This window comes from Parasteatoda tepidariorum, chromosome 9, assembly GCF_982258835.1.
Source record: "Parasteatoda tepidariorum strain Cologne lab strain chromosome 9, Ptep-v5.0, whole genome shotgun sequence".
NCBI lineage: Eukaryota > Metazoa > Arthropoda > Arachnida > Araneae > Theridiidae > Parasteatoda > Parasteatoda tepidariorum.
In genome coordinates this window covers 62350404-62422492 of record NC_141763.1, presented here as the reverse complement: position 1 = coordinate 62422492, position 72089 = coordinate 62350404, and the positions used below count along the sequence as shown (strand labels likewise).

Sequence of the window (72089 nt, the reverse complement as noted above, 5' to 3'; positions counted from 1 at the left end):
TGGAGCAAAGTTATTTTTACAGACGAATCTAAATTTAACATTTTTGGCTGGGATGGTAAGCAAAAAGTTTGGCGACAACTAGGAACAGAGTTAGAATTGAAGAATCTGATTCCTACAGTAAAACATGGCGGAGGTTCAGTGATGGTTTGGGGCTGTTTTTCAGCTTCAGGTGTTGGCAATTTAGTCTTTATAGAAACCACTATGGATCGTTTTGTCTATTTGAATATATTGAAAAACAATTTGAAGCAATCAGTGAGAAAATTAGGCATAGGAAATGACTGGATATTCCAACAAGATCAGGATCCAAAGCACACAGCTGGTGTTGTCAAGGAATGGCTGTTGTACGACACTCCAAGACAACTGCACTCCCCTCCTCAAAGCCCCGACCTGAATCCTATCGAAAATTTATGGGATGAACTGGACAGAAGTATCAGAAAAAGGCAAATTAAAAGCAAAGACGATCTTAAAAAGGCATTGCTTGAAGAATGGCAAAAAATCCCCCGCACTGTAACCGAAGGACTTGTTTATTCAATGCCTAATCGTATGAGAGCTGTTTTAAATTCAAAAGGTGGACCAACTAAATATTAAAATATGGAAATTTCAAACGCAGAATTTCCTGTATGTTCACTTTCGTGACTTGCGAAATGACTGATTCTCCAATATTTTATATTATTTTATGTCTAATGATAAAAAAACTGCTGTTTTTGCTCATCAATTTTTTATTTCTAATCAATTTAAGCTAAATTGAATTCAATTCTTAGGTAAATATTAGAAATAAATAAGTTTCTGTTAATTTTGAAAGGTGTATGCTGACTTTCGTGTATCACTGTAAGTGAAAAATAAAAATTTTGATTTAATAAAATTGAAAATTAAATATAACCTGCGTGATACAGGGAATTTGATAATGTCTTCTCACTGAACACCCTTGTAAGGGTTGGGAATTCATATATTACATGATTAATTATTACTCCATACTAATTATTTTAGCAGTAATTAAATTGGTTTTTAATATCCATAATTGTAACCATAGCATATAATTAAAATTATATATATTTTGCTGATAAGCAATTCATCTGTTAAAAAGGGATCTCTGATATTTCTTCGTGAAAGGATTCCTCTTTTTTTCTTTCTTCTGAGTAGGCTGACGTCATTAACATTACGCGATTTTCTACTTCTAGCAAAGTAGATCCGTCCAACTAATCATAGAGCCGATAGCACCAATGAGAGAGCGGCGACAGCAGCGCCATCGAGGAGGCGGACGTTATGATCTTGAGAGAGAGAGTGGTACAGTAGAACCTCGATTAACCGAGGCAATAACGAAGTCTAATTTTTTTTCTTCTCCTTTCCAAAATGAGATTGGAAAAAATAATACACATTTTAGTTCGTTGTCCGAGTTAATATAATTGGCTAGTTTATACAGATTGCTTACAAGTTGCGCTCTGCAAAATTTCTGTTCTATTTGGGAAAGATTTTGGTGGTCGTGGTCAACTGAAGCTTGGTGCTCTTGTTAATAAGCCATTTTCAAATTGGCAGAAATTCAAGGAAACCTTTCAGATACATGAAAAAATGGTATACCATCAATTTTTGATCAAAAAGCTGAAGGATTTTCTACAGTGATGTTAGGAAATATCCAAGATGTTTTGCAGACTTTAGACAATGAAAATCCCAGAAACTCATTACCATTCTAGAAAATCTTATAGCGAGCGGTCCATAATAAGTGGTCTTAAAAGGTAACAATGACAGTGATCTGATAGGGTTCACAAGGCCTCTTCATAAAGATGGCATTTTCAGAGTTTTACTTCGGTATCGAGCTCTTTCTGGAGATGATGCTCTTAAATTGCATTTGCTAAGTCAGGTACCAGACAGTAGGTCGATGTATAACATCACCTACTCTTCAGAATGAAATTATAGAGTCATGTGGGAATACAGTACATGAGGCTATTATAGAAAGAGTGAAAAGTAAATGTCGTGGCTATATTTCAGTTTTAGCGGATGAAACGCAGGGTGTTTCAAGGGAACAACAATTATCATTATGTGTACGATATTTGAATATTTCTAATAAAAAATCAATTATTCATGAAGACTTTATAGAATTTGTTAAAGTTGAAGACTTATGGTATCTGCTAATGCGGTTGCTAATAATAGAAAGACAGATTTCCCATGGATTAGATCTAGAGATGATGGTAGGTCAAGGTTATGATGGTACTGCAGAAAATTTAAGGTGTACTTATTTTGACAAGTGCTCGGTATCTTACGACGCATTTCGTACATTGTGCTGCTTGATTTAGTGATCGGACATTCTTCTAGTGTACCAGTTATTCGGAATTGTATAGGAACAATGAAATCGATAGTAAATTACTTCAGACAATCTTATATACGGAGTATTGTGCTCAAGAAAACATCAGACGAAAATGTTCATTCTCAATTAATATCCTTATGTAAAACGATATGGGCAGAAACACACAAGACTGTGGAACGAATTGTAGAAATGCATGATGCAATCATAAAAGCATTGCAAATATTTGAAAAACAAAAAAGAGATCCTCAAGCTTTTCTATTTGCACAAAGCATGCAGAATTCTCAGTTCGTAGTGTCGTTTATAATTTTAAATAAGTAATTCACTTATACATCAAGTTTGAATGCAGGCAGTTTCTCTAAGCTTCTTCGAAACTTATGAACATGTTTAGACCGTCATCTCGAGGTGTAGCCCAAGTAATTCGGGAAATTCGTCGCGAGGAAACTAACATCGCTGCAAAGCTCTTCAAATCGTGCATGCGAATATTGAAAGAGCGACAAGTTTCTGCATCAGAATGTGTATATCGACTCTACCATTTGCTACTAGGCTCAAGTTCAAGAAAATGTGTTTTCTTAAATACAAGAAAGTCTGATGAACGATATCGAATGTTGAGATTTGAAAATAATCAAGCAGTTGGGCGTTGCTCAAATTTATTTGAGCGATTTGCTAATCGTCCAAGACAACAAGAGCAGAGCTATGATTTCCCAAATATGTGTCCACTTGAATTTTGAGGCTTTTTATGCAAAAATAGCGGGAGATAATGAAGAAAGTATTGATGCAGAAGAGAAAGAACAACCAACAAGACGAAGATTCATAAATCTGATCAATAACACATAGAAATGTTCCAGTTGTCGTTCGAATACCGTACTTCCAAATACCGACCGACCCAGATAATTATTTCTATAGTCTGCTGGTACGATCTGCACCCCAATGAGTACTTGAATTGATGTGTAACATGTTCATAGTTTACTTACAGCGTTTTCGCAACTGTTTAATATAAGGGCCAAATGATTCCATTGTGAAGTATTTAGGTAATTACTTAAATGTTAAACCAAATTGGGATGTTGATGTTGTTGCATACCCTGGTATTAATGTGGATAGATTAAGTGAGAAGTTAGAATGTGTGAAAGAACAATACGATGTTGTCTTAATTCATGTTGGTAAGTTGAAATGTAATTGTTTTAATTAATTGGATGATTATATAATTAAACTGTAGTGATTGTTTGTATCTTGTGTAACTATTCTACTTCAGAGACTGTTGTTTTATATTACATATGATTTGTTTTTCTATATATAATATGGTTATGCTATTAATTAATAATTTGCTTTACTTATCTTTAAAGGTACTAATGATGTGCAGCTGGGTACAATGCCCAACTTCAAGAAAGTGGCTTATATGGCCAAGAAAATTTGTGGAGAAATTGTTTTTCACAGATTCTTGAGCGAAGAATTAACAAATTTCTCTCGCTGAAAGATCAGAACAATCATCGACATTTTGAAAACGACACTGTTAAGAGATTCAATGAAGTAATGAAAACTAAGTGAATTTTACCTTGGTTGATGTTCTGTGAATCAACTTTATCTGTGGATGAATGTATCGGCAAAGATGGCATAATTTAAACTTAAGAGGCAATATTCAACTGGCTAACATCTTTGAAGATTGCATAGTAAAGTTACAAAAAAAGGAAGGGCACTTATACACAACTTTATGTTATGTTACGTCTTAACATTTAGGCAGATCACCAGAACTCAGACCATACCAACAGGAAATAGTGGTCAATGAACTTCAACAGACTTTGTACTCTGATGCTGTAAAGAAAAATATTCGGTATGTGTTCAGTAGAGTGTGTGAAAAGGCTAATACAGTTAAGAAAATTCGGGGAGAAATTGTAGTTCTTTCACAGATTCTTGAGCGAAGAGTTAACAAATTTCTCTCGCTGAATGATCAGAGCAGGCATCGACATTTTGAAAACGACACTGATAAGAGATTCAGTGAAGTAATGAAAACTAAGTGAATTTAACTGGGATGATGTTCTGTGAGTCAACTTTATCTGTGAATGAAAGTATCGGTAAAGATGGCATAATTTAAACTTAAGAGGCAATATTCAACTGGCCAACATCTTTGAAGATTGCATAGTAAAGTTACAAAAAAAAGGAAGGGCACTTATACACAACTTTATGTTATGTTACGTCTTAACATTTAGGCAGATCACCAGAACTCAGACCATACCAACAGGAAATAGTGGTCAATGAACTTCAACAGACTTTGTACTCTGATGCTGTAAAGAAAAATATTCGGTATGTGTTCAGTAGAGTGTGTGAAAAGGCTAATACAGTTAAGAAAATTCGGGGAGAAATTGTAGTTCTTTCACAGATTCTTGAGCGAAGAGTTAACAAATTTCTCTCGCTGAATGATCAGAGCAGGCATCGACATTTTGAAAACGACACTGATAAGAGATTCAGTGAAGTAATGAAAACTAAGTGAATTTAACTGGGATGATGTTCTGTGAGTCAACTTTATCTGTGAATGAAAGTATCGGTAAAGATGGCATAATTTAAACTTAAGAGGCAATATTCAACTGGCCAACATCTTTGAAGATTGCATAGTAAAGTTACAAAAAAAAGGAAGGGCACTTATACACAACTTTATGTTATGTTACGTCTTAACATTTAGGCAGATCACCAGAACTCAGACCATACCAACAGGAAATAGTGGTCAATGAACTTCAACAGACTTTGTACTCTGATGCTGTAAAGAAAAATATTCGGTATGTGTTCAGTAGAGTGTGTGAAAAGGCTAATACAGTTAAGAAAATTCGGGGAGAAATTGTAGTTCTTTCACAGATTCTTGAGCGAAGAGTTAACAAATTTCTCTCGCTGAATGATCAGAGCAGGCATCGACATTTTGAAAACGACACTGATAAGAGATTCAGTGAAGTAATGAAAACTAAGTGAATTTAACTGGGATGATGTTCTGTGAGTCAACTTTATCTGTGAATGAAAGTATCGGTAAAGATGGCATAATTTAAACTTAAGAGGCAATATTCAACTGGCCAACATCTTTGAAGATTGCATAGTAAAGTTACAAAAAAAAGGAAGGGCACTTATACACAACTTTATGTTATGTTACGTCTTAACATTTAGGCAGATCACCAGAACTCAGACCATACCAACAGGAAATAGTGGTCAATGAACTTCAACAGACTTTGTACTCTGATGCTGTAAAGAAAAATATTCGATATGTGTCCAGTAGAGTGCTTTTTTTTCTTCTTCCTGATAGTCTTATTTGTGCACTATAAGCTTGACCAGATTGATTTTGAGACAATCACTCACTTTCTTCTGAAAATTATTAATTTCATCAATAAAGAAAATTTATACAGATCTTATACATTTGTAATTGGAATTAGGTGTTGGATAAAAGAAAATAATTGAAAATATTTGTGGTGATAATTTCTCACGCAACAATAGAAATGTTATTCCTAATAAAGAAAGATTTATTGATGGTACAGCTTTGAACAATTATGTCAAACATCATAAAACTTTGTCTCAGATTCTAATGATGCTCAGTGAGTCAATATTATAATTAATAACTTATTGACTGAAGATTACAATCCTGTTTTGGTTTATAAACCTGTTAATAGTGAGGTTGTATTTGGTCCAAAAATAATGGGCTATATTCCCAAAAGTTTATTTATATAAGGTTTTCAATCAAAATCTCAACATAACATGATGAAAAATGGCTGTAAAATAATTCTGTGCATTGATGCGACTCACAAAACAAACCATCGTTGTTTCAATCTTTTAAATCTTCTTGTCCCCGACGAGTTTGGACATGATTATCCAGTTGCACATTTTATTACTAGCAGTTATGCAGAAACCATGAAGTATTTATTTCTTTGTCTTAAATTTAATATTCCAGACCTATATTGTAATTGTATAATGACTGATGATGATAAAGTTACAGCTAATTCATTCAATACGATTTTTGAAAAGGCTTCACATTTGCTATGTAAATGGCACATTCACAGGACCTGGCTAATACAATTAGCAGCTAAGGTTAAAAATGTATCATAACCTTAGGAGAACTATATGCAGGTTTATTATCTCTTTTAGATGAGCGAAATCTTTCATCATTTTTAAATAAGCTTCAGTTGTTTATACAACAAAATGCTTAGAATCTGCACAAGTCGTAGAGGCAAAGACGGCACTGCAAAAAAGTTACGGAAACATTACGACTGTTCCTCAAATATTTGAAAAGAACAAAAAACTTCTAGAAACTGGACTCAAATCTCGTGGCCTTCTAAAGAAATTGAAGAAGTTGGAAAATATTGTTTAGACAGAATTGTGGGTGATATGTTATCAAGAATAAATCAGACTTCAATAAAAGCATACAGAAGAATACCACCATTAAGAGTCTTTATACAAAAGGTCGAAGCTGAAAAGATAGAACCAAATACAAAGATATATGACACAGTAAAATCAATGCTAAAATGTACTGAGCAGAGCTGTGAGAGGCAAAATTAGGCTTTTTTATTTCTGTGTCATCAGAAGCGTGCGGTTTTTTAATGAGGTTCCAGACTGATAAACCAATGGCACATTTCTTGTATGAAGAAATGTACTTGATGCTTAGCAATTTAATGAGGAGATTTGTTAAAAAAATATGTTATAGAGCAGAATGATTCTGCAATGAAGTTGATGAAAGTAGATGTCACCCAAAAATGTAACCATCTACCAATTACAGACGTGTACCAGATGTAGTTTTAAAGAAAGCAAAGCCACAGATACTGCCAAGTCTATTTTTAAGAAGGAGTCTCTAATTTTTACAAAAAATGACTCTAAAATTGATGGAAAGGAATCCGCTGCATTTCAAGCTTGTGAGAGGCGTAAGTGGTCTGTCCCCAACAATTATATCTGTTTCAAATTCATCCTGCATTAAAAAGATAGGAATGGCTTTGGATTGTTTCGTTGATTGCAATCAAATGTCAGCAGTCACTGCTGATAAAGTAAAATCAGAATTTCTTGAAGACTATCACGTTAAAAAAGAAATGTCGGAATTGAAGCGTGAGAGTGGAAGATTAGATGTCTTCTATTCTTCATTGATGTCTGAAAGCGCAAAGTATCAAAATTTGTTCGTATTCATTAAAAATATTTTAATTATGTCTCATGGGAATGCTGCTGTGGAAAGTGGTTTCAGTATTAATAAAGCTTTGCTTACTGAGAACATGCAAGCAAAGTCAGTAGTTGCTTTAAGAACTGCATATGATGGCATTAGTAATGTTGGAGGTTTATCTAAGATACATGTAACTAAAAAGATGATACTTGCAGCAAGAAATGCTCATAGTTGCTATCATGAAGAGCTAAAAAACTTATGGAGAAAGAATCAGAAGAACTAGCAATTAAGAAAAAGAGGGCTGCTGAAGAAAACGAAAATCCCGCAAGGTGCAAATTGAAAATATTTTGTAAAAGGAAATTTGAATTAAGTTTTTGCCTTTCTAATACTACTGTATTTAAAGCTTATTTTGTGTCTTTTTAAATATAAGATTATCGTGGTATTTTAATTTAAACTTATGACTAATTTAATGTTTTATTTTCCACGTGCTGCGTTTATTAATGTTCATTATATTATTTGATTTAGTTTTATATTGATATATGTTTGCACGTGGCAAATTGAAAAACTTTATAACCAATATGATTTTTTTCACCACGTGTTACTTTTATTTAAGTTACTTATATTATTATATTAATTTTATATAGATGTATGTTTGCACGTGTTAATTTAATTATTTTTATTTTAAAGTAAGATTTATTGCATTTTTTTTTTAAGATTTGTTTTACCACATGTCTTAAAACGTATCTAGGTAACTAATTTATTTGTAAAAAATCGCAGTTTACTTGATTTTAATTCTTTTTTTCTTTTCCAACTCTTGTAACGTTTTGTTAATATCATGTAACATATTCCTTAATTCTTTTTAAAATTTATTTACTACACATTTGTTTTTTGGTTTTAAAATTTTTTTTTAATTATTTATGAAATATTTTTTACTTTCACGGATGGTACTAAATTATTATTTCTTTTAAAGTAATTTTTTTACCGCATGTTTAATTAAGTCAAAAAATTTATTTCAATTTCAGTGTTTGTAATTTGCCATGGGCTTTTAGAAAACTTATTGTTGAAGCAGATATGATTGATTTTTATAAAATTATTTACCATATTAAGTTTAATTCATATAGCTGATTTATTCTTATTAATATTTTTTTACATAGCACGTGTGTTATTTAACAATCATTCTTTGTAATTTCTTTACCATGTTTTATGGAATTATGATTTTTAAAAATATTTCACACAGTGTTTTTTTTTTTTATTCAACATCGTTTATTTTATGAGTTTCAACACAAGTTTCTTGTCATTAAAATTAATTAATATTACATGATTATGATTTGTTTTTGCAAAGGGTTTTTAAAAAATTTATTGTTACAACAGATATAATTGATTTCTGAATTAAAAAAATTGTTTATCACGATAAAATTTAAATTACATTGCAAAACTTATAAACTGTTTAATGGCTGTGTTATTTTTCATTTTTAAAATATTTAATTATGATGCTATACTTATTTAATGATTTTTAAATATGTCATTTACTATTCCCTTAAAATTAATCTATGTTATCGTAACATATATAGACACCTGTCCAATTATTTTAATTTATTCTGATGATAGAAAGAAAACATTTTTCTTAAAAACCATACTTATTAATATTACTAATTATTTTTTATTTTAGGTTAGTGAAACGTCTGACATTTTTAACGATAATCCGTTGCATGATGTTTCAGATTCAAATCTGTTATTTAGGTTAGTGAAACGTCTGACATTTTTAACGATAATCCGTTGCATGATGTTTCAGATTCAAATCTGTTATTTGATGATGATTTTTCCTCCTTTTATTTTATATGCCCATTATCTTTATGGGAAAAGAAATTAATTCTGAAATCATGTTATTATTATTATTATTTAGCTGATGAGTGAGACTTCCCAGACATTTTTGGAGAACCCCCGTTCGCCACCAATTTACAGTATTATCGATGAGTTTCAGGTACTTATCATTTAGTTTAGGTTTATATCCGGATATATTTTATAAAAGCGGTTGAATGTAAATTATGTTTACTGCTTTTTTCTAGGATTTGAGTGAGACTTCGCAGGTATTTATGGAAAGTTCTACACAGGTCAATCAAATTGGGGCAGGTGCTAATGAAGATCCGATAGAAGGACCAAGTTCTACCTACTGGACACAACTGCCTGTTATTAATAATGATATCTCGGTATATATATATATATATATATATATATATATATATATATATATATATATATGTGTGTGTGTGTGTGTGTGTGCTGTCAATGTATATTTTATATGCACGTATATATTATTTTTTACTTTTAAGTTCCAGGATTCAATAGTACTGGTGGAAAACAGCAGAAGGATAAATAAAGTGTATGGGGCGGAGGAAATCAATTATTTTGCCATCGTGGACCCTAGTAAACTACCCGAACATGCCAGGGGTGCTCGCGTGAAAGATGTCATAGACGTTCTTTACAAACTTATCGAAATTCTCTTAAACAGAGTAACACAGAATTTAAGACCCAACGATTTAATAAGATTCTTATTAATGTCTGATCGGTTGGATCGTCCGATCTCTACATGCTTGATGCGTGTCATAGATATGACAGTTGAGAAATTTTTATCTTGCATAGTCAAAGTACTTCAGTCAAAAGACGACATTAAACTGGATGAGGGATTTTCAATTAATGTGGTTACTGTTCGTAGGGAGTCTGGTTCTGGTCGCAACAGGCGTGCAATCATACCGGAGATGGATAGAACAAAGAAAAATTCTGTTATTAGTATAAAGAGTGATTTCCAAATTTGCTCTGCTATGGCTATACTTCTTGGAAAAGCTATAATTGAAAAGGATGCTGAGCTATCAACTTTACGCAAACAAACTTGCAACTTGTTAGAAAGACGTGCACTCGCGTTGCACGCTGCTACACAGGTACCAGAAGAACCGTGTGGATTCGAGCAGATAGCTATCTTCGAAAGGTACTTGGATGTACAGGTCATTGTGATAAGTACCGAAAAAATGAATAAGGTACTTTAGACAAATTGTATTTCCCCCCTTCTTTTTTCAATATCACGATTCTTGATAACAAATTAATCATTTTTTTGTGATTTTAGGTTTCCTACAAGGGTTGCAGGAGATCCAAAAAGATATATTTATGGCTGCATAACTCACATTATGATTTGATCAAGTCACCGAAGGGGTTTTATGCTTCAACGTATTTCTGTGATTCCTGCTTCAAGCCTTTTCAAAACTTAGCGGATCATCACTGCGAGTTTTTATGTCATGTATGTAAAAGGAATAACTGTGTTAGAGATGAAGGAAGTTCGAGGTGTAACGGATGTGACAGAGTCTGTAATTCTTCATCTTGTTTCTCAACTCATATAGAGAAGAACATATGTGCATTAGTAAGACTTTTTTTTAAAAAAAAATCAACTGTTCTATTTTCTGTATTCATAACATTTTCAACATAGCATTTTTTCATAGTAATTTTAAAAACATTTCATTCTTTTTTTTAGATATATCAGTGTAGAAAATGCTCCAAAGTGATCGAGAGAAGAAAATGTCGACAGGATCAGCACAAATGCGGAGAAATACGTTGCAAGGCTTGCAAAAAATACTTTCCACCTGGACATCTGTGTTTCTTGGATAAAGTGGAGGCAGCGAAGCCCAACGACAAGCTCATCTTTTATGACTTTGAAACCTCTCAAGACACAGGTGAACATATTGTCAATTTTGCAATTCTGCAGTATGCTGATGGTGAAGAGAAATTATTTCAAGGAGAAGAAACGCTGTCTGAATTTTGCACGTACGTATTGTCACCTGCTCATAAAGGGCACACTCTCATTGCCCATAATATGAAGGGATTTGATGGACAATTCGTATTAAGATGGCTTTTGGAGCGTGGTTACCAGCCAAAGGTGATTCCTCAAGGATCAAAAGTCATTCAAATACAGGTAACGACCCTGAGCATACGGTTTATTGATTCTTTCTGTTTTATGCCGATGGCTTTATGTAAACTCCCAAAGATGTTTGGACTGCAAGGAGTTAGCTAAAGGCTTTTTTCCTCATTTTTTCAATACACCGCAAAATCAAGAATACATAGGTGCTATGCCAGAGCAGTCATTTTACGGTCCAGATTCAATGTCCACAGAAGTTCGCCAAAATTTATTACGTGGTATCAGGAACATGAGCATGACGTATTTAATTTTAGGAAAGAAATTGAGACTTATTGCCGGTATGTATTCAAATGCAAATCATCATTTGTATTAGTAAAAAAACATATTTATAATTTAATTTTAATCGTTGAAATTCTTGTTATAGATCTGATGTAGATATACTTAGAAAATGCTGTTCAGGAAGCAGTTCATAGAAATTTGTGGTGTTGATCCCTTTTGGTAAAATTGTTTTTATTTTGTTTCATATACATTTGTTTACTGCTTTATCTATTTTTTTTTATTCAATAGTTTTTTAATATATAATATGATTTCAGTTATGTAACAATCGCTGCATCTTGCATGGCATGTTTTCGGAGCAAGCACCTTATACCAAAAACTATCGCCATGGTACCAGTATATGGTTATACAAATGGCAGTTACAGCCTTGATGGAATTAGATGGATGGATTTTGTTTCACATTCAGGAGGATTGCATATTAACCATGCATTGAACGGTCATGGAGAGGTTAAGATTGATGGATTGAAAGTAGATGAATTTTGTTCTGTAACAAACACGATATATCAGTATCACGTGAGTGTTTTTTTTTTACAAGTTTTTGTATCATCTTATTTTTTAAAGAAAGTATAGGATGATTAATCATGTTTTTTAATCAAAAACAGGGCTGCTTTTTTCACGTATGTGAAATTTGTTATAACCGTGATGTGATAAATCCAGTTTCTGGCCAGACGATGGAGAAACTTAGACACAAGACTGCGGAAATTTCAGAAAGACTAAGGAGAAAGGGGTATGATTTGGTGGAGATTTGGGAGCATGAGTTTGCAGAGCTAAAGAAGACGGATGAAGTCAAGACGTTTTTGGCCACTCATGAAATAGTGGATCGATTGAACCCCCCGAGACGAATTTTTGGCGGGAGAACAAATGCAATTAAATTGATTTACGAAGGTGTAGCTAAGTACATCGATTTTACGAGTTTATACCCGTATTGTAATAAATACTGCAGGTAAGATTCATTCTTTTCAGCTTTTCTGTAATTTGTGATTTTTAAATTCTTATATATGTTCTTTTTTTCTCCTTCAGATACCCTGTGGGTCATCCCACCATCATCACGGAGAACTTCGATGATATTGAGTCTTATTTCGGATTTATCAAATGTCAGATTGTTCCGCCAAAGAATTTGTACCATCCCGTTCTACCCTATAGAACCAATGGAAAGTTGATGTTTCCTCTTTGTAGAATATGCTGCGAAGCAGAAAACCAGTCTCCTTGCTCACACGATGAGGAACAAAGAGCACTGACTGGAACGTGGGTCACGGAGGAGGTGAAGAAAGCAGTTCAAAAGGGTATAAGATAAGGAAGGTAAATATCATTTCGTTCGAATCAAGATTTATTATTTTTTTTGTGATTCAAATAGTTCAATTTATATCTTAATTTTTTTCAGATTCATGAGGTGTACCATTTTCCCGAGTCTTCCACTGGATTATTCCAATCCTATATAAATACATTTTTGAAGCTGAAACAAGAGGCAAGCGGTAGGCCTGAGGGTTGTTCCACAGATGAGGAAAAGGCCGAATATACGTATACAATCCTACTACGACAGAGAAGGGATTCAATCCTGGTCAGAGAGCTGTATCGAAATTATTCCTGAATAGCTTTTGGGGACGGTTCGGTATGAATCTGAAGAAATTACTTCTCAACTTTGTCGATAACCTGGAGGATTTCAATGACATACTTGTTGATAACACAAAGGAGATCAATTACCACATTTCGCTTATTTTTTTTTTAAGATTGTAATATATATTTTGTAATTGATCTTGTTTATTACAAATGTTTTCCTACAGAAAACATTTGCGCGATGCAGTGGAGACAAAAGGATGATTTTATTGAACAGGACACAAGCACTAACATCTTCATAGCTACATTCACTACCTGTCACGCCAGATTGAAATTGTTCAATGAAATTGATAAATTGGGGAACAGGTTTTGTATTTCGATACAGACTCCATCATCTATGCTTCCAATGGAACAAACGATCCACCGTTAGGAAATTTTCTATGTGATTTTACTGATGAACTGGGAGCAGAGTCGATTGTGCAGTTTGTTTCAGGTAAATTTAAAAAAATATTTTAAAGTTCATAAGGGTACAATTTTTGTAAAGAAAAGTTCCGTTTAGTAATCATTATCTTTTCTTTTCTTCATGTGGTCCAAAGAATTATGCTTATGTGACTGAAAGTGGAAAAAGTGTTTGCAAAGTGAGCGGGTTCACGTTGGATTTCAAGAATTCCCTATTGTTGAATTATGATTCGATTTTCAGTTTGATATCAAACCTCGACCATGATTCAGCGATCCCTATCTAGAATTCATCCAAGATAGTGAGAGATGCCAAGCGAATGAGGGTCTTGACGAAAGAAGAGAGGAAAATTTACAAGATGACATACACGAAGAGGGTAATTCAGACAGACTATTCTACGTTGCCGTACGGATAGTAAGGAAGAAGATGACGACACATATACACACATTTGAAAAAAAAAAGGTCCTTTTCAGGACCAACAAATATAATTACACAAACATTCACTTATACAAAAATTAGAAGATATTTTCAGGTATTAAAAAAATGGTAAGTATGTATTGTTTTTTGTTTACATTTGAAATAAAGAGAGAAATAATTTAATTTTATTTCTTTTATTTTTATTATAAACAGAACATGTTACAAAATATACTGTTATTTAGTAAGTCAGCCAACGATTCTTTCTAGCAAATAGGACACGTGATTTCTTTACAATTGGTGAGACAGTAAACATTTTTTTGTTAATTACATATTCTTGGGGTATTTCCATTTCTTTTAAAACTTCAAAAAATACTTGTTGGTTGTTTCTTCTCATTTCTCAGTGCATTATTGATCAAATGAGTTATATTTGTTCCAGGAAGGAGTTTCTGTTTGTACAAAATTTCTCCTTTATCATTCCAAGAAAAGTGTTCTTTATCAGTTGGAGAAACTTTTTAGCTCGCTCTTTTTGACTTTTGGGTACAACATTCATTAGTTGCGTTTCTATTATATTGGTGTTTTCCATATCATTTTCTTATTTAATTTCGTTAGGCTTTTCTTCCACTTCAGCTGAGATATCATCCACTGGTTGATTCGATTTGCTTTTATTTTCCAAAAAAGTAGGAATTTTGACAAATTTTTGAAGAATTTGCAAATATAACACTGCCTTTTCATTTTCTGAAATATTTTGATTTTTAATAATATCTTGCATTTGCTTATCCAAGTCAGATAATTGATCTACAGTATTAGCTTGTAACCTATTTTCAGGAACGAGTAAAAATTTTTTAGCGTGCTCCATTAATTAAAGATGTTAAAGCTGCAATGGCCGCTGGTATTATGAATCCTAAAAATCCGTCACCTCGTTGGACAAGTACTTTTCGCTTGCGGAATAGGGGTACTTTTTTGTCAGCAATTTTTCTTAAGCTTCTTTTAAATGGTGATAGTTTTTTCTTTTGATTTTTATTGAGGAGTATATTTCCTTTTAACAAATTAAGTACACATTCACAAATGTGTTTGATAGATTTAGCAGGACAAAGTTGCAAGAATTTCCGCTTTGTTTTCAATTTAGCCACAAGACCTCTAAACAACAGTGCTTACTGTCCGACATTCTAATTGCAATTGATTGTTTTATTTCTTGTGAGTTGTAATTTATACTTTGATGGAGCTCATGTTTTCTGATTACAGTTAACACAGTAGCGATTCGCAATGTGTTCGAAGTAAATAAACAAATGGTTATCGTGGTTGGTACGCGATCATTTTATCATTTGGTAATATACCAGTGCGCAGGCGCAAGTTATCTTCCGTATCTGGTTTCAAAGCGACACTTGATACACTTCTTGGAAAAATCTCAATTTTGCTGGGTAGAGCTATCGACCTAAACGGGTAATTTGACTTTGATCTCGGGGTTTTTCTTTTCCTTTATGGAATATATTTTGAACTATAAAAATTACCGAGACGTTACGGTGGTGACTATGTTTCGTAAATAAATGAGTTAGCTTAGAATTACTTCCCAATTCAGACATAAGATCGTCAAGGATAATTAATGCATTTGAAATATTATTCAAATCAGAAGGAACGCCCTCATGAAATGTCACATTCGGTATTGTTTCAAACATGGTTTGATACGCACCAAACACTGATTTTGGACTTAACACCAAATCACTGATTTTGGAAACAGTTCAATAATTTTAGATTCAATTATTTTTTTACAGAGCCGACTTTTCCTACAGCCCGTGGGTCCGGCCAAAATGCTCGTGAACGAGTGTCTAAGTTTAGGAAATTCCATGGCAAATGGAAAAAGAATTATTAAACGAGAATATTTATTAAAAGTAATTAACATAAAAAACGGTAAGGAAATAAAAGGACAAAATAAAATTACAACATTTCTTTTCAAAAAATATCAATTTTATTGCTTGAAAGTAAACCGTACACCAAATTTCTTTTTTTACAAATTGATACACTCTAAAATAATTTTTTCTGTTTACATCGAGATTTCTTATAATTGATAACAGACATAATTGATAACATAGACATATTACGACAACGGTTATATATGAAAAAAATACAATAAGCTCCACATACATTGGATGTTAGTGATTGAAAAGTGACAGAATTCCAACATGTATTAGTAATGTTAAATAAACTATAAATATTCAGAGCATAAAAATCGGGCGAATGTCCATAGGAATCGAAAAATTCTAGTGTTTTTTCTTCAGTCATGTACAGAGCTAACCAGTGAGATCCTGGTCGAGTTGAATCATCTATATTGACGATGATGGCTTGATTTTCTTGTAACATGAGTATTATGTCTTTTGAGTAAACACCTCTAAACCTAGATGCTGTTGTTGGGTCTTTTGATAGAATTTCATAAATCTTCCTTCCATCCATTGTTTAATTTCCAAAATCGTATATAATGTCTCTTGATTTGCTAATTTCTATGACGTTTTCAAATTCTGCAAACACAATGACACATACTGTTTTCTCCAGCGGTCTCTCAAATTTTATTTCAACTCTTAAATTACTGTGTTTTATTAAATTGAAATGATCGCCGTCCCATAAATCAGGTGATAAGTCAAACGCATAGAGAGTATACCCATCACAGAATTCTTCCCGAGAAATAAAATTGCCTCTATCACTTCTCATATGCTCAGAGCTCATAAATAAATTTTGATAGGCTCTAATGTATTTCTCTTGTGTAAAAAATTCAGCTCTAGTGGAATATGAGGCACTGGTTGAACATCAACATAGACTGCGATAAAATTTAAATTAAAATGTTTAAAATCAAAAGGATTTTTCTCGAATGTGCCGTGAAATGCATCGTTTTCCACGCATCCTATGATGAGTCGTTTAGGAATTTGTCCCACAAACACATTGTCTTGAACAAAGGACATGTTGCCTTTAGGAATGGAATATGCTTTACAGAGAACTCGATCGATAGGATATTTTGCAGTATCTTTTTCTAAAGCTTTTGCATGTCCTAAAATTACTCCAGGACTTACACGCACTTTTCTTATTAAAAGTGAAATTCTATCTAGTATAACTTTGTAACCAGACTTTCCGATCAAACAAAATTCAGGTTTACTGCAATGCCAGAAATTTCGCGTGTAGCTGTTAAAGTTCCCCAATTTTGGAAAGAAAATCCTGCAATATGGTTTTCACAAGTGGAATCTCAGTTTATCACTGCTGGAATTACTAAAGCTAGCACAAAATATCATACGATCGTCGCTTCAATCGAGACGGACATTTCATTGCAGGTCAATGACATTATCACTTCACCTCCAAATACAAAGATGTACGATTCTTTAAAGCAAATTTTCATTGAAATATTCAGTATATCTAAAAAACGTCGTTTAAAAAAACTCTTGCAAGATATCGCATTAGGTTACAGACGACCGTTTGCATTGGTGCGACAAATGCAAGATTTGGCTGGAGATCGCGTTGGTGACGCTTTGCTAAAATCATTATGACTTCAATGATTCCCCACACAAATGCAAGCTATTTTAAGTACTTCATCAGGTACTCTTAATAAATTAGCTATAATGGCTGATAAGATTGCTGATGTTACGTTTTCAAAAGAAATCTTCTCTGCTAGTTCTGAAAAGAAACTAAAAGTGCTAAACAATAGCGATTATTCAAATATTATAGAATCGCTGCAAGCTCAAGTGTGTGAATTAAATAAAAAATTTGATAAAGTGTTGCTTTTCCGAGGTCGAAGCCCTGGTAAAAATATGAATAAACACCGTAATCGATCCACAAGCAAAAATAGACTTTGCTGGTACCGTTTTCGTGAAAGAGGTAACAAATGTATCCAACCATGCAGTTTCAAGCAGGAAAACTAGACGGCCATGCGTTACTGGGGCGGCGAACGCCAACGGCCATGCAAATTGTCGCCTTATAGTTATTAATAGGACATTAGGTCTTAAATTATTAGTAAACACTGGCGCCAATATTTCCGTTTTGTCACCTTCTCAGAATGAATGCAATAAGACTCTGTTCACCTTGAAACTCGTTGCTGCTAATCATTCAAATGGGACTCTCTCCACTAAAATTAAAGATTGACATTCAAACAAGATGGAATTCCACTTATTTTATGCTAATGAGACTGCAAACAATTACGGATACGGTGACTTCTACAATAGCCCTTATTTCATAACCTAAACTATTTTCAGATGAAGAATTTTAAACAAACTAATTGCAATTCTTAAAGTCTTTGAAGAAATAACAACTGAATTCAGCAGTGAAGAAGAAGTAACAATATCTAAAATAATAAGCAATATTATTTTCAAAATTCTTCAACAAATCATTTAGTGATAGCACACTAAATAAAGTAACAAATACCGTTCTAGAGAAAATGAAATTAATAATGAATTCAAATGCAGAGAAATTAGAAACTCTTGCCTTATCCACATTGATAGATTCACGAAACAAGGTTTCAGTGATAAAAGCGTGCTCAAAAGAGGCATCGATTCACTGACTAGCTAGTCGAATTGTGACAGAAATTAATGAAAATTTTGTAAGTGCAACAGAATCAAATGAACCAACTCCATCTTCATCCATATAGTATGACTTTCATAGCAAAGTAAAGAAATTGCTGCCAACAAATCCCTTATCAACTGGCAGAGAATTGAGGTAGACAAATATTTGGAGGAACCGTAAATTAGAAGAAAAGAAAACCCTCTTTCTTGGTGGAGAGACAGACAATCCTCGTCTCTTCCGAATGATAAAAAAATATCTACCTATTTCTGCCACATTACTCTGTGACAGACTTTTTTTCCAAAAGTGTTCAGATTATCACAGAAATCGATTAAAGTCCTCAAAGGAAACGAAACAGAAATTTTGTTTTTAAATTTATAACATAATTACTTGTCCATCAGACTGATAAAAGATTTTCATTATAATAACACTGATATGTCATTTTGTACAATATTATCTTGTTAATTTAAAAATATTAACCATTTCAACAATCAGCAGTCACACCACACCCACTACAGAGTCCTACTTAGGGGATGAAAATAACAGATAAGTACTGAGCGTCAATCAAATGAATAGCGTCACCAAGGTTCGCCACGTCCACAGAAATTTTGACAGGAACCCAGTCGGGTTAAGGTTATGCTGATTGTGGCATACAACTGAGACAGTGTGATTCTTACACATGCTGTACCTAAAGAACAAACTGTCAACGCAGATCACTATTGCCGATTTCTACAGCACCATCTGCGGCCGGCTAAGCGGCGCAAACGTCCACGTTTATTGCACAACAATCTCCCTATCGTATTGCACGACAACGCTAGTTGCCATGTCGCAAACAAAGTCACTCCCCTATTGCAGCGGTGGTTGTGGGAAATCCAGGGACACCCTTCCTACTTACACGACATGAGTCCTTGTGACTTCGATCTGATTCCGAAGTTGAAGGAACCCCTCAGAGGTTCACCGATTTCATCTGTACTACAATTAGTAGGGAGCGCTTGGTCGATCATATCTACAATCAACACCCTGGCACTGGACTACAACGGCTTCCTGACATTTGGCAAATGGTTATGCTGAGCTTTGCTGGTATATAACACGTAAGAAATGTAATGCAATTGAATTCGTAAGATCATTAAAAATTGATTTATACCTATGTTGCCAGTACTTAATTTACATCCCTCGTATAAACAAGCAAAAACTTTGTAACTTGACCCCCTGTCTATCTTGTATGTTGACCACTGATATAAGTCAATTTTGTCTACGAGTATTATGAAATTCTAAAGCCCTCATAAGTAGACCAGAAAAAAAAAAATTCAGAAAATTTTTCAGTCATTTTGCAATGTATGATAAATTTCACTTGTTTGGTGAAATAGTGTAAAAAGCTAATCTAAAATCTTTGGTGAGTTGACCACCTGGGGAAACTGTAGGGGTCAGCTTTTGACAATTTGTTTAATTCATTCATTGAAAACAGATGTTTTGGACAAGTTGCTCTTCCAGTTGTAATAGTCAGCATTTGAATAAATGAATGCTCTGAAGTATGATTTGATCTTTTAAGGGAAGTCATGTGTGAGGTTCTTTCTTTGAAATTTGATGAGTAGTTTGAAATGACTTAATTTTCTTAGCAAGTTTTATTTATTTTAAGAGGAGTTTTTAAGCTAGGTGGACAGTTTGTGATAAACTTCAAAATAAAAAGGCACCAAAAAGAAAGCTAGTTGAACTTTCAATTGATAAAAAATACGAAATATTAAACTTAATTGAAAAAGGAGAGAGTCAGAGAAAATTGGCCGAGATTTACGGAATTTCTAAGACTACAGTGTCCAATATAGTAAGGAATAGAGAAGAAATAACTAAGATGTTTTTGGAGAACTGTGGTAATGACCGAAAAAGAAAACTAAAAAAAACATCGAATGATGAAATTAATGTTGTAGTTGGTGAGTTTTTTAAAAGATGTTGTTCTAAAAATATTCCCATTTCTGGCTCTATGCTTCAAGTAAAGGCAAAGGAAATTGCAATTAAATTCGGAGTTTCAGAATTCAATGCAAGTAATGGATGGCTAGATTCTTTCAGATCAAGAAATAACATAAATTATCGTACTCTTTGTGGTGAATCAGCCTCAGAAGAGGACTGGAAAAAGAAACTTCCTGAATTTGTAAAAGATTATCCCGTTAAAAATCAAATCAATGCTGACGAAACAAGACAGTTCTTTCATCAATTATCTACAAAATCACTTGTTTCTAAAAATGAAAAAAGTTTTGGAGGGAAAATGCCGAGAGATTAACCGTTTTACTATGCTGCTGTGTTACTGGAGAAAAACTAAAACCTCTAGTAATTGGAAATTCAGCAAATCCTCGAGCTTTTAAAAGAAACTGTGTAAAAGATGAAAATCTCCCAGTGACTTGGAAAAGCAATCGTAAAGGGTGGATGAATTCCTGTATTTTTTAAGAATGGTTAAAAAACATTAATTCACAGATGAAGAAACAGCACAGAAGGATAATTTTATTCATTAATAATGTGTCAAGTCGCAAGATTGTTAAATCTTTTGGAAATGTTTAGATTGCATTTCTGCCTCCAAATTTAACATCACTTGTTCAACCTCTCGGTCAAGGCGCCGTTAAGTTGCATTATCGCAAACTAATGTAAAATGTCTAGTTACAAAAATTGAACAATGCAATGGGGTTTCGGAATTAACTAAATCGGTGAATGTATACGATGCAATACGTTGACTAAACGATGCTTGGAAAAACTTGCCTTCTTCAACTATCTCTAAATCACTCTACAAAACAGGATTTAGAGTTGCTGAAATAATAACAACTGAAGACAATACAAATGGATTTAACATGAGGAGTGATGCCAGTAATCATTCAGCAATAGCTGGTCGATGAGGTAGAATTTGACAATGGCTTAGTTCCGAATGAAGAAGTTGAAGAGAGTGCAGAGGAGATAGCTACAAATATCTTAGCTAATCTGAAACAACTTCCAGAAACAGAAGATAACGAACAAGATAGTGAAGAGGAAGTCATGAATGATACTAACACTGAGAAGACACCTCAAACTTTTCAGAAGCTTTAGATAGTTTTCAAAATTTAATGTTATGCATCTCTTAAACAACCTGATGTGATGTTGCTACATCACATCTGCAGTATAATTCTACCTTTTAATTGTTTTTCTAGGTTTTCATTCGTAAACCTTGCGCTTAGCCGCGATAGCCCTTCGAATTTAGTATTGATCGATTGATTTTTTATATCGATGTTTTCCCATCTAACTTTAACCGAGTTGTGCTTTGCTCTGGCCGGCGTCAGTTGGGAGAATAATGATGAGATTGTATGTGAACGAGATCTCTTAAAAACCTTTTTTAGCTCCTATGAGCTTACCTTGAGACGAGAAGAAAATGATCGATTCAGAATAAGAGAAAGAGATTAATGTAGACTTGGGTTAGAAGTCCATCAAGTGTTTATTTTGGGAATGTGATTTAACCCAAATGACGACTGCACTACTCAGTGATTAGACACGTGGTAGCGATCGCCAAGCTTTGGCGAGTTTTCTCGGATTGATGAAAGAAGACGTTTCAATGGAGTCAACAATATTCATGGAACCATGAAAATCGAAGAAATAAAGAAGTTTGATTTGTTTCAAAAGGCTGCGTCAGTTTCCTATTTCGTATCATCTTGAATTTCAGCTCCGATGACCAGAAGAACCTGGAGATCCTTCTTGCACGAAGGGTCAGGTAACCTTTGAACTCTTTCCTCCTTTATTTAAAATGTATATGCGATCACCCTAGTACAAATTTCAAGTAATGACAATTTCTAAAATGGCTAGATTACTAATACTATAACAACACTATATATTAATGGCGCCGTATGGTGCTGATTTGTTTTGTTTATGAAATGGAAATGCATTGTTTATATTTTATTTAATTGATGATTATGTTATAATGTTTTATGATTGAAATTGCAAATATTATTACCAGAGCCAAAAATTACGAAATGGCTGAAAAGATCAATATTTCGATCCAAAATTACAATGGAGACGAGTCTCCGGAGTGGTTTTTGGAACAGCTCTGTGATCTAAAAAAACTTAATGGCTGGTCAGATGAGATTGCTCTTCTGTTTTTGAAATCAAAATTAACAGGAAATGCTAGAAACTACTTCCAAACATCCCTAGAATTCAGAAATGTTAAATTTGATGAAGCAGTTATCCTAATTAAGTCTTTTTTTCAAATGATGATAGCCCCTCTACTAATATATTAACTCTGAATAATATTCAGTTATTGCCAGGCGAGAGTATCAAAAATTTTGGTCATAGAATAAACACCCTAGTAGCTAAAACTTATAATTCTGTTACGGATCCAATAGCTCTAAACCAAATTAAATCCCTCCAACTCATAAATGCTTTGCCTCTAAATTTGAAAGAAAAACTAATGCTTGAAAAGACAGATAACTTTAAAGATTTAATTGATAAAGCCCATAGTATATCAACTGCCCAGCAAACTATTTTACAAGCCGAGGCCCATAATATTTTAAGTTCAGTCCCTGTTAACAAAGATCTAGTACATATACAAAATCGGATAGACTCCCTTAATAATAAAATAAATTTGTTACAAAACTGCTCATACTGTAATGATTCCCACTCACTGGCAGAGTGTACAAAATTTCGTGATTTAATTAAACATGGAGGCTCTGAAACTGTAAATTTTGCCAGAATGAATAATAAATTTAAAGGCAAAAGGATAATTTGTTTTTATTGCAAGAAACCTGGTCATAAGCAAAACATGTGTAGAAAATTTATTAACGACCAAATGCAATCTATGCCCCAACTTTCTTCTTCTCACAATAATTTCAGAGATACCAGATAGTAGGTCTATGTTTACAAATCCTACTCTTCAGAATGAAATTATAGAGTTGCGTGGGAATACAGTACAAGAAGCTAGTATAGAAAGAGTGAAAAGTAAAAGTCCTGTCTATATTTAAGTTTCAGCGGAAGAAACGTAGGATGTTTCAAGGGAACAGCAATTATCATTATGTATACGATATTTGAATATTTTTGATAAAAAATCAATTATTCGTGAAGACTTTATAAAATTTGTCAAAGTTAAAGACTTAATAGCAACCGAATTAGCAGATATAATAGATAGACTCATTTCCCGTGGATTAGATCTGAAGATGATTGTAGATCAAGGTTATGATGGTAAAGCAGTCATAGGTAGAAATTTTAAAGGCGTACTCATTTTGATAAGTGATCGGTAAATGCATGAGGCAATCATAAAAGCATTGCAAATACTTGAAAAAAAAAAAAAAGAGATCGTCAAGCTTTTCAATTTATGCAAAGCATGCACAATTCTCAGTTTGTAGTGTCGTTATTAATTTTAAATGAAGTATTTCACTTATACTTAAGTTAGAATGCAGGCAGTTTCTCTGAACTTCTGCGAAGCTTATGGACATGTTTAAACCGTCATTGAGTCACTAATCGAAATAAGACGTGATAATGATTTCATATTAAAAAATATCATTACAACAGCAAAAACCAATGCTGGGGACGAATGAACAAGAGAATTGAATTGAATATAGTGTTTAATGGCACTAAGTCCACAGAAAGACATGCTGCGCCAAACAAACGGTTTTAAAATAAATCTTAGTTAAATGTATATTACAACGAATGAACTAGAGATGCCTCCCACTGTTTACAAACAAACTTGCAGGAGTAATGCTTCCGCAAGAACGTCAGAACTATTTTATAAGAGAAATGTCTTCTATCCTTTTTTAGATCATATGATAGAAGAACTAAGTGCTTGATTTACTTCACATTCTGACATTATAGCGAAACTGGAAATACTAGCTCCAGGAACGTTTATTGATGATGCTAGAAATAACTTACAGGATTTGAAGGAGATGTATTTGAAAGAAAGTTCACTAAAGATAATAGAAGCAGAATACAATACACACAACTCTGCTGTGAGTGTGTTTTCTGAAGGGTCCAAAGTACTTTTTAACGATATATAATAACGTTTATATCAGAGATGAAAGTAGCAGATCTGATTCTCGAACTTAATTCATGGAGACGATCAAGAGGTTTGCTATAAATTTCGAGAGATACAGTCTCGGACTACTATTGGTATCTGCGCGAGATATGTGAAGTTATTGCTTCACATAATTATCACCAATTAGGTACACACAGTACAAAGGAGTCCAAACCCTACTGACCCAGGGTGAGCACAAAACTGCATACCATTCAAGAGGAGAGTTTTTGATAAACTGGATAGACAAAACACGATAAATCCATTAGAATATGAAACTAACATTTCAAAAATTCGCTGATTAGACACCGTACAAGCATATCATATTAAAAGTAAACAATATAATTAAATTTATTATATTATTTTATTATAATACTTTTATTGATATATAATCCGCCCACTTAAAGAGATATATATGTACACATTAAAAATTTTTGCAGGACGATTATTGAAGATTCTCCATTGAACATATATTTAGATAACCCAGAAGAGAATTGGGTGAATATAGATACAAAAAGCAGTAATTCACATGCAGCAGAACAAATCACACAACAAAAAGAGATGCAAAGAAACATATCGAGCCATTTTCCACGCCAATAAATGTTCCGCAAAGGAAACTGTTACACTATCAATTAGTAAAAATAGTTTGCAAAGAATATCACCCTCTTTTCATGGTTGAGGATAAAGAGTTCAAAAAATTTATAGGGATGCTTAACAGTTCCTACATTTTGCCAAGCAGAAAAGTTTTAGCAGCCAGCTTATTCCCATCTGTTTTTTGAGAAAACAATGGAAATGATAAAAAAACAAATATCAGACTCTAGCATACTAGATCTAGCTTTAACCACGGATGCTTGGACTTCAACGGCAAATCAAAGCTATATTGCAATAACTTAACACTAAGCACATAGATAGTGAGTGTAACTTAAAGTTTTTTTTTATTAGAATGTTTCGAAATCCAGAGAGTCACTCTGCAGACAATCTGTGCAAGAAATGTACACGCGAAAATGGAACATGTCAAAAATTATCTGTGTCACAACGGACAATGCGACCAATATGAAAGCAGCTGTTCGCTTGCGTCTATGAACTCTTCTTTCTTGCTTTGCACCCTCTTTGAATATTAATGTTCAATCAGGGCTGAAAGAAGTTGAAAATTTGTAGATAAAGTTAGAGGAACTGTTGATCATTTCAGAAGGAGCCAGAGATTCAGCAAAATTGCTTTCAACATGCACTCAAAAGGAACTTCCTACACAAAAATTAAAGATTGGCATTCAAAAAAGATAGAATTCCACTTATTTTATCCTAATGAGATTGCAATCAATTACGGATGCAGTAATTTCTACAATAACTCTTATTTCACAACCTAAACTATTTTCAGATGAAGAATGGAACATTTTAAACTAATTGAAATTCTTAAAGTCTTTGAAAAAATAACAACGGAAGAAGAAGTAACAATATCAAAAGTAATAAGCAGTATTATTTTTTAAATTCTTCAACAAATTATTAATTGATAGCATACTAAATAAAGTAAGAGTTGTAGAGAAAATGAAATTTATAATGTATTCAAAATCAGAGAAATCAGAAACACTGGCTTTATTCACATTGTTAGATCCAAGATTTAAGAAACATGGTTTCAGTGATAAAAGAGCGCTCAAAAGAGGTATCGATTCACTGACAGAAAAAGCTAGTCGAATTGTGACAGAAAGCTCATGTTTGTAAAATTTCTGGAAGAAAAAGCAGCTGCATGTAATACAGATGCATTGGAAATGGCATTATATTCTGACAATTGCTGTGGACAAGAAAATAATAAATATATCATTGCTTGTTACCTTTATGCTGTTGCTAAATTTAGAATTAAATGTATAACACATAAAATCCTGGTAGCACACCCAAAATGACAGCCCAAGAGCGACATATTGTACGCTAAATTCTTGTGGTTACATTGGATGTTACCTTCCGACTTATGCAAATTGGAACGAAAATGTAAGAAATTGGTGGAAAACTAAAGAAATATGAGGTCTTGCGTTCAGAAATGAGAATGGGAGAGGCCACAACACTATCAATTTTTCAGAATTTCCTTTGTAGAGTGAAGGCATACAATGTTTTAGGAATTTTAAATTTTATTTCAACCCACTTCGAGATGCATTATGTTGAAAATTCAGAGATTTTGCTAATAACGGTTCTGCAAGCAACAGTTTGTTCCTTCTTTCTTTGAAGAAGAAAGTTTTTTCAATAACATAAAATGATATTGAAATTCAAAATATCGATACATTCTCTGTTAAGAGTGGTATCGATACTTATCTTGTTAATCTAAAAGCTGGTTGTTGTTCTGTGGGGCTGTATGGTCGTTGTGGGAGGCTTGTTTTGTGTTTTGCAAACATCAGTACTCAGTTTTACATTACTACGATACAGTATCACGAAATTTTCCTCCTGTTTAACCAGAAAATAGGCCCGAAACATCTTTACAAGCCTTAGAAGGGAAAGCACCTCCAAAAGAATTCTCAAAACCTCTAAAAAGAAGCAAGATATACTTACAGCGAAATAGATTTCAGTTAATAATTGTGAAAGTGAGAAATTCAAACTTGTGAAGAAAAATGACGAGTCTTGATGAACAGATTTTTGAAGAAATTACGAAAATGGAATGAAATTTATAAATCATCTTTGAACGGATTAAATACATTCCTTATCCGGTAATTTAAAAACAATTTTTAATACTAATGGCAATTGCATGCATTTTGGACGGCGTGCGCAGCTATTCGAGTACAGCCGACCTTAACAGCAAGACGTACTCCTCAAATTTCTAGGGGCAGTAAACGTCTGCCTGGTGGAAGATTTGCTTCTGTTCTACAAAAAAAATTTAAAAAAAAATTAAAGAGAAAGCATTCCTTATCACTTAACACACCGATAAACCAACCAAATGCAAAGCGGGACTAAAAAAAGAAAAATAATAATAATTTGTTAAAAACTATTTTTTATACTTCCTACTTTTTTTAATTTCAAAAAATGCATACTAGCTATTCATGCCGTTCAAAAACCTAAGCTGCTTTTCAATTGTTTATCAGCTGTTAATTATACTTACTAATAAAAAAGTTTCATTTTTTATGTAAATAACGAGTTTGCATAGTTAAGTTTTGTTTGTTATTGCCCTTCAGTTTTGTTAATTTGAAGCAAATTTATTTAACACGTGGCGTCCTCTTTTATTTTAGAATGAAATGAAAGAGCGCATAAATAAAGTATGTAAATCTTAGAACATATATGATTTATTTTAAATGTTTCCTTTTACGTAAGCCTAAACTTTCATAATATTCTAACATTTTAATTTCCATTTTTTTTTTTTTTTTTTTTTTTTTTTTTTTTTTGTCTTAAGATAAAAATGCGTTGAAGAGGGAGGAGAAATAGAAAATCAATACAATAATACTCTCCTACTTTGGAGTACTTTTATTTTATTGTAACTTGTTGCAGAGATGCCAATTGCTCCGGACAGCCAAAATAATTAAAAAAGCGGTAAATTACTACTAGTGAATATTGCAAATATTTGACTATTTGTGCTTGCTTTTTAAGGTCACCTTTTTTTTTTGTTGCAAATATCGACAAAAATATCGATGTTCTGTTTTTTGCACTTTCATATGAAGTCAACTTTTAGCTTTCGAAATCTATTTGAATTTTGCTTCTATCTTCAATAGAACCGAAGTTACAGCTGCTTTACGAAACCTTTCAGGCGAAACATTAAAACCGGAAGTAAGATTTTACTGACCGGAAGTTCACTATTTCATCTGGTTTCTGTTTGAAACAGCCGAGATTTACGTATAATTGAATACTATCTACTTTAAATAGACTTGTTTATTAATTTTTTAAAGAATGGCAACTTATTTATTAAGTACTTATAAGATTTAAACCTGGCAACGAATGAATAATCAATTAATCAGATCCTTGAGATTCTTTATACTTGGGATTGCGTTTCAATTTTTTCTCGACTTATTTTTATCGTTTTCTTGACATTTCTTGTTAATATTTAACATGTTATCGTTAATTTTTTTATATTATATTTGCTTCTATCATTTTTTCTCCAATTAAAGGAAAATCAATTGCAAGAAAACGGAAACGTCAATTTGGTGGAAATCAGTTCACAAAATAAAAGGAGGAAGTTTCCAATCTTGAAAACTCCGTAAGTTATGAAAAAATAAGTAAAAATCTGGCTGATCACAATGTTAAAGAAAATAAAATTATCGGCAATAGAATAATTGATCTTGAAATTTTGAACAATATGTTCAATGTGATTTGCTGCCCTGAATGTTTTTCTTCAGGATTCTATTTAGTTGAAGACTCAAGGTATGGACTGTGTTCCCATTTTGCTTTGAAATGTCAAGAATGTGCATTTGTGAAAGGGGTTATTTCCTCCAAAAAATCTGGTCTTTGAAAGAAATATCAAAAATATTTCTTTCAAAAGAAGTCTTATTTATTGAGTATAATGGGGATGGGGACTCCAAAGGCTTTCTGCAGGTAAAAGACGTTTATGGACCTGGTACGGTTACAAAAATGGAATGCCTCGGTCATGTCCAGAAGCGAGTGGGCTCACGTCTGCGGAAGCTAAAAGCAAGACAGCGGGACTATCCGGTCGAATAAAGTTAACAGATAGCTTCATAGACAGGCTGCAAAACTATTACGGCATAGCTATCCGAAGCAATGTTGGAAAGCTTGATAGCATGCAGCAAAATGTTATTGCCGCACTATTTCACTGTGCATCGAGCTAAGACAAGCCGATGCATGGTCAATGTCCAAAGGGCGAGGATAGTTGGTGTTTTCACCAAAGAGCGCTCCATGAAGGTAAACAAGCAAAAGAAAAGTATGCTGGTCTTCCCCAAAAATGTACTGAATATAGTAAAGCCAGTATACTTGGATCTTTCTTCTACCTTGTAAGTACTACTATAACTTTCACTTCTCATCAGCTGTTATTCTGACAGTTCTGATTGAGATGGCTTGTAGATCTACAAGAACGGTTTTCATTCTACACTCCCAGTTTGTTTGTAACCTGTTATGTTGAAATTAATCACTAAAAGTCATTTCCTTAATCAATCGTTTGGATATCATGTATAAGCGAACACGCATTTATATACCTTCACTTTACTTTTAAGTAGACGATTTCGTTTCGGAAGAGGACAGTTTGGAATATGCTATAATTATATCAAAAGAGTCTCCAAGTATCATGGAAAAAGCTAGTATGGTATAGCGAAAATAGAAAACTAACAGCGACATTTTAAGACAACTATGGAAAACTGACGGTTTTCAAATTCAAAGTGATTCATACAACTTAGAAACTCACCCAACTAAAGTGTTGGGGAAGCCGTGCAACACTGAGGACGATAAGTTCATTTTGGATATGCCGAACATTTCAGACATACATCCCTTTGAAGAAAATACTAAGCGATATCTTATGAGAATGATTGGAAAAATATACGATCCACTGCGGCTCTTAGTTCCTTATACATCAAGAATAAAGTGTTTGATGCAAGAATTGTGGTTAAAGGGTATATCGTGGAATGATGAACTTCCTCTCAACATCAAAGAACAGTGGATTCAGTGGTGTTTAGAGATTTCAATTTTAAAACATGCAAAGGTTCCTCGATTATGTGCCGAACTGTTGCGCTGACGAACAATCAACATTGGAGATACATGGATTTTTCGACGCGAGTGCGAAAGCTTATGGCGCGTCAATTTATATTAGATTTTCGTAGGAAAAATAGTATACCATAAAAAAGTAAAATTGCTTACGTCTAAATGCAGTGTTGCGCCATTAAAAAAATCACTTTTCCGAGATTGGAGCTTCTTAGTGCCTTATTGTTAGCCCGATTGGTTAACAAAGTTAAATAAATTGTGGATCAAGAACGACTATTCGATGTTTTCTTACATACTGATTCAAAAATAGCTCCATACTAGATCAAAGGGTCCTGCAAAAAATTTAAATCTTACATAGCTAATATATATGTTTCTTCAAAATCTTGTTTCGATTTAAACATACCTCGTAGAAGAGGATTAACAGATTCAGAAATACAAACTTTGATGGATCAGCTTGATACCGAATGTTATGATGATTCCGACTCAGAATGTGAAAATGAAGATACTGATGACATTCGGGTAATAGCATATGAAGGTTTGGAAGTTGGAAACAATAGTGGCATGAACGACAGCACAACTGAAATTGAAGAGATGGAACGACAATTCAATTTGGAAATTCCTACAGCCAGTGACAAAATTGTTCCTCTAAGTTTTACAAGAAGGTTTGGAATAAAACCAAAATTCCAACACTTGGAACTGATTTTTTTTCAAATGATTAACTGAAAAAAAATCAGTTTAAACTCAAGGTAGTTATGAAAGCTGAAAACGATGGAAATAGAGAAGCGGGCCGTTATTTTGAAGTGGACGAGAGAGCGGTGAGAAATTGGCGCAAACAAAAGGATGGGCGCAAACAAAAGCTATCCAATCGGCACGGAAAATTAAAATGGCCAGCTTTAGAGGAAAATTTACTGAGATATTTTCTAGAAAATTTACTAGGCTGTTCTGGACGAGGTAGATAAAAAACTTCATTTCTTCAGTTTACAAGGAAAGTAATTGCAGAAGGGAAGTATTCCCTAAAAAATATTATAAATATGGACGAAGTTCCATTAACATTTGATAGCCCACCGAATCGCACCGTCGATACCTGTGCGGTGAAAACAGAATCAATAACAACAACTGGTCAAGAAACGACCCATTTCACAGTGATGTTCGCCTGCTGTGCTGATGTCACAAAGTTAAAGCCGCTCTTAATATTTAAGAGAAAAACAATTCCCAAGGAAAATTATCCTCGAAGCGAAGTAATACGGGGGAAAAGGGTTGGTGCAACGAGGACATTATGCTCGATTGGTTTCAAGAAGTTTGGAAGAAAAGAGAAGGTGCCTTTTTCAATTCCAAAGGAGTACTAATTATGGAGTCCATGAATGCACACATAAAAGACAGTGTAAAGGCGGAAGCTAAAAAAAAAAACAACATCGGTGCTGAACTTAGCGTTATTCCAGGAGGTTTAACAAAAATCCTGCAACCTCTGGGTATTAGCGTGAATAAAAGTTTTAAGTCCCACGTACGTGCTTGCTGGGAGAACTGGATGTCGGAAGGTTTACATACTTTCACAAAAGGGGGAAATATGAGACTCGCTTCATTCACTGAAGTTGCCGAATGGGTCGATAAATCCTGGAAAAGTGTAAGTTTCAACCATCCGATCGGGATTTATAAAAGCCGGGATTGTTAGTGAAAGCGAGAAAATCACTGACAGTGAAGATAGTGATGCTGAAAACGAACTTTCGGACACTCTTCCTGAAAATATATTAGAGCTGTTTAATTCTGATACCGATGAATCGTACTTTGAAGGTTTTCGTTAATGAAGTAGAATGTGCGATTAATTAAAATATGATTAATTAGTAAGCACTGTTTTTTAATTTGTAATTAGCGTTTTATTTCTGAAGGTATATTAGTAAGTAACTACTTTTTTTCTATTTATACTTAGTTTTTTGTTTCTAAAATACATTAATATTGCCGTATTAAAATGACGTATAGTCCGCGGACTATCTGACGATTTTTAAATAACTTTTTTAAATAGAAAATTTGGTCTGCGGACTATACGTGCGAAATTACGGTAATCAAACATTAATGCGATGAAGCAAATAGATACGGTAAACAAATGTTATCTTTGAAGCATCCGAGAAAAGAAAGCAAAACATACAGTGGATCCCAGTTTCCTCCAAAGAAATTCTAAAATTTTTTGGATTAACACTGTTAAGGGGTCGCGTTGATAGAGAAGGTTTCAGCCCATTGGTCTACAGATGATCTCTTTGAAACTGCTATATAAAAAAAACTATGGTTCGAGATCGATTTCTTTAAATTTCGAAAATCTTTCATTTTTCAAACAATGATGAAAGACTTACAGATTATGGAAAATTAGAAATGTTTTAAGAAATTAAATGAATCTTTCAAGAAAGTGTACAATCCTAAAGAGGAGCTATCGATAGATGAGGTAATTATAAAGTTCAAAGGAAGGGTCATTTTTCGGCATTCCATGCGCAAATAAAGAAAGCAATGGGGTATTAAAGTTTATTAAGTAGCCGATAGAAGATGCTATACTTATGATACGCAGGTATATCTGGGAAAATATAAACCACATCTATCTGCTTCGTACAATGTTGCGTATAATATGGCAAACACCATCCAGGGGAAAGGCACAAAATATTCCTATGGAGCTGAAAAATGATCAGGTAAGATTTTTCTAAAGAACTGGGTAAGAAAAAATTAAAAACTGGCGAAACTAATTATTTATGGGGAAATGACCTAGTTGCTTGAAAGTTGGAAGGATAAGAGAAACGTTTTTATGCTGTCCAATATATATTCTCCAATAGAAAGCAAAGTTTCAGGCGAAAAACCAGAAATTTTCTCATCTTACAGTTAACACATGGGGTATGTTGACAAAAGCGATAGAATGGCTAATAGCTACTCATTCAATCGAAGGACATTCAAATGAACAAAAAAAAAAACTATTTTCATTTTCTAGATCTCTCAGTTCTTAATGCTTATTTAGTCTCAGAATTGAAAAAGTGCCACAAGGAATTTAGGATAAATATAGTCCAAGGCCTGCTTCACGAAAACTTTAACTATCATAACATTATCTTCGCAAACATAAAAAAAAGAACTAGGTTAATGCCTGAAAACAATCATTGGCCTAGTAAAGAAAACAGTAGAAGATGGCAAACCAAAAAAGGGATATTTAGACGATCAACAGTTATATGCAAAGCAAGTAATGTAGCTTTATGCATCGATCTTAATTGCTTGGAAGAATATCATACAACATTTTAAATAATTTAACAAAAATTATTTTTATTAATGAGTGATAAGGATATAAATGAAAACAGGTTTAAATATTCTGTTGGCGTGCATGCGCGTCAGCACCCCAACCGGCAGAAGATATTGAAACTTCAATTCTGACAGACAGTTCAGTCTAAAGAAAAACAAAACTGAAATCACCCTTTTATTAGCGATAATTAAAAGGAAAATAAATAAAAAAATTCATATCTGTTTAAAGGATATTTCGTCTACTTAATTACAAAACATCTGGCTGCTTCGAGCTTGAACCAAGAACAATGGCTCTTCCTAAGCCTATCGACATCAAGAATCGATCTCGAACTGCAGTCAAAGGAAAAATTACTTGTCTAGAGAACTTTTTACCACCTGATCACCAGCGTGAATCACAGAGTTAAACGTCAAACTTCAAATGTAGATGTCTTAAATAGAAGTGATGCATTACGACAAGCAAGAATACGACCACTTGGACATCCAACCTGTTGATATTAATGCCATCGATTCTGATTTGAATCAGTGTGATGATCGTTTGGATAATTTAGAGGTAGGAATTTTACAATTAATAAATTCTAATAAACTGTCGAACTCTCTGATCCTAATAACAAGACAGAGAATAATAAGCTAAATGATAACTTAGAAACTGTAACTAAGATTCCTCCTGTTAATCTTCCTATATTTACTGGAATATATGAACATTTTCCTAGTTTTAATTGTAGTTTTTTCCCCTTAGTTTTAAAAATCAATTTGATGATTTAATTACTTATAACAGTCAACTCAGTAAAACACATAAACTATTTATTTAAATTCTTGTCTTGCTAATGAAGTTAAAAAATTTGCTTCTACTTTTGATACATTTACTTCTTTATATGAAGCATTAATTTCAAGATATAACAATAAAAAATTAGTCGTAGATATACACATTCAATCCATTTTGAATTTTAAGAAAATCGAAAAAGAAAATTCTGTAAAAATTCGCGCCATGATTGATTGTTTAAATAAAAATTTAAGAGCTCTAAAGGAGTTGAAATATAATCAAGATGCTCTATTTGATACATTTTTACAAACTATAATGTTAAAAAACTCGATAAATAATCACGCAAAAACTTGGAACTGCTACAAAAAACAAAAGAGATTCCCTCAGTCGATGAGTTCATTACCTTTTTTGAGCAACGAGAAGCTGTTACTTTTATCCGTAGATAGAAACTGTGCTTCCGTAACAAAAATAAAAAAGCACCAAATGTTACCCTCTAAACCAAAAACTCTTTGACTGAAAACGATAACAAAAATAAAAAATTGCTTTCCTTGGAAACAAGGTAAGTATAATAAAACATAAAATTGGATGAGTATCACAGTGAAACTTTTCTAGTTGGCTCAAAACACCCGAGTAGAGCGCGAAGAAATTATTCGGAGTGCCATGACTATAGAAATAGCTTCAGCAGTGAAGGCGGAACAAATATTTGGGATTTTATAGGTATCATCACACAGCGATCACGATACCGCAGCCTACATATCCGGCAGATTTTGAACAGTCTGTAAAAATTGGTACGTATTGGGAATATTGGTGACGATGTGCAGTGAAGAGTTTATGAAAAATACAGGGTGCAATGGTGGCTTTATTGTATAAATTGAAAAGGGGAATAAATTGATATGGTGAAATGTTCCATGGAGGTATGAGAAAAGGATCCACTGATTGTGTAGGTAATTCACAAATATCGAATGTTTGGATAAGTGAGCGTGTGCGAGCATGAAATGGGCGAATGTGTGATGGTCTAGCCACATACAGTAGCTCCAAGCTTGATGAAATAACATCATGCCTTAATATAAGCGTTTATGAAAACTTAAACGGAATTTGAAAACGGTTCTAATTAATATATTTTTCTTTTATTGACAAGACCATTTTCTTTTACAGAAACCAATTAGTCTTTCTGAAAAAGCATTCAATGTGAAGCTAGCTGGTTTAGACCAGATTCCTGTTCAGACTTTTCCAGTAAAGGTGATTCAAATGTCGAGACCGACACTGGACTAAAGAATGAAAATGATAGTTTGAGACCTAAGATTGAAAGTTTTGGGACCGCCTTATCAGAGATATAAGTACGAGAGCAAGAATTCAATGACAGATTAGAAGAAAATTGTCTAAAAATAAAATGTTAGGAAGAAGAGCTTAAAGGGAAGCTTCGTCCTATACAACGAATATACCCATTGGAAATCGCAACTTCAGATAGTCCTTGTTGCCACTCACTTTAAGTTTAACATTTCCGTCATGTTTTCTTCTAGTTAATTTTGTATTAGAGTTTGTGAATCTGACAATTATATTTTATGTTATAATATTAAGTTAGAGAACTTACGATACGTTGCGTTTAAGAGAATTCGATACGATTTTCATCTTTATAATGTAAGTTTATGCATCCAACAAACAATGTAAATAATATATTGTAAATAGTCCTATTATTCTGAGTGTTGTATTGTAAAATAAAGTAATTAGAAGCAAAAGAATCTCGAGTCATAAAAAAGTGGCGTCCGTGACAGGACATTGCACTCTGTATTCTGAAGTGAATTAGAAGACGGCAAATTTACGAACAAGATATTACTTTGTCAAGGATTAAATAGGTACGAGTAATTTTGAATTTGGCTGCTTCTGTTATATCTTTTTTACGAAGTCTTCTTTTATGTACAGTTTATATGTTTGATTTGAATTAAGTTTAAGAACGAAAAATAACTCGAGATTTAGAGAAACTGAGGGCTTATTAAGTGAATTTAGTTAATAAACTGACTAAATATTATTTACATTAAGAATATGGATGCTCTTAAAGTGAAAAGAAAGTCATTAAGAACAACTTTTACGACCACGTCGAATAAGTTGGCGCGATATTTGGCGACACCGGAAACTGTTGCCAAGGATATTAATCAGTTGCACGCACTAAGGTCACAATTGCAAGATAAATTTTCTCGTTTGAATGAAATTCAAAATGAAATATCCTCAGTACTTTTAGAAAATTCTGAGACAGTTGTTGAATACGAAACTGACTTCGAAGCAGCGGAAAATTATAGAGATAATTATCTTGAACTAGATGCAAAAGTCGCAACTTTTTTAAATAAGGACTCTGGATCCATCGCCAAAAGTTCTTTAGAGGATAATGCCGTGAAACTAAAACTACCGAAATTTGAATTGAAGACATTCTCTGGCGACCCTAAGGAATATCTCACATTCTGGAGTATATTTTCAAACAGAGAATAATTTTAATTTGTTACTTATACAAGGTCAAAACTGTAGTATAATACAATATTTGTAGAACAGCATAGAGTCAATGGACCATTCCGAGCAGTTGGATCAGTTGAATGACTCAATCAACATCAAACATGCATTGAAACTTAGTAAATCTGGAAAAAGACTGAAGATTCCAGAGAAACTGAACTTGTAAACAATTTTTTAATTTTAAATCACTCTAGTTTTGACAAAATTATTTATCAATTGTGGGGTTAGTTTCAAGTATTTTTGGCTTTCAGAAGTGATTTGCGAAGATGTCGAAGGGATTATGGATTGGGAGGTAACTTTTGATGTGTTGGATGCCTGTCTAGGCAACGCTTTGAGATTATTTGGTTCAATTTTATTTACATCACATTGTATACCTATTGATTATTATTATTATTGGCTACGACTGCAGAATATGAGAGATAAGGTTTTGGTTGGGAACTTAGAAATTTGGCTCTGGCTTCAGTGTATGATATATTTTGAGTCACTTTAATGTTGATTATTTGTTTTTCCTGTTTCCACTTTGGGCAGCGGCGAGAATTCGCAGAGTGAGGTTCAGAACAATTTATAAATTTTTCGAGTTGGGTACAGGTTTTGAATATATGTCCGGCTTCACTCTAGCGGGAGCAAGTTTCTTTACCTCTGCAGTTGTTAGTTGAATTTCCAAACTTTTGGCACTTAAAGCACCTAAGAGGATTTGGAACAAAGGGGCATGCTTTGCAGTTTAAATATCCTACTTCAATATCGGTTGGTAGAGTAGCGGAGATAAATGTCAGTATTAAATGCTGTGTGGTAAATATTTCTTAGCCTTTCTTAATGGTTATGTGTCTTGCGTCAACGACTCCTTGATCGGAAAGACCTTCAACGATTTCGCTGACTGAAAGATTTTGTAAATTTCATTGTAATGACACCTTTTGATATATTAAGAGAATTGTGAGGAGTAACGGTTATGGGAATGTTATCAATTTCATGCGATTTTAGAATTGACATGGTATTAGAACTGGTTTCCACTAGTAAATCACCGAAAGGCAACTGATGGACATTTTTAGGGTTTCCAATTTGGGATTCTAAGAATTTTTGCACAATAAAGGGTAATATTGTATGTACTAAGTTTTTTGCCTTTAGAATTGAGAAATCTTGCTTTTGCTGCGTCATAGTTTGAGCATTTTGATAAATCAAATGCATATGTTGTCTTTTCGAAACTGTGTGTGTTATTGGTTGTATCCATAGTACACGGAAAAGTTCAACTGGACACTCCCATGCCCACCATCGTGTCTAACAAGGGTAATAGACACACTGGCTCTGAAATCTTCAGCCTCAGTGCTCTGTCCAGGGTAGTTCAAGGTATAGCACTACACCAGGAGAGCGTGGATCCGTCAAAACTATTAGAGTTCAGGGGCACTCGCCTGATGCAGCACTAGTCCTAGCAGGGTGCAAAGCATGCTCTACTAGCCGGTTGTTAAAGAGAGGGGAACCTAGCCTCCTTACACTCGTCTACAGTGAAGCATGGGCCAAAGAGCACGCAGCCTACCAACTCCGAGATGAAAATGCCCCCTTGGGAGTCACACTCGTATGAGAAAGCAGACAGGTACCCCAGGATCCCAGTCTCCACCTTACGAGACGCAGCACACGGCACACGTGCTGGTCAGCAAAAGCTAACGTTGTTAGTCTGTATGCTTTAGGCAAAAATTGGCTATTTAAAATAAATGGGTGAAACATATCAGGAAATCCGACAAAAACGGTAAAAAACAAACAAAAATCTGAAGATCTATAAACTGTAAATAAGTGATAAACAGTGCTTTCGAATGAAATGAAATTCGCTCACTAGGTCAATATAAATGTTTGATAAAAAGTCGGAAACTCAAAACAGGACCGTCGCAAGAGAGAAATGGAAAAATGCTCAGGTCCAGCTCGGGGCCCCGGGTGCGCCATACCCGTCACACAAGAGTGTGCCCCTGGGGGATTTAGATAGAGTAAAAAATTTTTAATCGTAAATTTTATGCAAAATTTTTCTCTTTATTCTAAAATAAATATTGTGCGAGTGGAAAAATTTAATGTTTATGGAATGATGCGAGAACATCTATGGGATTGTTTTTAATATGTGACATTGAACAAGTTTACTCTCAATGAAATTATCTCCATTTTTCAAAATGCCTTCCATATGATAAACTATTGAACTACTTATCTTTAAGTTTTCTGAGAAACATATTTTTTGGGGCCTTCACAGCTTGTCGCAAATGAACTGGACAAGATAGAGGCCCTCCAGTGGATTTCGGCCCACTGTGGAATCCAGGGAAACAAGGGATGTCCAGGGAAACAGGGATGTCCTGGCAAAAAAAGGGAGCCTCTGTCCTACAGAGATCTAATTCCAGACTACCTTTCTATAACATCAAAAGTCTCATAAAGAACATCTTCAAGGCCTCAATCACGAGGAACTGAAAAATTCCAATAAACCATGGCTCAAACAGATTCTCAATATCCCTCAGTGGAGTAGGATGAAATCTGTTGCCTATTAACTATCCATAATTACTTGATGTCGCATCAACATGGTTCCTTTTATACATTGTGTGACCTCCACGAGGTAATCGATTCGTCTCACCTGTCTAGCTGCCCCTCTCTCCCACGGAAATCTATCTGGGAACGCTACTGGATTGCTCGCTCTTATTTATAGATTTATTGTTATCTTTTTGATGTTCCGTTGGAAATAAAAAAAAATATATATACACGATCTTAAAGAGGAAAAATACATAAAATAATCAAACAAAAATTTGAGTAATAAAAATTTGTATTTGGTATCACTTTTTAAACGGATAACTGAAATAATACAATATACAACAAAATACAATAAAGTTATGCCCTTCACTGTTTTATTCACATCTTTTTTCAAACAGTTCTGAAAGCTTCGTTTTTTAACATTATCTAACAGGATAAATGTGTTAATAACTCAAAGACAAGAATAAAACTTTAAACAAGGCTCTATTAATTAAAGTAATGTTTCTTTTGTAGTGGTTTAACACCAAAAATGCATGTTTTGTAAAAAAAAAAAATTAATTTATAAAATTCTTGCTTGTTTTTTAGAAAATTTTTTGATATATTTCGAAAAAGCATCTAAAAAAATTATGTCTTAACTTTTCTCTACATCACAGAAAAAGTAAGACAAAATTAACTACTGGTCAACAACCCCACTTTTGTTCCCTCCTAGGAACATGAGGTGCAAATTGCAACGAAATATTTTCAATTCATAACTGGTTAAAGTAGTAACCTCCACAAACTAAGTGGGGGGTGAATTTCAGTAAAAAAGTGCTGTGGTAAGAGGAGAATTTTTTTAATCTTACTAGCCATAGCCAAAAGTTTACAGAAGTACTTTAGATATAAGAGAAATATAAATTTTTTGTGATATCAAAACAGAACTAGTTAAAAACAAAAGAGAGAGAGAAATAAAAATATAAAACATTTTTTATGTACAATTACAATTTTCAAATCAGGATAATAATTCGCTGAGTTTACATTGATCTTTTAAGTAATTTAGAGCAGTACAGCCCCTTTTATCTTTGACATGTTTTAGTTCTGGACTAAAGGCAACCAGCATTTGAATTACATCATGATGTTGTCCTTCAGCAGCCTAAATTAGAAGGAAAAAAAACATATATATATGCTGTTACAAACACGGGTTATTCTCTATCAATTCAGTTTATCACAAAGTAACTCCTAGGAATGAATCACCATCTCTAGATCTCTGAATTAAGAATTAAGTTGTTTTTTTTTTTTAAAAATTGTCTCTTCTAATAATTATTAACAATGAAATTAAAAACGTTCAAGGCATTAGAACATTTTTACATAATCTTGCTTTATCCTGCAATTAGACAAAAATTAGAATTCGGGGGTCTTTTAAGAAGAAATTTGAGTCTGTTAATGGTCCGTTCTCCAAATATTCATTGATAAAAACAGACCCTTCATTAAATATTTTTTCATTCAAACAAATCCTTCGCAAAATAATTTATCTTTTACAAAAAAAAGCAAAGAAGTGCATCAAAAATAATTTAGATTTTTAATTCCTTGAAAAACAAATCACATTGCTGGGGAACTTTTTCAAATTTTTTTAAAAGCTTTTAACGTTGTCTTTAATTATCCCTTATCGACATCTTCTGTCAAGAGATTATCTTCCAGAATGACTCTTGTTTGCATTGAGTTGAACAAGAATGAAACAAGAGATATTAGGAAGATATTTGTGCATTGTTATAAATGAGCAGAAAAATTAAATTATGCTAAGTGTTGAGCTATTATTGATATTTTAAATCAACTGGCAAACATATATTGCTCGAATATTTCGTTAATATGTTTTTCTGCTTTAATTCTAATGTTAAGTAAGTTGATTTCACTTTTTTTTAAATTTTGTAGCTTAACCCTATGGTGTTCCTGCCTTGACGGGGCGGTGAGGCTTGAGCGCACCAATGACCCGGAGGGCTATGCCGGAGGTAGCTTGCTACTGGTAGGGTCTCCCAAGCCGGACAGGCCGAAGGGTAGGTGCCAGACTAAAAAGAACACCACCAGGAGCCAAGACAGTCTTCTACCTCACGGTGCTCCGGTCTTTGGACAACAGAAGCTGCATACCCCCTCCCATGAATCAGTTGACAAATGAACCCGATGCTGCATCGTCCGTCGCGCAGAATAATCAGGTACGCGCTCAAGGTTTAGGCAGAGGACCTTGTCCGAAAAGTAAGTTACAGTCTCCCCACTCACTGAAGTCTTTGAAAATCTTACAGTGTAACATTAATGGCTTGACCACCCCAGCCACCAGAATCAAATTGGACCAATTGCTAAATATAGCTGAAGTTAATAATGTTCAAATTATAGCTATACAAGAAACTAAACTAAAAATGAAAACAATCTTGAAGTACAAAGGCTTTAATATCTATAGGAAAGATAGATCTACCACTGGAGGAGGAGGCTTAGCCTTCCTTGTCCGTGGGCTCAGTTATCAAAGCATAGACACTTCTTCAATTAGAAATTCCGATCTCGAAATCCAAGGTATAAATATCAACTGGAGAGGTAAAAACTTACGAATTTTGAATGTATATCATCCTCCCAATCAAAAACAATTGCCTAATTGCTTTCCTGTATTTATGGACAAAAATACCATCATCCTCGGCGATCTTAACGCCAAACATTCTTATTGGGGATGTTCCAATGATAACGACAGAGGCTCTGACCTTATCCAAATCATTGATGACAACGACTTTTTGCTTCTCAACGATGGAACGCCCACACATACCTCCTTCAGTTACAACACTTCTGAGGCTTTAGACATAACCATGACCAGCTCAGACTTATTTCCCCAATGCTCCTGGACAGTCCAAGACAACATTGGAAGCGACCATCTCCCAATTATCACTGAATTTAAGAAAAGACAAAAGACGTCAAACTCTAATGAGAAATTCTGGAATTTCAAGAAGGCAAATTGGACCTGTTTCAGAGAATATTTGGATAAAGAATTGGAATCTCTTCAACTTTCGGAAGATGTAAACCAGTGCTGGCAGAATTTCAGAAGAATTATTCTTAAGTATGCTAAAGCCTTCATCCCTAGAGGAAATGTAAAAAGCTTTATACCGCTTTACTCCCAATTTACTGCCACTCTAGATCCCCTTTTTGTAAAAAGAAAACACCTCTTTGAATCTGCCAGATTGTTGGGAGTCAACTTGAGACCAGAGATTAGCAAAATCAATGCAGAAATAAAATTAGCTTACTCCCAACTTAAGAGATCTAGATGGAACGAAATTTGCAGTAAAATTGACTTTAGGACACCGGACTCAAAGCTTTGGAAACTGCTTAAAGGTATTAACAAAGAACAAACACAATATGAGGAATGCAACACAATTAAAGATGACAATGGCCAAATGTTTACAGATGATAAATCTGCTGCCAATGGCCTTGCTGCTCACTACCAACAAATCAGCAGACTCAACTTCTCAAACGAGGACAAGCCGGTAATGCACAAGGCAAGAAATATTGTTCATGGATGCCGAAGTACTGATTATGGTGATCCTTCTCTGGCTACTAAATTTAATATGCAAGAGTTACTGTTTGCATTGGCTTTTCTCGACCTTAGCAAATCCCCCGGTCCGGATGGAATTCATGGCTACATGCTCGAAAACCTTGGACCCTTTGGAAAACAAAAACTGCTTGACTTGATTAACCTTTCTTGGAGTAAGGGGCGTTTACCTCAGGAATGGAAAAAAGCCACCATCATACCAATCAAAAAACCTAATAAAGATTCTTGCTCACCTGGAGACTTTAGACCCATTGCATTAACCTGTACTACGAGTAAAATAATGGAAAAAATGGTCTTATTCAGACTCCATTTCTTTCTTGATAAGAGTAAATCTCTCCCTAGAGAGCAATTCGGATTCCGAAGAGGCCACAGCACCATGGACCAAGTTCTTCTCTTCGCCCAAACTATCAGAGATGCGCAGAACCACAGGCCAACCCATCACAGCGTTGCGGCTTTATTAGACCTCACGAAAGCTTTCGACAGAGTATGGAAGGACAAACTTGTTGTAAAACTTCACGATTCTTACAACATCCGAGGCAATACATTGGCTTGGATTTCAGACTATCTTCATAACAGACATATCAGGGTGAAGTTTAATGGAACTCTCTCAAATTCAGTTCACCTCAGCCAGGGTGTACCCCAGGGAACTGTCCTCAGTCCAACTCTATTCACTCTGTACATGGCCGGAATAGAGAAAACTGTTTCTCTCGGGACTCGCATCGGAATGTTTGCTGATGATATTGCTCTTTGGGGTAGCGGTGACGACGTTACCGAGATTGAGTCGAGACTCAACAACTCATTAGAAGCCCTGTCCAAGTACGCAGATGAATTCAAATTGAGCTTCAACCCAACCAAATCGATAACCACCTTCTTCACTACTAATAAACGACTTTATAAATATGAACCATCCTTGTTTCTCAAACACCAGAAGCTCTCCTACGAGAAACACCCAAAATACCTAGGATACATTCTCGATCCCGAATTTACAAGTAACAAACATATTGATTATATTGTCTCGAAGGCTAGGAAGCGCCTAAATATTATTAAGTGTATCGCTGGTAGGGATTGGGGAGCAGATGCAACTACTCTTAGGACTTCCTACCAGGCTCTTGTTAGACCAATTCTTGAATATGGCTATCCTGTCTACTGCTGTGCTTCTCAATCTAACTTAAACAAATTGGAAAAGGTTCAACTGAGCGCCGCTCGCATCATCACTGGACTGAAACGTAGCTGCCCTTCAGAGATCGTTCTTTACGAAGCAGATCTGCTACCTCTAAATTTCAGAAGGCAAGCTAATTTAGTGAAATATTACAATAAACTTTCCAGTTTAGACCAAGGCAATTTAACAGCTATTTACCTAAATAATTGGACCTGCAATCAAAGGCTAAAGAAAAACAGTCCTTTTAGTCATGTTAAATCACAACTGTTAATCGCTGAAAATATTGAACCTCTTTATCTTCATAGCAATCTTAGTACTTGCTTGGATCTTTCCAATGTTAGTTTCCATGAAAGCCTCCCTACCATGCTTGACAAGAAAGACTGTGTGCCTGACTTCCTCAGACAGTTGTCCCTGGAAATCATCAATAAAATCCCTCCAAACGACATCAAAATATTCTCTGATGGCAGTAAAATGGATAGACAGACTGGCAGTGGGGTATTTATTGAAACACCTCGAGAGAACTACACTCTTCATCAACGAAACCCCGATTTTTGCTCCGTCTTTCGAAGCGAACTAATTGCAATCAACAGGGGACTAGAGAAAATCTTGAGTGAAGGGCACCTTGGAAATACTTGGATACTATCTGACAGCCGTAGTTCAATTCAACACCTCAAAAATTGGGCCCTCATTGGAGATAAAACCAGTTTTTCGATCCTACAAAAAGTAAAGCTCATTTCCCAACAGCATGAGGTCCACTTTCAATGGATCCCGTCCCACGTCGATATCCACGGCAACGAGTTGGCTGACACTCTTGCAAAGAAGGGACTAGACCATCCAGTTCCCTCCACCTCAGAGCTTACATACCTTGAACTTTTTGCAAGGCAAAAGGCCCAGAACAAACAAAAGTGGCTGCTTCCACCTATTCACTACTGGTATAAAGCAGAAAGACCAGGACTCTCTCTATCTCTCCCTGGTGATAGGCAAACCAACACCTGCTTATCCCGACTGGCCAGTGGACACCTAAAAAGTCTCACATTTTCTGCAAATCAAAAAATCTTTCCTCTTTGCCCTAAATGCCAACAAAACCAGGCATCACCTGAGCACATCTTGAACTGTTTAGGGCTGGACTGGAATGACATTCATTCCTCTCCCATTCTGGTTTCGGATTTTCTGAATGTCAACGGATTCATTGATCTGGTCTGACCCCGTCAGACCAGATGGGAATTAGCAACAACAACAACAAAATCAAATACAAAATTTATACAACCAAATGCACTTTTCTCAGAAATTATTTCTACTTCTACAAGCATCATATGTATATATTTTTAGCAATATTAAATAACTGTGTAACAGAACTACTTTAAATATGGATTGCGACCATGCCATCATGTGGCGAGACGTTTGAGTTGAACTACGGCAATTGATGGGAGAAGATCTTCAAAATAATCTCTCCGTTTACTGTTACGTGAGTTTCGGTTTGTTAATTTTTTTTTTTAGTAATTTTTAACTGTTTTCTGTGCTCTGCTATTAAATAAATAATTTTAGAGCTAGCCCAGTGTTTTATTTTTCTTCCTTGGAAAATGGTTACAACTGATAATATTTATTTTTTAGCAATTAAATAATCAATAAATTTATTCAAAAAATTACATTATATTATTTTTTTAAATAAAAGGTTATTATAAATTTAGTAAACGTTCAAATTTCTTTAATGTGTTTTGTAACACATTAAAAGTAATCCATTAGTTGTGTTACTTAAAACATGTATTTGAAATTATTAAAAATGTGAGTGATTTTGTTTTCAAAATTTGGGTGAAGACTTAATTATTCAATCAAAACAAATATTCATTTGAAAAGAACAGGCTAAATACTGAAATATCTTTACAGATCCCTGCTAATTTATATTTGATGTATAATAGTTAAATTAGTTAATTTAAAAAAAATATTAGAAAATTTAAGAATATACATATATTTTTGTTGGAATAATTAATTATGCATACTGTAGTGTTGCTACAACTCTCTTGTTATAGCCTAACTTTTATTGAAACATTACTGTTTTTAAATTTATTTTTTTAGACTGCACTGCTAGATTATAGAAAAACCAAATTGTGTAGTTTCCATTTTATGGGTATCAGCCTGGCTCTTTCTGCCCTGACTGTCTGTTTGAGATAGCTTCTTTATTAAAAAAAATAAGCTGTACTTGTCTGCAAAATTTTGGGTTAAAAGATTCAACCTGAGAAGATTAGAGAGGAGAGGCATAGATGATTTTTATCAGAAAGGAACAGAGAATTTGACATAAAATTCTGACGAAAAAATAATAACCACCCTGAACTGATGCTGCAGTATGAATGAACAAGGTATATATATATATATCCAGAAAATTATGACATCTACAAATGATTTCTTAGCTCCAATGTTTATTTCAAACTAGATCATCCACATGATAAAGATAAGTTAATATCTGTAATTCAATTGACTCTAATTCTAGCAGTAATTATTTTTTTCCTTACTGAGTGAACACTCTAAACTTGCTTATTATATAATGATTTATTTTTGTTTAACTTGTTATGTTATACATGGTCAATTTGTTGCAATGAGTGTATCGTAATAGTTAAGTTCATCAATATCAATATTCTCCATTGTGATCCTCATTTCTGGACAAATTTTCAAACTTGCTGAAATTGTATGTATTGGTGATGACTTGGAGTAGACTATAGTTGTTGAAAGCATTAATACTTGACTGTAGTCATGTTTAACTTGCTACTATTCCTTTGAAAAATTCACAACAAAAATTTAATTTGTCAATTATTCCCGTATATATCACCCGAATTGTCACATGCATTTGGTGCCGTGACAAGGATATAAGGTCTGACTGTTATTTGTGATAAATGTGATTTCCAAGTTTGTTGCTTAATATTTAAATACAGTACAGAACCCGTTATTCGGAATTCAGAAAACTGGAAAACCAAAAAACCGGAACAAAATTCGATACCCCCCCTCCCCATTTAAAAAAAAAAACTTTTTTTTCCTCATAAGATATCAGGATTTTTCTTTCTTTTTTGAAAGATGTTTACCTTACCATCATTTTGGAAATAATCATTAGTGTATTACTTCGTTTTTTCTTCTTTTTAAGATTATTTCCAATTTTTTTTTTGAGTTGGGTTTAACAATAAAAAAACGGGTTTTTGTAGCGATTCAGAAAACCAGAAAAATCAGTTATCCGGAATAGCGATGGTCCCGATCGTTCCGGATAATCGGTTCCTTACTGTATTAAAATTTTCATATTCATTTGGCCATGAAGGGAGAGTTCAAGTTTTATCGCATTTATGGACCATATGGTAAAAACTTGTTTGGCCTAATTATGTGCACACATATATTTTAACTTAACAGTGTATTAAAGTTGCTTTATTCTAAAAATGGCTGAAAGTTTGAAATCCCCATTTCTGTTGTCTCTGATCCCAACCTTAAATGATGAAATTATAATTATTTTATTAATCCTTGGAAACCACAGCTAAATAGGCTGAATGGTCGAAAAAACAACTAATGGTAATAACAAAATTAAAAATGGAAGGAGCGATTAAGAAAGTTTTTAAAAGCTCGTTAGAAGGGAAAGCTATGGATTACGATTCTCCGAAGAAAGGAATTAAAAGCTATTTTACTCCTAATACATCTTTTGCTTAAAATTTTGCTGCATTCTCTACAGCTGAGTTGAAGACAAGTGAAACGGCTAAGGATTTTGCTATGCGGATTGAGGGATTGACAAATTTCCCTATAGATTTTCAAGAAAAGGTAAAATTGTCGCAACATATTAATGGCTTAAAGCCAGCTATGAAAGCTCAAGTGATTCTTTTAAATCCTCTATCCTTTGATGAAGTTATTGAAATTTCAAGTAGAGTAGAAAACTCACTTCAAACTTTAAATTCAAGTGTAAATGATCTTAACACCTTCCACCCAGTACAAAAAATTAATGATATGCAAAATGATTAAGTTAATGTTTTAACGCTCCTAACTAAGCAGATAAGTGATATGCAAATTCAAATCAATGAGTTACCTGTAAATAAAAGTCAGGCTATAACAAGAGAGTTGTTCAAGCATCTAATTAATTCAAAAAAAAAGAAAGAGATGGCGCTGAGAAGTGTCATGTGTATCAGGGAGAAATAGAAATAAAAAAGATAGAGAAGGAGCAAGTGGTTGTCTTTTATGATGGTGTAAAAAAAAAAAAAAATTTTTGCTGTATGATTAAAATACAAAAGAATAGAAATGTAAGACAAACCAATTACAAAGAACCAGCTAGAAAGCGTTTTCCGTATTACTATTGTTCAAGAGTTGTAGCAACACTACAATAATGTGCACAAAAGTATTGTATTTTTCATTTTGGTTTTATTAAATTATACTTATGGGAATTAATTTGTTTTATTAGTTTTTTAAATGTTATCTGAGCGCACTACATTTATATCAAATATGTATTGTTTATTATAACATAAATTTGGCAGATTTATTTCTTTAAATCATACCCCTTAAAAGTTTCATTAGATAGAAAAACATAAGAAATAAACATAATACACAACAATTATTAATAATACAAACTACATGCATCAAGAATTTAAAATTTTTTTAAACAATGAAATATTGTTTAAAAGTGGCCATATTTAGATATTAATACAAATTGTTAAGTTCACGCAGCAGTGAAACTTGATTACAATTTCTGATTGATATTTTAGCTTATAATTACCTTATGAAGAGGTGTTTTTCCATCGCTATCACAGATACTTGGATTAGCTTTATGAAGTAGCAACATAGAAACTATTCTTGAATTGCCGACATAAGCAGCTCTATGTAGCGGTGTAGCACCTCCATTAGTTTGTGCATTCGGGTTAGCTCCTTTCACAAGTAAAAGTTTACACACATCCTCTCTTCCATTTCTAGCACCATAATGCTAATAAAAAAAAATTTACTAATAAATTACCTATGCAACTTATGAGTTTTGTGGATTATGTTTCTCAAACAGGAATCTGTTCTTGGGTACTTAATTTCAGATGGACTGTAACAGAGTGAGAAATTAATACTGGATTCGGGGACTTTAATAAAATTAAACGGTAGAATTGCTGTAATGTGGTAAAACACATTTTTTAATTTTCGTTTTTTCCTTCTTTTTTTAAAAAAAAAGAAAAACGCAGTTTGTTTTCAAAACTCACCATGCGTCTTTTGTGTATCCTACTTCGCTCTTCCACAATCTTTCTTCCTATTGTCGCTTTCATTCTTACTGAGAGTTCCAGAACAAACAGTTGTTCAAAAGAAGTTTTTTTTAATAGATCTTTATTTAAAACAATTTTTTTTAATAGACTCGTTTTTTTCGATTAATATGTTAAATTAGTATTCTTAATCAATATCGTCAAGGAAAGATTCCTAACTAACCATAGAAGTATAAGCAGACGATACCCATATCAAAGCAGTTGGTTTTGATATATAAGAATATTGAACAATTGCCACTTTCGAGAAAGAAGTGAAAGCCTCCAGCGAGTTTGGGACACCGACCAGCCAGTACTGCACCACCTCCACCGACGATAAGGGAGAGGTGACCCCGAAATTGGCAGACATGCGACGCCAGCAACTCCAAGCGGGTCCATCCCACAGCCTACCTGACAGATCTCAACAATGCGAAAATGTGACATGCTAGATGTCAGAACCCTTCTCTCAGTCCCTTCACAATGTCTCCCTGAGAAAGAAGTAGGAGTTCATCCACATCAGCTTACAGTTCTGCAATCAGAAACCAGATTCTCTCGCACTGTACAAGAGTATGGATTACTTTAAGACTTGACGAGCTAATCAGCTAATTCTCTTTTATTCTTATCAGGACCGTGGCCACATATGTATAATCACGTAATTATCCCTCCATATCCTACTACTCGTTTCGCACACGATAATTTGCGAAACAAGGCTTTTCGAATCTAGCAATCTAAGATTATGCGGTGTAATCAATTTCGTACACTTTTCTTAAAACTCAAATTTGCATGTGGGAGCGGGGAAGCACTTCTATCTCCATTTGCTGGTTCTGAGCAAGTAAAAGAGTTTCAGTTGACTGAAGCAATACTGATGCATACTATTGATTGTAAAAAAAAAAAAGAAGGGGATTTTAGCTGTCTTAATTCGATAAAAAGATATATTAAAAACAAATTAATCAATAAACCAAGTGAATAATTTATTAATGATGAATATTGAAGGCTCTGGAAGTGGATTAAACTATCAAGAGATATTTGTGAAATGAGCAAATATGAAAAAAAAAAGAAAAATTATAAATTGTAAGCCAAAATGCTTTAGAAAATAAAAACAAGTTTCTCTTTGTTTCCATTCTTATTCATACTTCACTTTTATTTCGTTTAAATTTCAAACAAATTACAGAATAAGATAGCTTTTTTTTAATAGATAGAGTATTTTTTTTTAATAGATAGAGTATTTTTTTTTAATAGATAGAGTATTTATATCTCTCGAAAAAGCACATAAATCAAGGCTAAAATGAAGAAATTATTCATTTTAAAAATATTCTTATTCTGTATATTGTGTTACATTAGGATCTCTGGAAATTAAACTTGTTTTCTCTAACTTCGTGAGTACAATTACTAATTAATAAATTTTTTAAAAATTAATTAGCTGTTGTGTAATAGTTCTCCAAGTAACTAAATATTAAAAGTTTACCAATAGAAATGCATTTAGAACTAGTTTTTCTGATTTCAAGCTTTTTATGTTATGAAACTTTTAAATCCAGATTAAACCCTGTGAGAGCTGATGTTCTCAAACAAAATTAATTAATAATTTATTTAATCATAAACAAAAAAAATCTAATCCAGATGATAGTAAATGTTAAATAAATGTCAAAATAATATTCAACTTCAATTATGCAGTCATTTTTAAAAGTCAGTCATCTGTGATATCGCAAGAGTTACCCTCTAAAGCAGGGGTCTCCAACCCTATGCCCGCGGGCACCATGGCATGCGTCAATCGGTTTAAGTGTGTCCACTGCTTATGCCCAATGATAAAATACTTAAGTTTTCCATTTTTCAATAAAATGCTATGCAAATTGTTTTGCTTTTTCAATCTTGATGATAAACACAGAAGAAAAAGGCTTTTCAGGATGGTGAGTTGTTAAAAGAAGCATTTTTTATTGATGCTGATTGCTTATTTGTGGGATTTTTCCAACAAACGTGAGATCATCGCAGTAATACAAGACTTACAGTGATCAGATAATACTGTTACAAAAAGAATAGGAGTCATTTCAAAAGATATGCAAAGGCAGTTGAAGAGTGATTTGGAAATATGTGAGTGGTTCTCACTGCAATTTGACGAGTCTACAGACATTGCAGACACAACACGGTTAGCAGTTATGGTGAGAATGGTATTTATTGATTTTACAGTAAAAGAAGAACTAGTAAAAATATTGCCCATGAAAAGACAGACAATATGTGATTATATCTATAAGATATTTATAACAGATGCAAGTTTGATAAATATGCCTCTACAGAAATTGTCTCCGATAACCACTAAAGGAGCACCAGCAATGGTGGTAAACGTGAATGGCTTTATTGCTCTCTGTATAAAAGATGGGTCATTTCCACATTTTATGTCATATCACTGCATTATTTACTAGGAAAGTTTGGTAAGATATTACCATTTGGACACGTAATTAAAATCATTACCAAAATAGTAGACAGAATTCGAGCTGCTTCTCGGCAACATTGACTTTTCAAGGCCATTTTATCAAAATTCTGACGATGCTGAGTCATCTTACATACTGAAGTATGCTGTCTCAGTAAAGGCAAACATTTATGCATTTAATTGAGGAAATAAAAAATTATCTTGCAGAGCCAAAAATCAAATGTTTAGAACTACGAGATCCTCTTTGGCTATCAGATTTGTGTTTGGGAACAGACATAATGGAAAAACTAAATAATTAGACAACATATAGCAAGAATGATAGGGGCTCTAAACTTGTTTAGAGCTAGGCTAGTTTTGGAGATATCACATTTGAAGTTTCTCGTGCATTTTCCAAACATAAAAAAATGATAGGCGACAGTGATATTGACTTATCAATATTTGCAATCAACCTCCAATCGTTTCAATATCAATTTGAAAAGAGCTTTTAACAATTTAATATCAACGATGAAAAAAGTGATACATTTAAACTACTTACAGTTTTAACACTTAAATAAGTACAACTTGAGCAGAAATACAGTTTTGATTTTTCTGTTCTTAATTTAAATGTATTTTTTTGGTAACATGAGTTACCAAGCTACTAGAATTAATATTTTAAAGAATTCTATTTATACTAATTTCAATGATATATTATTCAAAAAAATTAATTTTCTATTGAATGAATTTTTTTTTGAAAGAGAATAAATGCATTATTTAGTGTTTTCTCATAATTTAAAATTTGATTTCCAAAGAAAATATACCACGTTACAGTAGAATAGTCCACAAAGTTTATCAAGCTAACAAGTGAATTGAGTCTAAAATTTCAACTGCCAAGCAAAGTCAAATAATATAGCCTATCTATTATGAATTGTAGTTCAATTATGGCCAACTGCAAACTCTGTACTGGGAGCGAGTATGAAAGTGAAAGAAATAAGAAAAATTCTGAAAACAGATATATACTTATTTCTATACATTAGTCTAAGTATACTGGGGTGCAAATGTGTGCATATTCATGGTTACTGATGAAAATCAAATTTATCAATTCTTGCTTTCATTCCTGCTCCCTCAATTTGCAACTGGCTTATACTTACAAAATCAAGTTCTATTTTCACATCAAAACAGAAAAATTTGAAAACACTTTAAAATTTCACGTTATTAAGAAGCAATGAATATCATAATAATAAAAAAGTATCTTACTAAAGCTGTATATCCACTTGAATCAGGTAAAGAAGGATCAACATTATTCAAAATTTTGTTTAACTTTTCAATGTTACCATCCATAGCTGAAAATAAAAATGTATTCTGAAGTACCACATTGGCAAGCAAGATACTTTTTCATTTTTTTTAAACAAATCTAAATTGATTTAAATCATAACTTGAGGTTATAATTTAATTTTATAATGGCAATATTAAACCATATTACAGATCATAACTTTACCATGTTACAGATGTCACTGATATAGTTGGCACACGAGCCAGAAATGGCTATACCACACTGTGTAATTGTTCCTAAGAAAAAATTGAGTACTTGGTTTAAATAAAAAATATTAATATGTAAAATTAAATTAATGTATAAAATCGAATATCAAGTAAGTAAAAGAGTAAGGTTTATCACTAATGAGTAGATGTAAAGAAGGGTAATAGCAGCCAAAATAGCATTGTCCTGAAAATTTAAGATATTGAGTTAGAACATATTTAGCAGTTAATGATTCAATACAGCTAAAGCAGGTTTGCCTAATAAATTGCTGAAGTTGGCCTAGTAGTGCATAATACCTGTATAACCGCAAACGATTCAGTACAATTTCATATTTTCTTGGCAGAGTGAGTTAAAATAATGGTTGTATATTTGGTTTAATATTGTATAAGAGCATTTCTCATGAAAAGTGTCAATTTATGTCCAAAATTAAATTTCACTACTTTTTTGATAAATAAAACCCCTAAACATTTTTTTCCAAAAAATAGTCATGATTTTGCACTTAATTCATCAAAAAACATTTAATTTAATCATTTTTTACTCACAAGAAAAATTTTTTAAAGTTTCAAATATCAGATCGGTAACATGTCCCACCTAAGGATTTTAAACATGCAAACAAATCATGTGCATTTTATAATATCGTTTTGAAACACTGTTATACTAAAACGTATTTCATTTTTAACGCTCTGTTTATATTTTATTCGATTTTTATAAATATCTTCTCGTAATTGGCGAACAGACGCAAAACAGGTGCGTCCCAAGTTTCTCTGTCAGATCGGTAACACGAACATATCAAAGCTATTTTCTGACTCAAAACTTTACTTACGGCAGAGATACCACGTGATCGGAACAAGGTACGCAAGATGGATGCCGAGATATTCGCCATTTTTCGTTACTGTTCCTGAAATGACAGGTAAGATTTTTTTAAAGTAATTTGATTACATGCGTACTTTTTCGTTGATCAGATCGGTAACGTACCCTGAGATGCGAAAATTTTATCGTTTCAAATGTTATTTTATATCATATACACAGTATTTGATTACAAAACAACGACAACGTGTTTTTACTTTTGGATGAATCAGATTGCCGATGTAAAATGAAGAATACTTTACAAATTCGTCAGATCGATAACATTTAAAAATGCCCAATTTGTTACCGAAATGATGCCAGCGTTACCGAAATCTCAAATTTTTTTAATTTCTAAAGATATACTTTTTTATACGAATATTTTTGTTCGTAGCAATAAATTTTAATAACATTAGCTTATTAGGTTGTATTTTTTGCATATTTTATACCTTGCAAGGAAGAAAGTAATAAAAAACTGAGACAAATTGATGTTGCATTAACGGGGCCGCGAACGCCAACTGCTACACATTTGGCGTAGAAATTACATAGTTATAGAGATTTCTACGCACTACACATCAGGAAACTAAAATTACGCTTTGTCGCAATCGTACGAATGACGAATTGTTTCCAACCCTTTTTTGACCGAACATATTCGATTTTGGGGTTTATCCTGCAGCTCCGATTTTTGATCGATTTCTTCCGATTCCCGGAAATTTAATTCAGGAATTTCCAATCTGTTTGCATCCATTTCATTGTCTAAATTATTCTCTAAAATCATGTTTTTTCTTAAACTAGACAATGCATACATACTATCGTATTTTATTATTTCGTTTCCGATCAATTTATTAAAAAAAATTTGCATTGTGCTCAGAAATTTCAAACCCATCATCTAAATTTGTCCTGCTGCCTGGCTGATTATTCCCCCTCCTCCAAACTTTTTTTTTATTTTAACAGATATTAAAATCTTTAAAACCTTTTCAATGAAAAGAAAAATCTGCCATTATTAACTGGTTTGAAGTGACATTTTGTAATTGTCAAAAAAAAAAAATTCTTAAAAATTTTTTTTAATTTAAATTTTTGATTTTTTTTTCAAAGTTAAGCAGCTGTGTGAAATACATATTTTCCTATTTACAGTGTCAAGAGAAGTTTAAACTTACTCTTTGTCGTGGAGATGTCTAAGAAAATCTCAAAAAAGAAGCTTAGTGAAAAAGAAATGGATGAAAAACGTAAAAAATGTCGTGAACGTGTTAGAAAACACAGAGCAAAAATGACAGAAGAAAAGAAAGCTGAGAAAAAAGCAAAGGATCGAGAATACAAACAAAAAATGAAAGAGGCTGGAGTTATCAAAAATATAAATGAATTATCAAATAGACAGAAGCGGATGAAGCGGAGACAGTGGAAAAAAGACTCTCGCAACTACAGAAGAAAACAAATTATGAAGAAAGAAGAAATAGTAAAAGAATCAACAACACTTGGAAGAAAAGGATCCCCAAGGGTACCAGCTGGGAGAAAAGTGGCCAAACGTACTTATATGAAAATGAGAAGAGATATTCAATCAATGAAAACTAAAATAAACAAAAAAGATAAAAAGATTGAAACTTTAAGGAAACAAGTTTATCGCCTCCAAAACAAAAAAAAAATGGACCTTTCCCCTCGTAAACAAGTGAAGAAGATTGTAGGTAGAAAGAAAGTTTCACCTGCTATTAGGAAAAATTTACTTCTAAGTTATGCTCTTATGTCAGGCCTGTCAGATAAAAAGAAAAAACCTGTCAAAATGAGAAGGAGAGACGAATGTTCAATCATATAATTTCCCTTAAAATTATTAAGAAATATAGAATGATTGGCCATCTGAAAAATATTATATCTTACCAAGAGTTCAGAAAAGATTTAAAAATGAAAAACGTCTACTTCAAACGATCCAACAGAAATCAAAAAGAACGACTTAAACTGCAACAATCAGTGCACAAGTTTTTGGAGGAGGATATAAATAGTTGCATGGCACCTGGTGCAAAAGACTGCATTACAAGAAACAAAGTAAAACACCAAAAGAGATACCTAAGAAACACAATGCAGAATTTGCATAAAATGTTTCTGGAAAGAAATAATACAAAGATTAGCTATTCAACTTTTTGCAGATTAAAACCCTTTTGGATACTCAAACCAAAGGTAACCAGTCGGGATACTTGTTTATGCACAAAGCATGCAAATTTTGAATTTCTTTCGATAAAACGAAATTACCACCAACTTATAAAAGAAAGACAAGCGGAAGAATTATGCACCAAAGTTTGCTGCGATGAAAAAAACAAGGACTGTATGGAGAGAAACTGTAGTAGGTGTAAAAACAAGACTCTCCCGGTAACCTTAATCGGAACTTCCTTAAAGGAAGAAGATGAGACATTTTATTACCAGTGGGTTAAAAAAAGAGAGAAGATAAGAATGGGAAGGACAAAGTAATTACAATTAAAGATAAAATTGTCTGCACAGTTGGAGAGTTAATCAGAAAAGCAAATATTCAAATTGAACCTTTTTTGAAGCACGTGTTTATCATGAGACATCAGTTTAATGCTGTCAAAAAAATAAAAGGTTCTCTCAATGCAAATGAAGTAATCGTTTTAATTGACTTTTCTCAAAATTATGCTTGTAAATTTGGATCGGAGATTCAGACCATGCACTTTGGTTCTAATAAGCCTCAGGTTACATTACACACAGGTGTTTTGTATCACAATGATGTACAACACTGTCATTATGATCCATCCAAGCTTGAGCAGGTTATATCTTTCTGTTCAGTTTCACCCTCCCTCCGTCATGATCCAAGTGCAATTTGGGCCCACCTCCAACCTGTATTAAAGTTAATAAAGGAATATCTGCCTAGTGTGGATACTATACACTTTCAAAGTGATGGACCAACTCCACAATACAGAAACAAATGCAACTTTTTTCTTCTAACTTATTTTGCCTCAGCATTTGCTTTTAAGGAGGTCACATGGAATTTCTCGGCAGCTGGGCATGGGAAGGGTGCAGCAGATGGTGTTGGTGGATCAATTAAAAATATTGCTGATCATGTTGTAGCTTGTGGATCTGATATACCAAACTCCAGTGAACTGCTTAAGGTCTTGAGAGAAAAAGAATTGAAAGTTAAGATCTTCGAAATTACAGAGGAAGATATTAAAAAAATAGATAGCTTTGTCAACATTTTATTGGAACCAATTCCAAACACAATGAAATTACATCAAGTTACTTGGAGTCACACGAAACCTAAAGACTTATCCCTAAGATTACTCAGTTGCTTCAGCTGCATGGGAGATGAAATTTGTAAGCATTTTGCACCAAGTCCTGCCACATTTACATTTCCTGAAGAAAATGTTCTTCACCAAAAAATTGAAAAGAAATCTACAAATATAGCTGTAGGTGATTGGCTAGCTGTTATTTATGACAATTTGTGGTATTCTGGTAAGTTTCAATTGAAGTTTTAACTAAGTGAAATTATTCAAAGCTCTTTAATTAAATTAATGAATATGTAAATCTTTTGTCTAGGTTCAGTAGAAGAAATTCAAGAAGATGGTTTTGTGCTGTCATTTATGCATTGTTCTGGAGATAAATTTTATTGGCCATCACCCGAGGAAAAATTTACAGTTCCTGAAAATGAAATTATGTGTATAATATCTGATGCACCACAACCGATCTCTAGACGCCATTTCATTATTCAAAATAAAAAAAAAATATGATGACATATTGATTAACATTTTAAATTCATAATGTAAAAGTCATTGATCATGAAATAAAGTAAATGTGTTTATTTTGCTTTGTTTTTACAATCATGTTTTTTTTTATGACTCAATCTTTTTCTTCTTTTTTTTTAAGAAATGTATTTTTTAAAATTCAATTTGATTTTTTAAAAAATATTTTACATATAAAAAAGTTTTAATATCACTTCTAATGAATACTGATGTATCAACATCAGATCCGTAACGCAAAGCATCAGACCTGTAACAGCTTAAAAAGTGACCCCCCTAGGGAGGGGGTACATGACTTTCTTCACCTTACCCCTGTTGTTTTCTTGTATTAACATCCAATTTTAAGTTGAAATGCACCATTATCTTTCTCCTATAAAATTTTTTTAAAATTTGTAAATTAGACTATTAAATTGACACTTTCTGTGATAAATGCTCATAACTTGTTATTTGTTTCCTCATTTGAATTTTTTTGTCATTCTGACTGGACTTTTATCTTGCTTTAACAGCAGGTTGACAAATATTTTCACATAGAATACCTAAGCCATTTATTAAAAAAATATGTAAATTCATCTTTGAACAACTTTTTTTAATGCTATATTATCATAATTTTCTTTAAATACTCTTTGCATGTTTTTTAAGATTCAGAAATACATTTGTAATCTTAAAATAAAATGTGGTCTTACAGAATATGTTTTACAACTAGGAACTGGAAAGATTTTTACTGTGTTCATATTCTGTGCAAAAAAATCCCATATTCAATAATTACTTTTTTCTAATATAAGTATAAACAAAGGGTATTAAACTTACAATATATTCTAAGCATACAATGAAGAAATTCAAAAAAAGTTATAAAGTTTAAAATTTCCTTTAAAAATTACCAACTGTTATATTTTAGGCACTACGTAATAAGGAAATTTTGCTTCTTGAAACATATTTGCACATCAATATGCTTATTTAGTAGATTTTAAAAGTAGAAAAATTATTTAAAAATTAAATAATCTCATAATAAAATGCCTATCTTCAAACTTCCCCAAAACAGACTTATTATGCACTTTGAAGCATATACACACGGATTGTTTTGTTGGTTGCGAGGATCGAACTTACGACCTCAACCAATCGTGTAAACAACTGCACCACTTTACATGATGTGTGACCTATTTTAAATAAATTCTGAAAACAGCATTGTTAAACGAAATTATCAGCATAAAATGCACAAAGGTTTATCATTTCCTATAACTAATATTAAAACTATACTTTTCAAAAACTACAAAAAAAAGAGTTATTATATAAACAGACATTAATCAAAATTGTTTTTCTGTGTAATTTATATATCTCAATATTTTTAAAACATCTTGACTATATATGCAACCATGTAAATGCACGAAAATGAATAATTTACCTGAACCCCATATACCTCTTTCAAATTCTAATTCATCAAGTGACTGGTGAACAGAATAAGAAGGTGGACCATGTCCAGAACAATCGTGGGAGTGCATAATTTAGTCCACGAAACTTTCCTTCAAAACAATATACAGTCCATTAACAATGAGCTGCTACGTTCCCTACATAAAGAATTTTCAATTTCGAGTCTAGAAAAGTTCAAATTTTGATAACTAATTATGTACTTAATACATTGAGTAAGAATAAAATATATATGATTTTTAAACAATTTAAGATACAAAAAAATAAAAATTCAATTAAAAAATATGTACGTCAAAGGACATTTGACACATGATAATAAATAATTATATTTATTTATATTTTTGATGGAATATTAAAACGTTATTAGCTGCTTATTTTTGTCCGATTAAATAACTGCTTTATTCTAAACGAAAAACGATGTTTTAGCTTTCTGCCGGTGATCGAAATGGGCTACAGGTGGCGTACAGCAGAAGTCTCTACGTATGTCAAAACTTCATATGCTTTCACCATTAACATGTGGAGAGGCACAGAGGAAAGAAGTACGTTAGTTCCATCTTTTAAGTTGGGAAACTATGGACATTTATGTATTCTGAACGTTTATTTTGGAACTTTTAAACTAGTGCACAAGTTTAAAAGTTTTTGTGCCTGGTGAGATGTCAGGTTAAAAATATGACATTTTCTCATTCTCAAAGATGAAGATATAAAAATAAAAAAAAGGTTTCTCAATTATGCATCAAAATTTATCTGTAACTTTATAATAATTCAAAGACAATTACATATTGAAAAAGTTTCCGTTCTTCATATTCCATTCTTTTTATTACCCACTTATATTTGACCCAACTCAGAAGACAAGTGAAAATAAATGAAATTATGTTTCTTAATTATGCATCACTAATAATCAATTACTTTATGAAAGTTTCAAGAACGATTATATTGTAAAAGCTTCCGTTGATTCAAATCTCTGATAGAAAATTTTACAGAGGATGAAAAATAAATGTACAATTTATAGTAATTCTTATTTATATTATATACGATTCAGTTATAGTAATCTTATTTATTTATAATGTACTAATCTCAATTATAACTCACCAATTTTTTTAAATAAAAAATTGCAAAATTTTACTAAAAAACGAGTTTTTCTTTAAACTATGATGCATTTTTTTCTCTAAATATTTTGAAAATATTACAAGATAGTTAAAATAAAAGTTAATAAAAACAAGGCAATAATTATACTAAACATGTTATGGCTAAGAATACGCAAAAAATATAGCGATTGATATTCTTATTACTGTCGAGTATGTAATATAAATGTTACTAAGCCCTAATATGGTATTGTTTTTAAGATTACTTTAATTAAATGATGAGCAAATTAATAAAGATTTTTTGAAGTTGAAATCTTTTTTGCAGCAAAATATAGATAACCGATTACCAATCGTCTTACCATCTAACTCTAACTTGGAATCAAACTTCAATTAATGTTTTTCATTTTTTATTCGAATGTACTTTAAATTAACCTAATTAAAATACTTATTTTCTTATTAGGCATAATTACCAAATTATTAGGTACAGTTATTGTTTATTATTACCGTATATTCCGGCGCATAACGCGCCCCGGCGTATAACGCGCACCCGTAATTTCTAATTACTTTTTTTAAATTTTAAGATATACGCTTCGTATAACGCGCACGAAAATTTGGATTGTACATGTGCAATATCTCATCTTTCAAGAAGGTAAATAATAAGTATTTTTCCCTATCTTTTGCAAAAATAAAAGAACTGAATTTGACATGTATGCAGTGGCGTAGTTCTTGGGGGGGGGGTTCACCCCCCCCCCCGAAATTATTCGTGACTTGTTTAATCAAAATGGACAACTCTATAAAAATAAATACAATTTAATTTACAAGTGTTTTTTTAAATAAAGAAATAAAAATTAATAATAAAAATAAAAATTAATAATAAATATAAAAATAGTATCAATATTCTTCATCTATGCAAAAAACAATTGTTAGTTTCTTTTTCATTTTACACGTGACCACGCGAGTAATATTGCTGACGAGATCAATTTCAAGGCCGCTGTCTCAACCAATCTCCAGCATAGGGGGTAAAAATAAAAGAGATGGGAAAAAAGAATTTTAGTTTATGTTAGTGATTGATTCTTTCGATTATAATCATGGATCGTTGGCTAATTAAAAGGCCAAGAATTGAAACAAATAATGACAAAGATATTGACTCCGTTTCGATAAACGATTGTTTCACTAATATGGAATGTTGTTCGAGTTCAGGAAATAACTCAAAAACAGCAGGTAAGCAATATTTTTTTGTCAAATTTTATTATTCCAGTTTAACTTTCTTCTGATTTTTGCTAATAACGTATTTTCTTGAAAAGAGAATTTTCATTATTATAAATTTTAATTTCCTCAGCATAAAGAAAAGCAAAATAAAAATAATATTTTTTTTGTTGACTTTAAAATATTTTATTACACTTGATTCTGTTCTATTTGCTTGATTTAAAATTATTTCATATTGGACATGCCGAAAGATATAAAATAATTGAATAATCGTATATAATAAACATTTACATATTTGAAAGAATTATCTTTCAGAATATTTTTTTTTTTACATTTCAATTATTCTTATAAATATGTATAGTTCTATTCTAGATTCCTTCAATTATACACTTAAATATCGAGTTGAAACAAAATTATAAACATTTTTTTTACCCATCAAATATTTTTTCCAAATTATAAGCGTTGCAATCGTATGAACGGCTTTTCTTATTCAATACTGAAAGTTTTTTTTATATTTTCAAGTTTCAAATTTGCTTTAATTTTTAAAACTTTCCTTTGTTTCACATTTTCATTAAAAACATAATTTTCATTGCAGTTTTAAATGAATCAGTTATCGAAAGTGGAAGTGATCCGATGTTAAAAGATATTTCGCGTTTAGAGCATAGTAAAAAATACACTGATGAAGAAAAATGGGAAATTTTAAAAAATCGTCGTATGCCAAATGAATCATTTAAGTTTCCTACTAGTGGAAAAAGAAAATTAAAATTTCAAAGAAAATGGCTGTTAAAATTCCCTTGGTTAGAATATTCAGGAAATTTGGACGGTGCATTTTGTCGATATTGTTTTTTCTTCTGTAGTGAAGAAGTAGGTAAGGGGAACCGTACAGTGCCAAATTCTCTTGTGAAAAAGCCTTTTAATAAATGGAAAAACGCTAAAGAGAAGTTTAATTATCATCAAAATTTAGACTATCACAAAAATGCATGCGTGTCTGGGCAACATTTTATAAGCATTAATGAAAATAAAATTCCTAACGTACATCTTCAACTTGACACTGCGAAACAAGTCACAATTAAAGAAAATAGAAAAGTGTTAACATCAATCATCGAAACTATAATTTTAATAGGCAAACAAGAATTAGCTTGCCGTGGTCATTGTGACTCCGGACCGATAACGATGAAAGCTCCATGCCACAATGATGGAAATTTTAGATCTCTACTGCGCTTTCGAATGGCAGCGGGGGATGAAAGTCTAAGGCAGCATTTTGCTCGAAAGGAAGCCGCTTCTAAAAGCCGCTACGTAAGTCCTCAAATCCAAAATGAGCTCATTGAAATTTGTGGAAGGACTATTTTAAAAGAGCTTGTTGTTAAGATCAACAAGTCTGAATGCTTCAGCATATTAGCTGATGAAACTCCAGACGTTAGCGGGGTTGAACAATTATCACTGTGTGCCCGATATTTAGAAAAAACCGAGCAAGGACTAGTTTTGAGAGAAGACTTTTTGACTTTTGTGCAAGTTGATGACGTCACTGGAAGAGGATTATCAAATAAATTAATCAATACTTGCAAAGAATTAAAGTTAAATTTGAAGTTTTTAAAAGGTCAAGGATATGATGGCGCGTCTTCAATGAGCGGAAAGTTGCAAGGGTGTGCAGCTCGTATTAAGGAGATGTATCCACAAGCTTTATACGTTCATTGTGCAAGCCATTCTCTTAACTTAGCCTTAAGCGATACATGTGTTAATTCCTATTTGAGGAATGCCGTAGGCGTTATAAAAGAAGTGATTTACTTTTTCAGGCATTCATGCAAAAGGGAAGCCATTTAATTTCTCTTTCACATACTTAACTTGGCTCTTCGCGTATACATTTAGTCCCGTTGAATAGCGATGAAATCTTTATTTGTAAAATGAATCCACCCGCGCAATAAAATATCTCAAAGAAACCAAATTCCCATTAAAATCAAGACTATGTTGAGATATTAGTTCATCTCCATCTGGTCTTAAGATCTTCCAGACACCGGCTCTAACATCTGGATTTTATAGATCACATGACATGAAGGAAATTATATGTAACACGTTAAAAAAGTGTACACTTATATTTTAGAAATGGAAGGATAAAGATGTGTCTCGGAGCTCTGCTCCAATTGTATATAATTTGTAAATAGATTCCTTTATTCTTTTCTCAATAAAAGCATAGAAAATGCATTATGTTGTCATCCTTATATAAAGAATATTAAAAATATTAAAACATGACTGCGAAAATTGGAATCAACAAAATAATGATTCATGAATGAAAGCCACGGCTAAAGAGTTTACGAGGAAAATAGAGGAGGAGCACTACATCAAAGTCGACAGGATTCTCTCTGTCCGGAACCCCTATGGAATAGCATGTGAATTTAAAGATTATTGCAAGCAATTTTGCTTTGAATGAATGAACTGGAATTAAGAGATGCAACATTAAAAGTTTGATGAACTCCCGTTATCGGCCCCTTCTCTGCTTGGGACGGAAAGTCGGAGGTTCCTTTTGCCCCCCTGAAACCCGATGGAGATCCGATGATGAAATTCGCCGCCCCTATAGAGATCTGAGGGTGAACTTCGTCGAAGGAGGGATGACCTTACTTCCTACCTGTATGCTCGCTAAGTGATCTTCGCCGCCCCTGTTCTTGATGCGCCCTAGGAAAAAGACTGACTCTCGCAGGAGAAAATATTGAAGAGTGAAGGAGGAAAGGGACTGACTATTGTGCTTTTTTTTTATACTGTGCGCTCGCGTTGTTGAACAGATGAAGATCGGTTCACCAACTTGGAGAAATGAAACATATTTTGCTTTTAGAGCAGAAATGTGCAGTTAAATACCTTGTTTTCGCGTGGAAACTTTTGGATAAAAAACCATACAGACACCATTCGTGGTACCCATGCTACGCGCAAATGACTCAAGCGTTAAGAAGATTGCGAAAGTTTATAAAGCAATCAAAACTGCCCAAACTGCTGATGGACTTCGTTTTGTCACCAGTAAATGACTTTGAGATGTTGGAAAAACATGCCATGGATTTTTATGGAGATTTTGAAGTTCACCCTTCAGAATATTTAGATACATTCATTCGTAAACTGTGCAGAAAAGAATATTTGGAGAATAAAAGGCGACAAAGGGAAAAGAAGCACAGAAAATAAGATTTGCGTGCTGCTGAGAATTTGTCATTGGGACTTACTTGTACTTACTTATTTGACATTATTGCAATCTTTCATCCAAATTTTGTGAGTTTGGTGTTTTCATTATTATTCACTTAATTATGAACTAGTATTATATTTATAGTAGCCCTCATAATTGTTACTAGTACCCTTTTGACGAATGCATGAATGTAAAATTTTCTCGTTTCATTTGTATTCTGAAACTTAATGTCTGAGTAAATGTGATCATAGGTACAAGCTCTATTCTGAAAAAAGATCGTAGGTTCAAAACTTTAATATTATTAGGTGAAATTTTTTATTAATTGTGTGGTTAAGATCATGTTTGTTTGTTTTCTGCTTATGAAAACGGTTGAATAAGAAGATATTTTCCAACCATAATAATGGACAAGATTTTTTTCTTCCTTTTTTTATGCAACTGACTCAACAGTCTTTATACTGAAATCCCTTAAAAAATAAAATTAAATAACTAACTTTCAGAAGCGAATGTTCTAAAATGCTAATTTAGTTCTTTTTCCTAATTCAACAAGAATGTATCAAATTAGCTAATTTACCTGTTATTGAAAAATATTTAAGACGAATTTTACATTAATTTTCCATTGTTTTAAATTTTTAAAAAATTGCTGTATTACCTTTACTTTGCACAAAGTTTAATTAAAAAAGTTCCTTATTATATAACGTTTTGTGTTGTGTATATTACTGTGAAATAAAACTTCTTAAAAAAAAAAAATTCTTAATTGCCTCGAATGGAAAGATATTGGATGTTGTGTTCCATCCGGGTGCTCTTGTTTAAGGACTGCACCTATAGCCTCACCAGAAGCATCTACATACAAATGACATTTTCTTTGTGGGTTGAAAAGACATAAAACTGGTTTGGAAATTAACGCGTTTTTTAACTCTTCGAATGATTTTTGACAGTCTTCAGACCAAACAAACTATCAAAATCCTTACTTACCATCTTCTATTTAACTATTTAAAATGAATATTAATCTGGATGATTCAGATCACATGATCTGAATTACAAAAACAATCTAAAAATAAAAACAATATTCAAATATATTGTTAACAAAACATATGAAACTACCTCAATTGCAATGGTTTCGTACTAACTCTCAAAATTTTTTAAAATAGATTATATAAAACATTTATAAAAACACTCAATATTCTACTTCTTAAGATGCTAAAGTAACATCTACTTTAAAAATATAAATATAAAAATGCAGTTGCAACTAAACAATAGGCCTTAAAAATTGCTACGTACGTTTAAATCCTTGTGACATTAGTCACTTGATTGAGGACCTATTAGCATGCTTATAAAACTTCATCATTATCCTAAATCTCTTACAAAAATCTCTTAAATATTCATCTCACAGAGCTTTGAAATACTCATAAATTTTCCCTCTTCTGTTACACTTTGAAATAGTTATTCAAAATATTCTCTTTAACCAACTCCTTAAAATACTTCAAGTAAAAAAAAAACTAACTTTCCTCTTCATTTCTATAAATCTCAAATACACTACTTAATCTCAGTAATCACTATTCTTTCTAGTACATACCTTACAACAACTTTTCTTATTTTCACAAAATAATGAATTTTAGTACTCATTTTCACTAAAAACATTCATTTTTTAGGCCTAAAATTTAAAAACTCAATTTCTTAAACATTTTTGGCATCGTTGCCACTTCTCATTCTTTGTGACTGCATGTTACTGTATAAAGTACAAACACCTTCATAAAATGCAAACATCAAAATATAAAGTAAAGAAAAATACAATTCCGAACATAATTTCCAGTTATGGAAGATCCTGGCAACCTTAAGTGTGTCATCATCAATTATATGCATTTGTGGTTTAACATTTCCACAAAGACAAAAGAAAAGATAAAGCTTCGTCCACATAACCTGTTATCTCAGGTATGGGTAAACACTACGCTGGTTTTCACTAATTAAGGGTCGGATCTTCCAGAAAAGGGGTAATATTTCTTCTCATCATCATCAATATATATGACAGTTCAAACTTAGTCTTAATGTATAACAAAATTCACAATTTTTCCTTGAATAATTCTTCTTATTAATATTATTTATAATAGTTTAGGATCATTTTTAATAAATTACAAAATTCAAATTTTCCTTATAGCAAAATTACAAAAATATCATAACAGAAATTGACTAAAATTTACATAAAATGTACTCTTAATTTTCACCTTCTGGTGTTAAATGAAATTCTTCAACTGGATAAAAATATCTTAATTTGGAAGAATGAACGATTTCAGTTTGATTATTATATTTATCTATCTCAAAGTTTACATTAGAAAGTTTCCTTAATATAGTGTAAGGGCCTGAATAAGGAGAAGTTAATTTTCTAGTGTTAGGGTATTTATATTCTTCAAATTATTACCAAATCTCCTTCTTTAAAATCTGCATTTTTAAATTTTAAATCATATCTAAGTTTATTTTTCAAATGACGTTCCTTGGTTTTTTCGAAAGCTATTTCTCTGGCTTTTTCGACTGGGGGGTATAAAGGTTGATCAATAGGGGAATCAAAAGGCAAGGAGCCAAACAATAAATAAGCAGGTGGAAAAGTTGTAACAGCATGAGGAGTATTATTATATTCAGACACAACTTGATCAAGAAATTTAGTCCAAGGAATCTTTTTAGAAAAGTTATTTACTTTACATTTTAATCTAGTAACTATTGATTGTCCTACCCTTTCTGATTTTCCATTACACTGTGGATGGTGACTAGTTGTCAGCAACTGTTTTACATTATGATTTCTCAAAAATTTCTTAAATCGACTAGAAGTAAAGGCTGGGTTCCTATCAGTTAATAAAGCCTTTGGGGCATAGGATGTAAATAAAGGCTTCAACAAATTCGAGTACACTTCTGATGTAATATTTTTGCTACAAAAAGCCCAGATATATCTGGTACAATGTTCAAATATTTTTTAGAAGAGTTATAATAGTTAAAACCACCTACAGAATCCAGTGATATTAACTCAAAAGGTTCTTACTGTAACAAACCGTATTTTTTCAAGTGTGAGATCTTATTAAACTGACAAGTTTCACAGTGCTTAACATAATTACTAATGTCCTTAATAATATCTGACCAATAATAGTATGGGGAAATAATGCTTAACATTTTCTTTACACCTGGGTGACCATATTCTTCATGTACTTTTGAAATTAATTCTTCTCTTAAGGAAAAGGGGACTACAATTTTAATTAAACCCTTCTTACTAACAGTTAAAACATCATTAATTTTCTTAAAATTAGGATTATTTACATTATCAAGCCTTTGATGTTCAATTAATTTTTCTTTTTGAATTAAATGAGTTGGATAGCAATTATGGTGAGAAATTTTATTTCTAGAGAGCATATCTGCCTCATAATTAGTACTTCCTTTTTTATATTTTATCTCATATTCATACATAGATAACTTTAAAGACCATCTAAATAATCTACCGGTCAGATGTTTCACATTTCTCAACCAAACTAGAGCTGCGTGGTCTGTATGTATGGTGAAAGGTGTTCCATGAAGATAATGTTGATATTTATCAAGAGCATCTACTATTGCTAAACATTCTAATTCAGTAATTGAATAATTTTTCTCATAAGTTCTTAATTGCCTCGAATGGAAAGATATTGGATGTTGTGTTCCATCCGGGTGCTCTTGTTTAAGGACTGCACCTATAGCCTCACCAGAAGCATCGACATACAAATGACATTTTCTTTGTGGGTTGAAAAGACATAAAACTGGTTTGGAAATTAACGCGTTTTTTAACTCTTCGAATGATTTTTGACAGTCTTCAGACCAAACAAACTTAGCATCTTTTTTAAGTAATTTATTTAACGGCAATCTTAACTTTGCGTAATTTTGAATAAAACGATGATAAACATTAATCGAACCTAAAAACCTTTGTAATGACTTGACGTTATGAGGAGGCAGAAGTTTTTTAATTGTTTCTATATTTGCATCATTAGGAGAACATTTACCTTCGGAAATTTCATAACCCAAAAACTTAATACTTGTTTTACAAAAATCACACTTAGAACCTTTTAATTTGATATTTTCTAACCTACAAATTTCGAAAATTTTTCCCAAATGAGCTAAATGTTCTTCAAGAGAATTACTATAAATTATAATATCAAAGAAATTTTTAGCAAATTTAATATTATGTTTTTGTAGTATTTGGCGGATAGCTCGCTGAAATATACTTGGGCTGTTCTTCCAACCAAAAGGGAGTCTTACCCACTCATATAAGCCAAAATTAGTGGCCATCGCAAATTTTTCAGTGTCACAATCTCTAATTTTTAAATGCCAAAAACCTGAACATAAATCCACTTTAGAATAATATTTTGCATTCGTTAAGTCATCAAGAACATCATCAATTCGAGGGATAGGTTCAGCATCTGCTTTGTTTATTAGATTTAATCGTCTAAAATCTATACAAAGTCTATTTCTTTTTCCCTCATCTTTTCTGGTAACCATCGTTACAGGGGCTGAATAGGGACTATGTGAAGGTTTAATAATATCATTTTCTAACAACTTTTTAATTTGTGTCTCAATCTCTATATTATCTTGAGGAGAGCAACGATATGGACGTAGAGATATTGGCAATTCAGAAGTAAGAATAACCTTCTGAGGCTCTAACCTTATGAGTCCAATATCATATCTATCCTCACTAAAAATATCATTATATTTTTCTCTTAATAAGGATAGTCTCTTATCTACTATTTCCTGTGGTGAATTACAATCCACAGATTCAAGTGATTTAGATTTAGAATATTTACTCGTTGGTGATGAGCAAAGACTATCCTTAACTACACTGAGACAACACTTTGAATGAGTTACAATATTTTTAGAGCATTTGATTTCATTTTCACCTTGAATAACAATTCTTTTATCAAAATCTATTTTAATATTAAATACGTACATGTCAGGTAGTGATAGCAAACAATAATTCAAATTCGTATTAATACTATACATTTTAATTTTATTTGTCAATTTACCGATACAAACATCTATTTCAATTAAATCAAAATCATGAATTGTGCCTTGTGTTTGTTGCAATGGCACCTTATCTCTTTCTTCAATTTTTCTATAGTTAATATTTTTTAATAATTTTGAGGGAACAATTGATATTGTTCCTCCAGTATCACAAAGGGCCGGAATTTCAATTTTTGTGCCATCACTTCCCGACATAATCATATCACAAAAATATAAAGATTTTAATTGTCATTGATCATTAATACCATTTTCAACACCATTTCCAACATTTTTGTTACATTTGTTTTGAGAAGACTTATCATTATAATTTTCACTCTTTTTGTCATATTTGTTTCGGGAAGATTTATCAGAAACAGTTCCGTGGTGAGTTTTTTCAGTTGATCGTTTCATTTCATTACTATTATATTTAGACTGATTACTATACTGATTGAAACCAGCTCTATATGGGTAATTATAATTTCGTCCCATATAATGCTGTTGATCAGTTTGGTATCTGAACTGTCCGGGACCACTCTGATAATTATTTGTAAAATTTCTTTTTACTTGTGGTGCATTATTTGTAGCGCGTCTCTGCAAAGTAGGAGAAAATTGTTTTGGTTTCGTACCTGTCTGTTTATTTATACCGATTCTTAAAGATTCAAATTCATCTAGTTTTTCTGCCAAATTTAAAGAACTATTCATAGAATTCCATGTATCAAGAAAATGTTGCTTTACTTCATTTGGTACTCTAGTTTTGACTTGGTTAGCAATAATTAATTCCTTTAATTCTTCAAATGATTCTATCTTAAGCTCAGCTAACCAATCATTAAAGTAAGCAGATATTTCATTGCAAAAATCGCGCCAAGAATCTTGAGATTTCTTATGAGTTGAAAAGAATTTAAATTTTAATTGCTCTGGATTAAGTTTATACATTTTTAATAATAAGGTTTTTATATGTGAATAATCATGAGCCAATTCACCCGGTTCCCGTGTTAGTTGGTTAACAATATCATGGGGTAACATATTCAATAAATAAACAACATATTCGGTTTCGGGAATATTAGCCAATTTGGCCTTAGTTTCGAAATTTTTTAAATACAAAAATATCTCATCTTTATGGGGCTCAAACGGTTGTGACAATCTCATTAAGGAAAGGTTTACATTAGATGAATTTACACTTGAACGTGTTTCCTTATCATTACTTTGAAAAGTTAGTTTATAAAGTTCAAGTTCTGGATTTTTAGCCTTTAAAATTTATAATTCTTGCATTTCTTTCTATTCTTCTAGCATACGACTTACAATTTCTTTGGTTAACCCCTCATTGTAATTCTCATCTGATATTATTTTTTTCCTGATTTCGGAAACTGGTTCGGTATCACTTACTAATATTCCTAACTCATCTGCCAAAACAATTAAATCAGCTTTTACTAGTTTACCTAAATAGGATATATCTTTGTCATTATTTTCTAGACTTAAAACCTTTTCTCTTAAAAGTTGTAATTCTGATTTCTCCCGTTTTTCTTCTAAAATTCTATTAACTATTTCTTTAGTTATAGATTCGTCATAATTATCTTGCGTTACAATTTTATTTCTTATCTCTGGAACTGTGTTATTTTCATTTACATCTAATTCTAATTCATTCGCTAAAATTACCAGTTCCGATTTAACTAATTTCCATAAATATGCCATTTTTCACAACAATAATTATCAATAACTTAAAATAAGATACTTATATTTGCAATAAGAGAAATCAAAATCAAAATCAATTGAAAATAAAAATCCAAGTATTACATTTTTAAAATACCAATACACTCTATATACTTTTTAAAATTGCAATACACTCCATAATAAAATATAATTTCTATTTATAACTATCTTCAGTATTGTAATAAAACTATTATTTGTAATACACTTAATTCAACAAAATCATTTTCAAAACTTACCGATTTTCATCTGTTCTACAAAGCGAGCGCACCGTATTAGAACACAATAAACAGTCCCTTTCTTCCTTCACTCTTCAATATTTTTCTCCTGCGAGAGTTAGTCTTTTTCCTAGGGCGCATTTAGAACAGGGGCGACAAAAATCATCACCTCCGCGAAGACACAGGGCGGAAATAAGGTCATCTCTTCGGCGAACACATAGGGCGGTAATAAGGTCATCCCTCCTTCGACGAAGTTCACCCTCGGATCTCCATCGGGCTTGAGGGGGGCAAAAGGAACCGCCGACTTTCCGTCCCAAGCAGAGAAGGGGCCGATAACGGGAGTTCATCAAACTTTTAATGTTGCATCTCTTAATTCCAGTTCATTCATTCAAAGCAAAAATTCTTTGCAATAATCTTTAAATTCGCTTGCCATTCCATTGGGATCCGGGCAGAGAGAAATCCTGCCGGCTTTGATGTAGTGCTCCTCCTCTATTTTCCTCGTAAACTCTTTAGCCGTGGCTTTTCATTCATCATTATATTGCTGATTCCAATTTTCGCAGTCATATTTTAATATTTTTAATATCCTTTATATAAGGATGACAACATTTTCTATGCTTTT

General features: G+C 32.8%; 1 protein-coding gene across 3 annotated transcripts; it reads right to left on the bottom strand.

The window, feature by feature from the left end:
• Positions 1–40170: 40170 nt before the first annotated feature.
• On the bottom strand, positions 40171–71691 carry LOC107455347 (uncharacterized). Of its 3 annotated transcripts, none has more exons than XM_087152002.1 (4): positions 71492–71691; positions 52821–52906; positions 48670–48873; positions 40171–40354 (listed from the first exon to the last, which is right to left on the bottom strand). In XM_087152002.1, exons 1-4 carry the CDS (start codon positions 71499–71501, stop codon positions 40214–40216), a joined length of 441 nt encoding a protein of 146 aa, XP_087008128.1. In that variant the 5' UTR covers positions 71502–71691; the 3' UTR covers positions 40171–40213. The 3 variants fall into 3 exon arrangements, with proteins under 3 accessions (XP_087008128.1, XP_087008127.1, XP_015928359.1); XM_087152001.1 differs by lacking the exon at positions 71492–71691 and adding an exon at positions 59092–59698; XM_016072873.5 differs by lacking the exon at positions 71492–71691 and adding an exon at positions 59077–59689.
• Positions 71692–72089: the final 398 nt, after the last annotated feature.

Excerpts from the sequence above, each read along its gene's own strand:
- LOC107455347 (XM_016072873.5), bottom strand. The coding sequence starts at position 59,173 with ATGCACTCCCACGATTGTTCTGGACATGGTCCACCTTCTTATTCTGTT. Across the intron at positions 48,874-52,820 it reads CAAGTGGATATACAGCTTTA|CATTATGGTGCTAGAAATGG; the intron begins GTAAGATACTTT and ends TTTTTTTATTAG. Across the intron at positions 40,355-48,669 it reads GAAAAACACCTCTTCATAAG|GCTGCTGAAGGACAACATCA; the intron begins GTAATTATAAGC and ends CTTCTAATTTAG.